Raw genomic sequence first — 60948 nt, 5'->3', positions numbered from 1 at the left:
CTCTCCCTCCCCTCCCCTTCCCTGCTTTGGCCCTGGCAGCTGGGTGGTTTGTCTCCCAGTTCTACAGGACGTGTTTTCAGAAGATCCACAGCATGAAAAATGCAAGGGCGTGGGAAATAACTAATGTATCTCCAACTTTAATTGATTTCATTACTAACATATAGGTTGCTATATTAAGTACCAAACCACAAGGTCATCAGTAGTTAGTTACACAATCTGAAAACGCAGGGTGGTGTCACAGCGCCTGGAGCCCTGACACCAGCAGGACTAACGCAGGTCCTGTTGTCTCTGAGCCTTGTTTCCTCTCTCAGGCTCTCAAACAGGCCCTTCGGTGCAGTAAGAGGCACAGCAACTGTCTGGTGTTTTAAGAGAAAATACATTTTAGATTTTTAAGAAATGTTTTGTGATAAGCATGAAAAAAGCATGAACCATCACTTCAGGTGTACCAGCTAAAATACAATGCTCTGCAGTCACTATATAGCTAAATGAAGATGGAATCCATTAGTCATTCAGGAATTATGGAATATGGTATTAAACTTCAGTCTTCTATTTGAAAGCAAGGTCAAAATAAAAATAAAAAGACACTAAGTGATAGCATGCATCATCTTGGCTGTCATTTTCTTTTCACACCAGATGCAAGGAAGCTCAAGGATCAGGTCAGACTGTTGAACTAACATTTAACCAACCATGAATATTGGTTCAGAAAGAAAATTATAGACAACACATCAAAATGTATATAGGGATAAAAACAATGCCAGTTTTCACTGTTTTCATTTGAAGACATAGGAATTAATGTGTTCAATTTATTTTTCCAGATAATTATTTTTACTAATAATATGAAGGAACGTAAATCTGGAAGAAGGGCAGCAAGTCTCAGAAAATTAATTGATAATAAATATAGGGAAAGGAATAAACAGGTAAGGAAAATCTAAAAAAGACTGAATTCCCTGGTTCCCAGCACTGCACAAAAATCTGACTTGGAAAATCCCAGACTACCTATGTTTTAAAGGCTAGTTTGCCTCCAAGCATTACCAGAGACAAATTTGTAAAGCAAGCTGAAATATACTCTTCAAAGTTATTAAACAGGCACAAATATTTGAAAGTATAGTTTTCTCCAAGAAATGTGAATCTTCTACCTTGGTCCTACTTTTGGTTTTTTGTTCAGTTATATAAGAAAAAATAAAAATTACCACCATCACCTAAAAAAAAATAAATAAAAATTAAGAGAAATATTCTGGGTCAGTTCTTACACAGATATAAAAACATGCTGATATAAACACAGCCATGATAATTTATATTAGCTGCAGAATTTTATTAAACTGAGTTGCTGCCAGACTGTTTTGTATAAATAGCTCTATAAACAGATATCTGTTAATCCAGCATTTTAACACGAAAGAAGTGCCAGTGTTACTTCAAACTCGAAAACTTCAGGAACAAGACAATCTCAGAAATGATTGGAATATTTATCCAATATATTCCAAGTGAACATCATAAGAAAGCATTTTGGAATAAATAAGTATTTAAACCATAAATCCTGATTAATTACTGCAAGGGATTTTTCACAGAAAAGAGCTGCAAGAGGTGGGGTGGTTTGTTTTTTTTTTTGCTGTTGGCAGGACAAACCCACCAGGATAGCTGCTAAGAAAGCATTTAATAAAGGTCATACTTGAGCCTTCACAAGCAAGAGTTTTAATTAACGCCCTAGCAGCCAGCAATTAAGTTTGCACATCTGATAGCATTTCAACATAGACTGGAGAACTGCACCAAGCTGCGTACGACTGCGTGGCAATCGCTAGGGTCAGCAGTTCAGCTTCTCGGCTTGTTTCAGAAAGCAAATGCCCTTGGACAGAAACCAGGGAATGTGAAGATGCTCCTGCCCCGATTCAGCTGCGCCCTGGGATCACATCCAGTGGGTGGATGCTGGGCCCATACCAGACATTAACATAAGAGCATCCCTCATACAGCAAGCTGAAGCGTATGGTAACAGTTTAAACCCAACACCAAAACCTAAACCTAAATGCACTGCCAAGGGATAGTCAGCTTAACTTTTTTTGCACAACCAGCATGAGACACGGCCAGTCCTCTGATGCGGGATGGATGGAGCAGGTCCATTGCCATAGAACATTTTCAGATTCACCGTAACCCACAACAATTACAAATGCAACGAGCAAAGCAGAATCTGAACTGAGGCAAGTAAAACCAGGGACTGCCAGGACGAGTTGTTCTACTGCTTGCTAACCTTCGTGATGTTCCCACTACAGCCCTGGCAGCCAGCTTGTCCTGTCACTGTAAGTTACAGACCAAAAATCTGAAAAACCCAAGACGTTCACTCAGGATACTCACAGCACTGAGCAGAGCCTCGAGGTACCGCAGCCGCCGCCACGGCCTGTGGCACTCCCTGTCGTGCAGGACGGAAACCGCTGCCCAGGGTTAAGGATAAAGTAGGATCCAGTGGCTGGGCTTGGGCAACCCCGCTTGGTTCCTCGCACAGATGGGGTGCAGGTGCCAAGCAGAGCAGGTGCAGGCACACCAGCAACTGCACGACAGCCCCTCTGCACTGACCCTTCAGTGAGTACTGTGGCTTGCCCAGCTGTGGAAGACAACTGGGAGACACCATCAGACCCTGCTTCAGCTGTGACACACTGAACCTCTGAACATCTCCACACAGCTTCATCTGCTCCTCTCTTTCTTTTTCTTCCCAGAGTTTTGCTCTGCTAGAAAAGGCTCCGTCGGTTTTCTGATGCTTAGTTCAGCTCTTAATCGTGCCATGCACTCTTGTATCTCCTGGTTCTCTGACCTTTGTTTCTTCTTGCTCCTGTTCTCCTTTGGAGGTGCTCTGGGGCCTGAGAGACCTGTTGTACAAAGTGTATTTTACACACTCCTTAAAGCTAGCTCCACCCTGGCACTGGCAGCGTGCACAGGCTAGCTCACCCCCAGCTCACGCAGTCAGGGTTCTGCACCCCGAGAATTCTGGCTGAACATTTTCCAAGCATTTTTCCAGACTGTGGCATTAGTAATTTGCTTAAAATAAACTAGTGAAGAGCATACCTCATTGACTAGTGTAGACTGTCCTTGCAGGCTTCAACCAAATGTGGAAGGTGACCTGCAGGTAGCAGTAAACTAAACAGATGATCTTCCCTGAGCAATTGCATTGGTACATCAAAGTGGACTGGTGCTGTAATCACACAGTCTTTAAAACCACTGTATTGAGTTATAATTATTTTAGCAAAATAGTGAGTTACAAAGCTAGTGTTTTTCTCAGTAACTGTGCGGGGAAAAAAAAAAAAAAAAAAAAAAAAAAAAAAAAAAAAAAAAGAAGAGAGAACCTGCTGCTATCCAGCAATGCTATCCAGCAATGACATTATAAAGTGAGGTGCACAGCACCCTTGTTCCTTCAGTCTCACCTGGACAGATCAGTCAGAGTTAACGCAGCTGAGAACAGGGACAGGAGTAAGAACCAATACCGCCTGGGGAAGCGGTGACACACCAAACCGTATCTGTAAAGCAGAGGAGCCCAACAGCACCGTATTTTGGTTGTGCCAATTCTTTGTTTATCAGAAAATTTCCAGCATGGCGTATATTCCAGGAATATAAGAAGTTCTTGTGATCTTTAAGAAGGGAAACTGATCTAGGGAAACTAGACACGTCCAACTGAATTCAAGTTATTTCAAAAACATGTGAACAAGTTACTCTTCCTTGTTAACAGAACAATGGCTAGGTAATTAACGGGCAAGGATCTGTCAAGAAGCAACTGTGCCCGACCTGGATACTGGGTATCAGGTATTAGGGTGGTGCACATCATGTATCTTTAACAACTCTATCAGACATTAAATAAAAGCTGGGAGCATGCAGCCTAAATAAACCCACCATAAGACAGAGGGAAATTGTACTCAAGAACATTCAATTGTTCCCTGTCAGAGTGAAAAGAAGTGTTCAATTAGATTCCAAAAAGTAAGTAAAGGCTAGTAGCATGCTGCATTTTCATAAATTATTGACAATAATTAGAGAGCATGTTTATTAAATTTGCAGATGACATCTGGCTGGAAAATGTTCCCAATTTGTTGGAGGATGGGGCTGACATACAAAGCACAATTAACAAAATGCCTTAAGGGGGAAAAAAACCCTGTCAGACACCAAGTTCTGACACTTGGGTAGGAAAAAACAACACAGGATGGGAAAAAGCAGGCTAAGTAACAGTTCTACGATCAAATCTGATAAACAGGAGACAAAAAAGGGTGGAAGGGAAAAAGGAGAAATTATGACTGCAGTCTGAGCACGTTAACAATTATCAAGCCGTGATGGCAAAAAGTGTCATACAACGATGTGTAATCACAAACAGGGTTTGCAAATTGGATGAAAAAAAAATATTTACTGCTGCTTCTCTTGTTTTTTCTCAGACTGTAGGCTGACTGCCACATCCAGTTTTTCTACAGAGATCTAGTCTACTTAGTCAGGAAAGAGCAAGAAAAATGATGAGTGCATTACAAACAAGGGAAGACTGCAGGAGCCAGGGTTGTCCAACATACTGAAGAAAAGACTAAGGGGAGGTTCAGACAACTTGCTTTCAATACATAAAGGTTAGCTGCCATCAGTAAGAAAATAAAAAGTTCTCCACATTAGTGCGGTCGTAACATTCCTCACGGGGAATTTCCTTTAGATATCAGGGCTTCTAGCAGGACAGGTAGTTAGAAGCTGGTTAGTTTGCCTAAAAATATTGTGAAAACTACTTCTTTTGTTTATTTTTTTAAAGAAACAAGTTAGACAACAACTGTCAGAAGCAATTTACATCTACATACATAACCTTTTGCTTTGGGCAGAACAATGATTGGGTAGTTTAGCATGATGCTTCACTGTAATAAATACTGACATACATAATTTTTAAGATTTGAATATGCTACATAGAAAATTAAGTATTCAGAAAAAGCTCAAAGTTATTTGGAAACAAACTGAATCACATACTTAGCTCATGTTGCAGTGCAGAAATGTAATGTTTACTTGCAACCAAAACAAAAAAGCCAAACAATATTCCCCAACTATTTGTATCCTGTGACCGATTTCTACATAATATTCTTGCAACTAAACAGTTTAGCAGCAAACACAAGTAATTTATTTTCAGCACCTTTTTTTCTCCCCCCTATTTCCTTCAAAATTCGAAGTGATTGAAAGACAGTGTTTTTATGTAAACTGATGGCTTTAAAGAATAATGCTTCTAAATTAAAAATGTTTCATGTCTGCACATGTATCAGTTCCATAAGAGTTTTTACAAGACATATTTTATAATCAAGTCACTAAGACAGAACATTATAGTAAAACAAATCAGCTTGCAAATACATACAGTATTACAGCCCAATAATTAAAATCCCTTTATTCACCATTACCACAGTGAACTGCAATTTATGATGACATGAAGTTTAGTACCTGAACCAGAAAAAAAATTAGTAACTATAAAATCATTTAGCTTTAATAAAATCCTTTGATAGTGTTCCAAGACATGCAGAAACAAACATTTCCAGATTCTTTCATGCCAAATAGGAACATTTAGCAAAAGTTTTATTTTTCACTTGTCTGAAGCAAATCAGGGTAAACACTGGACATACGTTTTGAAAGTTATTATATATTGCGATATACCAATATTGTCTTTCTATTTATATTAAACAGTAGCACCATCTACTGGTCCAGAAGATCCTTTCAAACTTTAGAAAAAGCTGTGGAGAGTGATCCAGCCAAAATGATGCAAAACGCTACTGAAAGTAAAATGTAGTTTTTCAGTCCCTGGATAGGCAATGGGAGAGAAAAAGAGAAGTATCATGTTGTCATAATAGATATCACTTCACCAAAAGAAAATAAAAAGTTAAAATAAAAGAACTAGGCTTTCATTTTATGACAAAATGAATAAATCCATTAACATGAAATGGTAAACTTTATACCATTTTCTTTTATATAAAGTTTGTAATGTATTTGCTGCTCAAAACAGTTCAATACAGATAATCTATGGCACCATACACTTATGAAAATATTCACAGAACTAATTCAGCAATTTTTCAAAGAGTATTTTTAAAGGCCTTTGTCTGTTTTCAGATTATTTTTAAGCAGTAAGCACTTATGCATAGACTTCTAAAATGTATGAGAAGGATAAAAGACTTGGTGAGTGACAATGACTTGGATAATGAACATGTTGGTCTTTAGTCTGGTGAAACATTGATCTGCAGTGGGGAAAGAGAGAACTTCTAGTTCCTGATCCAGAAATGTGCCTAACACATTTTACACAGTTACCAGAAACATTAGGAAAGATCATGTCTAATGGCAAATTAGGTAACTATGGATCCTGGACAGATTAGCTAAGTGAACCTGAGGATTAAGCTGCTAGCGTTTAATGCTTCAAATTCTACTTAAAAAATTAATTTCTGCCATATACGTTAATATCCAGTAAATTAGCCTGTTCTAGGCAATCACTGCCGTATGTATGAGTTTAGGATCTCCACATTATAGTTTTTGTAAGTATACTTATAAGGTGTGAGTGTAAGTATACTCCACATTATAGTAGCCGGCAAGGCCAACTAACCTCCACCTCATTTTTTGGTCCTTTGGTGAACCTGACCCTAAAAGTCTAGTCTACTTGTCCATGTGATTATTAGGACAACTGTTCATTCCCCTGCCCACACTGAAAGAACTATCTCGAATAAAGGCTGCTCTAGGGCTGTGCCTGACATCCTCCTGGCCCTGCTACAGTCTTCCTTTACTCCTACTGCTGCTCATACAGTTATGGAACTCAAATCTTCATTCCTGTAAAAATTGTTCACAGTTCTTCATCTTTCGTGGAAAACTTAGCATTGTATGATACGACTTTCAGCTTCACAGTGCAATACTTGTAAGGAAGAGAAACAGAGATAAGGAAGAGAAACAGATATACAGCTGTACACCAACTCATGCTGTTCCTACAGCTAGAGACAAGCAGAAGAGATCAGGTAAGAGACCTAATAAGATTACCTTGATTTCTTTAAATACAAGGACTCCCCACATTGCAGCAACAAGGCCAGGACCCTAAAGGATAAGATTCATTTGTATATTACAGCTCTTCATTAAAATGTACTGCCTTCTCACTACTGTTCTCAGGGTGGTTGAATTTTGTCCAGATAACAAATTTAGGCCTTTCCATTCCACATAATTACAGCACTCATGGCAAAAACATCACTGAAATCTTTATAAAGTAAGACACAGTAAAAATATTCAAGAATGGCTAAAGAGGCAAGAGACTTCTTTTTTTCAGAGGCACGATTTCTTTTTAAATTGCACTTTGGAGTCTGTGCTGGCTGTTACACATTCTTGTAGTAGGCTCCAAATAATACGCCTTACTTCAGTCCAAAGTACAGTCCATGATGTTACCACATTTCAGAGGACTATTCAGGTTTATTAGCAGCTACCATGGATATTCCCAACATTTCCTTTATTGGCATGACTAACTAGTTGGACAGAGTTTGATTTTATCGCTCAGTACGGTATCAAAAGACTGGAACATACATGTATTTCCTGTATAGCAGGCATCTGGACAAAGCACAAAGCCAGCCAGCCAGGTCAGGAAAATACTGGTTATCTCCGATGCTGCTGTACAGATTTCCTAGCTAACAGCAGACAGCGATACACAACGACAATTTCCAGGCACTCTTAGTAATATCATTTTTCCCCTGTGGGAGCAGTGATCTGAATTTTCATGACTGATGAAAAAGTATTAGCTGAAAATGAAGCAAAAACTGGCTCTGTAAATGCTTCCCGTTAGAGCTGTTCCCAGAAACAGATGTTTGGACAGTGATCGTCTTCTCTCCATCTTCCGTACAGCTGACAGGACACAGATTCAGGCCAGCAGGAAACTGCCTCACACCTGTGGGTGCTGTTTCCTAGTGAAATTACCAACTATTATTTGAATAATAGCTAAGGTGTTATTTCACTTTTTAGATAATGTACACTGTGAGAGGAACGTATTTTAGAAATTAAACAAATTCTAAAAGGAATGTGATGAATAGCTGTCTGAAATTCACTTTGGGATGAAATAAAGCAGCAGTTCTGAACCTGTGGTCCAGACCAGCAGTTTCTCATCTGTGCTGTCCTTACATTTTTCATTTCATGACTTTACATCCTTGCCCTTTAGGCATACTGATAACTAAGTTACTAAAGCTGCTTTCCATTAATCCTTCCAATTTATAATTAGAATGATCCCAAGCCTGTCTTTTTTTCATTGCACACTGCAGAGTTTATTCTGATTTACTGCATCTTGAGGCAAAGCTTAATCCCTATTAATGTTGTTTCATTAGTTTGCTTCTAAAAATACAGCTGTTCAGCAAAACTTTGGTTTTGATACTTAAGAAATTTCATTTGTCAGAAGTTATCCGCTTTTGCATCACCATCTAGCAGATTGGGAAGAGAGTAAAGGCAAAGTTTTATTTTTACATAGTAATGGAATTTATGCAGCTTCTGGAAATAAACGGTGCTTTAAAGGTTATGGTATCTTAACTAGGAATAAACCAGACAAAATGGGCCAACCTATTTTCCCCTCATTTGCATAAGAACGTTTTTTCAGCAATACCTAATCTTTTCTGTTTGTTCAAGAACTGTAAACAGGAAATATACCTGACAACCAAAATGACTGCTAGACGATAAAAGTCACAAATAAGAACATCCAGAACAAAATGTACGTGCTGGGCCGAAAGCATAAAACGTTTCTTTTAATCACTTCAGTTTACTACTCAATATTGGTATAGTTCTGACTACAAAGCTTTGACTTTTACATAGCCTCAGGACTCACACTTTCAATTCTTCTGGGGTTTTATGCTTGGCATTGCCAAGATGGTGCCTGTCACTGCCACATATCCTCCTAGAAAACCAAAGCCTAGCACAGACAAGCAGAAAAGGCAATGTATACTCTTGATTCAAATGCTTTAGACAAGTCATAATTTCAACTTAATTCCACAAACAGGAGGGAAAAACCCCAAAACCTTCACTTAATTCTAGTCAGAGATTTTATTTTTTATATACTTACTGCAGTAATTATCGGAAAGCTGACCACAGCGCCGAGATAGTGATTAGCTATGAACCAACAGCAATTGGCTATTGCCCAAAGCACACCAGAAACAAACCCTAAAAAAACAGATCCCAATCATCAACATGCACAGTAAGGTATAGACAGCAATTTGTGGAACATTTATATGTGTAGCACAATACAGAAACTGTATGTATTTTAGTATGCTAACCACTTTAACAAGCTGGCTCTGATAATCTAAACCAAAGGTCAAGCGATAAAATCGGCTAGTACAACTGAAGTAGCAAATTAAAGTTCACAATTTTCTGGGCAATGCACTCTCCACTCTGGCAGAATGAAATTTTGAAAACCTGCTGTATGCAATGTCATTTTGTTCTAGCTTCAGATTAGAACAAAATTTATCACTGTTTCTTAACCTTAATTAATTAACCTAATAGGAGTGATCTTTCAAAAGAGACCAAAAAGTGAAAGGTGAATTACAATTCAAACACATAGATCTTGAACTAATTATTGCAAAATGGTCAGAATAACTGAAATTAATTGCTAATTTTAATAAAAGTCATACCTGGCAATATGGCTTGAGGATAAACATTAGGTCTATTTTTTCTGACTGCGCAGTAGATCAAAAAGTAAATGGTACTTGTAAGAAATATTCCACTGAAGTGTGCAAAAACATAATCTAAATCTGAAAGAGAAATGACAAAATTATATTAGCCTAAAACATCAGTTATTAATTTTAACTAACTTTATTTCACTGACAGCATTTGCATAAGAAAAAAACCACGTAAGGTGCTACTGCTAACAACTCACATTCAATTGTGATGAACACAGCGGCTAGTCTGACTGGATGGAATTGGTCAATCACACATACATTAAACATGAATTAATTGCTGCATTGACCCTAACATTTTTTTATGGGCTTTTAGGCATTTCTGCCAGTTGTTATTTTTGGAACCTTAGTAATAGTCAAACTACTGAATTGGTTTATTAAAACCTTAAGAAAATCCTCAGATGAGGCTACAAAACTAGGGTGGGGATTTTACATAATAACATCCTGTCCTGACCATCTACACCTGGGTTCCTGCATAGCCTTGTTTGTTTTCTGTACATTTAAGGGCAAGACAACTCCAGGTATCGTATAAGCTAAACACAGCACAGTTTTATCCTTTTTTTAAAATCTTTAATAATGTATCACAATTTTGACCACTATAATCATTAACAATAATAAATCCCTTATGGACTTCATTTGTGCTAAAAAAAGTATTTCTGACTTGGTAAAGCAGAAGCAGGTAGCAAGGTGATCTCTATCTCCTTGGAGCTGTAAATTCCCAAGAGGAAAGGCAGCTACAGTGACGATAACATCTGTTTTGTCTAGCTGGGGAATACGTAAGTTGCAGTATTCGAGACAAATCGTATGTGATGACAACAAACAATTTCTTCATGAGAACATTATGCGGTCTCAGCAATACATTGCTCTTAAGACGCTGCTGGTATCACCTGACAGACTATACACTAAACCTTAAGGAAAATATTTCTGGGGAAACATTGTTTGAAATTGCCAATTAGACTTACATCAAAAGGTTTCCATTTCAAAACCCTACAAGGTTTTAATTACTTATGTTGTTATATATCTCTTCTGATCATCAGTTTTGATCAAGCTCTTCCTCTATCAGTGTACCAATTGGGCAACTGGCAGCCTTGCCCTTGTTTACCTCATGTTCCAGGCATACAGATTTTGTGTTTTGAGAGTGTTAGTATCTAACACCTTCTGAAACATAGCTATGAGTTATTATGGTATCCTCTGGGCTGTTTCTCACTGTTCTTTTAATGGTGTAATTCACCTCTGAGAAAAAAGGAGTGCTACTACTATGATTACGACGACATGTAATGCAGAACTGGTAAGCTGTCACAACATATTTTCAGGCACATCAAGAATTGCACTCTATGCCTTTACAAAAGCAGGAGAACACAATATACAATGCAATCAAGTAGAAGTGATCTATTAGCCTTTACCAAATTGACTTGCTCCTGTGTACACAGTTTCGTTTCTTCTTCCATGGTCCTTGATGTAAAGCACTGGTACAAAACTGGAACCATAGAGTATTCCAGCTACTACAGCCAGACTACATCCTCTTTAAAAAGTAAAAAAAAAAATCAGAGAAAATAGCCTAGCATTAATTACGGAAGTAGAAAATCCACGCAAGCAAATCCAATACAGCAGTTAAGACTATGAATCATACGAAAACAAAAGAAATCAACTAACTAGGTTTTCTTAAAAGCAGAGCTAGGAGAAAACAAACAAAATAATTAAAATGCTCCATCCCTCAGCTTCACTGTTGCAGTCTACTTATTCTTTGTAACTATTATAAACAACCATGTCTGTTGTCTTTTTAGTCCCCTCCTCCACCTCCAGATCATTGTGTTCTTGGCTGCCTCCACTCCTCACATCAGCCCCCACTAGCTGCTGCTTCCACCTTGGAGCACTTCTGCTATTTCCTTACCATACTACTGTGCCTTCTCCAGATTTATTCACTTGGAAACCACACCTGGAAGTACGTTACTAGCACAGGCTCCTTCTATGCTGGAGTGCTAATCAACCAGGTGATAAAAACCAGCTCTGTAATAACTTAGCTCCTATTGCTACTTACTTTGCTAAATGTTGTTCTTTCATAGTATTAACTAGTATTTAACTGGCAAGATAAAGCACACTCAACAGTGCAAATTAAATAATTATCTGTGCAGCTATGTATGTATAGATATGCACACTACACTAGTACTTTAAAAACTGTTATTTATTAGTGCATGGCTGTGCTAGGAAAACCACAGGACACAAATTCTGCTCTTATGCTGTGCTCATCAACTACTTTCTCTGGCTACTTGGCCTGTACCAGTAAAAGAACTGTTAATAACTTACATCAGCCTCTTTTTTGCTGGAGAAAATCTGTCCACCCATGAGTCAGATGCATCTTCAGAAACATTAATAGACTGCAAAAACCAAGGAGTTTTCACACAAGTTTAGTTTAGTTTGATTAAAAAAAAAAAAAAAATCAAACCTCAAACACTGTATTAAACAGAACATTTTGCTCTAAGAAAACAAAGTGAAAATGGGAAGAGAAACAAAAGGAATTTAAAGAAATACTCTGAAGAAAGAAGAATTTTTATTTTTTTAAACAAAATAAACTGATAATTGGATCTCTGAACCTCAAAGTTTACAACTATGAGTTTGGATATGGACTTTGGGTTTACTACATAATCGAGCACTTGCTAGCCATTTTTTTTTATCCGCATGAAGGTAGATCTGACTTTCAGAACTTGTCCTTCCTCAAATGTAAAATGATTTCATCTACAGAATTTATTTATGATGTAGTTTTGTCTTTCGTTGATAGCTCTGGTGTTACTATCAGAATACTAGGACTATTTGCAAACACGGAAATAACCACACTTGCCCATAGCATAAAGAAATTGCAACATCCCTTTATTCTAACCCTGCAATCAGATTGTCTTCTGTGATTTGGTCTGGTAGACTGCACCTCTTATGAGCATGGAGCACAGACAGAAAACTCTCTGTTCAGGTAGCAACTGAGCACCGACCTACAAGAGTAAGGTACAATAGTACTAGCAGCCTACTGCTCTCCAGCTTTTGTTCTGTACTTTGGGCTCCCAAAGGAGCAACAGCCAATCTAGCAACCCTTGTTGGCCTCCAACCTGTGCCACAGCTGATGCTGAGAATCAGCAATTCTTGACAATCTCCTGGCTCTGTAATGTGGCAAAAATCTGGTGGATGAGAATCACACGCCACTGTCTTTCATCTAAGCACCTTCCTAATTTTACAGTTTAATTAAAATTGCTTCCTCTTCTCTGGTAGGAAAGTAATACATTTTATCTTTCATATAACCTCTGCCATAACGAAAAAGGACTACTAAGGGAAAAGCTTTTCTGTTGCTCACATTCAACTGGATATGCAAGATGCCCAAATTAAATACATAAAACTACATACATTTGCATGGGTTGTATTCCACCATAAATCCTAGAAAATCTGATTAACATTAAGCAACTTTCTTGTTTTCAAATGGGTATGTACTTTCGCTGCTGTAAAACAACAACTGTAGAGTACTTACACTTTCTCTCAGTAAAGGTGTGCTTTCTAATGAAGCTGAAGAACTCTGGACTTCAGTTTTTATAAAAAGAAATATGACAGCACTCAGAAGAGAAAAATAGACCAATAAATATCACGTCAGCTCACAAGGACATAACATTTAGTGTCCAGAGACCAAACATATTTGTAGGCGTATTACTTTGTTTTCATTATTGCCCTAGAGTCACTTCAATAAATTTTTAAAATGCAATTGCTTTTAACAGTCTTAAACAACTTAAGTGGAAGTATATAAATTAGTCTTTGTATTACTTTATAGATCTCTCCTCTATGTAATGGGATTGAAATGTCTCCATTTTATAGCGTGCAGTTACAACCACATGTTAACAACAGCTGCTTTAGTTAACAGTGCCCTTTTGTGCTAAACCACACACACGATGGAACTCTGCACGAGAATTCTACATGGAACAGCTTAAACCTGCACAGAATTGGCTCTGTGCTCAAGAAACTAAGTTCATTTTCAGTCTTCTATCATATGTGAGTGAGGGAATGCTGCTCCTACAGGGGGTCAAGCATATGTCGAAGGAGTATGGCTCAGTGGTGCTCCAGTGCACGAAGTGAAGAAAATGGAGAAGAAAGGGTAAACATAACTACTTGTGCCCCAGCCCCAGGAAATCAGGTAAGTATGTGCAACCACAACTGGCAGGATCTGTTTTTATATTTTTATGAGAGCTATTTTAATGATTTAGAGATTCCTTCCCATAATTGTAAACAGAATGTCTCCATTTAAAGAATGACTCATCTCCTACTGAAGGAATAAGGATAGATATGAAACGATGTCAGCTTCCTCCAGAGGGACTAGACAAACATATACCGGTTCCACACAGGAGGCTAAAATGAAATGCATGCTTCTGAGCACTGCAGAGCAACATACACAGGCTTTGTGCAGCTTGCCAGGAAAACATATTCTGTCACAACCATCTTCTCTGTTAATCACTTGTCCGTAATATCTCAGAAAGAGGCAGGAAGCAGGTGGTGAGTTGAATGGATTCAACAGGCAGAAACAGCAGTACTGCTACCATTTTCTGGGTACCACACAAAATCATCTGCTACACCTAATGGTAATGGGTAAAAAGCTGTGGACTCTTAGGAAAGAGGAAGAGTGCAATCCAAATTCATGAATCTAAGGCAGTGGCTCTTCCACAGCAATCAAGAATGGCTCCACCATCTCCATGTTCTTAATGCCCTTCTTTTTCTAAAGGCATTAAAGTGCATCCGCTGCTTAGCACGCTTATGGCAAGCCTACTGCCCCTAGGATTTAGGGCCAGTGTTACGTTCCTAGAAAGACCTTCCTGGCCACCCAGCTGGAAAGCAAGAACACTGCTATGTAACAAAGATCCTCTTTCCTGTGTTTGGACCAAAATGTGCACTTGTACAAATCATAAACAAAAAAGTAAGAGTAGAAGCCCTTCCAAAGATCCCAAAGGGCACCACTGTTGGGAGATGTTGTAAGTGTGGCTTAAGTTACAAGACAGGGAGCTATTAAGGACAAGAGATAATGCAAAGCCTCTGGCTTTTCATGGACCCTGAAGGATCTGGGAAGGGATCTGCAGTTAAGGGGAAGGATTTCTACCCCGACAGATCAGAAATCTTACAGATGTTTTCTCAGCAAGATTCTTCTAGACAGTTTTTCCTCTCTCACAAACCTGGGGAAGTGAGCCACTTGAACAACCTAGCTAGAGACAATCCGTGCATCACTGCTCTGCCTTGGCCATGCCTATCAGCATAAAAACACATTTCTGCAATTATGAATACACATTTCACCACTGTACTGCATATCATGTATGTTTCTATTCTGACATACAACACTGACCAGGTATGTATGGATAGCTCATGAACTGTGCAGTAAATCAATTTGCAAAAAATACTTCAATACATTTACCCTTTAGTTATATTGTCCCTGTGGTTATTATATTTATATTTTACATTACAGAAATTTATTTTAAGAATAATTTTTTACCTTAAGAGTGAAAGTCCAGCTCCAATATAATTTAAGATTGGTCTGGATACCTCTTCTGGGTCAATTCCAAACCAGCCAAACCTGGAAAATTTAACCAGTTTCACTTAGTTGCACTGACTGCATACAAGTAGTTAGATTATAACCCAGTCTTGGAAAACTTTACTCATGTAAATAATTCTGCTTGAGTTTGTATTTGCAATATTGGATCAGTGCTTCAGATGACTTAAAAAAGCTATGTTTACTTCACAAAAATAATCTTTAAACTAATTTAATTTACACTGATTTTTTTTTTATCTGGGTATTTAAAAATTGAAGTTAATTTATCTTAGGCTGTAGAAGAAAAAATGCAGTGTACTAGTTTTACATTAACAGAGACATTATTTATTCACTCAATTTTGTTAATGAACGTCATTGGGCATTCCTCTTCCTATTGAAACAAAGGAAACACTAGAAGATAAAATAATTAACCTGAGTACTTTCCACTGAAAGGGAAAAAGAACTCATTTCTATGATAAATACTCTTTATTAGTGATAAGTGTTTTTATTGCAGTTATTAACGAAAAATTAGCAATGTTAATTATGTATGACTTAAACATACTCACCTTGAACTTGCCCAACCTGTCAGCAAATTAAAAGAAGCCCATATCAAAAGACCAAGAGCTAAGCCAATAGTCTTAACAACAGGGACAACTGTGACATTGCCTGAAATAAAAAAAAACAAAATTAAAATCAGTTTAAAAGCTTGACTGTGATCTTGCATATTTAGCTTTAGATTCTGTGACTGTTCAGAAGGCAAAGAAATTCAGGCAACTCTTAGGTGGTAGGAGATAGTGTTTTAAAAACTTCCAAACATTAAACGTGGACTTTTCCTCAGTTCCATTTTAATAGTTATTTTTGGTGTGAATTTGCTGCTTATAAGATAAGCATAATAAAATGCTATTTGCTGTAAGGGCACAGCTCTGTTAATACTGAGACTTTAAAAAGTCAAATAACTACTACTTTATATATAGAAAAGTTTTTATCACTGCTTCTTCTTTATGAAGAGTTAGGATTACTTTGCATTTTAAGGAATAGAATCTCTTTATCCTTACCTGTAGCCCACACAAAACCCCCAACCATAGCCAGAGGCCAAAACCGGGGACAATTCTGGATTAAATTGACCACCAAAGAAACTATCCATATGGAGGCACAGAGAATCCATTGGAAGAACATACCTACGGAAAAATCAAATGCACATAACAGAGAACTTGTAGAATACTGCATGTGTGAATCTCTTAACAATATTATATTTTAGATAAAACAGTACAGAAAAAAATCAAAAGGTGGCCACCTCCTTTGTGAATTTCTGGGAACTGTGTTAAGATATATTTAAAAAATGCATTTTAGGGTGGGGTATTATAATTCTGTCAGTCTTTTCCTTACCATGCATTCTTTCTATGCAGCTGCAAAAGACGCTTTGCTGGACAAAGTTTACACAGGCCCTGAATCTCAAACATACAAAAATCTTGATAGGCTTCTGACAAAGAGGCTATTCAGTTACTGCAAACTTCTCCCACCACCCTAGCAACAGATAACACAGATGACTGCACAGGACAAAACTCCTTCAAAGCTCAGGGCTCAGGCTGTTCCACTAACCCAGGACATTGAGGATGACAAAAACTTCGGACAGATCTCTTCTACCTTTGTAGATTCTCTAAAGGATCAACAAGGCAGACCCGTTAACTGCATGCCAGGTGAGCTAAGACTTTCACTTTGAAGTCTAGCCTTGTCTTGTTAGGACCATATTTGGCACAAAGCAGAGAGAGGTTATATCCAGCCTGTAATGCAGATACCATTCTTGCCAAAACATAATGGCAGATTTATTCATTCAGGAATCTGGTAATTGTCTATGCTTCCTATAAACATGCAAATACAACATGAACCTAGTACTGTAAAATGATAAAATTCCAAGCAGGAAATAGAAGTGATTGCTTCCTCTTAGTAAGTCACCAGATAAAAGTATTACAATCTCAGTTTTTGGTTGTTTTTATGTTAGGTCCACAATTGAAAGGCAATACTCTAAAGTCCAACAACTTTTACAGTATTAAAACCACTGTGTATTTAAGAATCTCCACAAGGGTAGGAGAAAGGACATTTCACTCTCCATTGCGAAATGCTCATGAAACATACAACATCACTGTTAAAATGCACACCACCACATAAAAAAGGCTCTTCTAAAGATTTGCCACATCCTGAACCAATACATTATTGCTTTATACCCTAACAATAGCAAAGAAAATTAAAACACGTTTTATGGATTAAGGCTGTGATGATATTTGTAACTCTAGCAATAGAAACTCTCATATTTGCTGGTAAGAATACTATTCCCATTAGGAAATATACCAAAGCCAACAACAACAACAAAAAAGTTTACCATCACCAGTATTAAACTTCTTAATAGGCACAAAGTTTGTCCCAAATAGAAGGACAGCTACTGTGGAAGAGGTAAAGCCAATAGCCAGATCTGTTCCATTGCTCATGTTAAAGGTATTGTAAGCTTTCCCGATGTTCATCTTTGCTCTGAAGGTGCCTCTTTTTGTGGAGTTGTTTTGCTGCAGGTCCTTACAGATTCTGAAATCAGAAAGTGGAATTAAACACATGGAGTATTAAATTCAGAAATCTGAAACATAAAGGACCCTACTTATCCATTTCTTAAATCCTGGAACGGTCTGCAAAGAATACTGTAGAATCCCATGAAAAGCTGTCATTGTGAATGAAGTAACTTAAGAACAGATGCACCAAAAAAAAAAAAAAGACAATTTTTTGTTTCATAATCTGCTTCACAGAAAAGCATGTTAGAAAACATGCAACGTGAACGCAGAGATGCACTACAAGGTTTTGAGGATTTGAATCTCTGAGGACTATGGGAAGCCCTGATGCTTTAGGGTGATGCCCTATCAGGATATTCTTTATTCCAGTAGCCAAATCACACTGGGGTGTGTAAAAAAAGCAGTGGTTAGGCAAAATCTGAAGTGGCAGAAGAAGCTACAGCAGTTTGCAGCCCCACTGCCTAGAAGTCAGAAACAGGCACAGAGATTCTATGGATGCCACAGTGAGATCAATGTAGGATCATAAAGTAAACCACAGGGATTGCTCCAGCTGATACGAAATGTGCATAAAGGTTCATATTTTCTGTGGGGAACAAAGGGAGAAGCTGCCTCTCAAAGTTTCTTCATTCATTCCACATAACTATAATAAGAAAGCAAATACCTTTTTAAATTTATTGTATCCATATCTAAAGTAGTAGTTATCAAATTATTCCTTCCCCTCCTCCCTTTTGGTTTTTTAAAGTGGGAGATTCATCTTGAGGTTACACTCAACAGAAGTACCACATATATACTTTTAATATGAATTAAGACTTCATAGAACAGAAGAGGTTCATGGACAGAACTTCACGGACAGAAGAGGTAGCTCTGAGGACAACTATAGTAACACGATCATTGCATACCACACTTAAAAGACTACATGTAAGAAAAGCATTTAGAAATTTAACTTCAAATGGCAACGGGATACCTAATATGCTGTCAGTATAAAGGGGCATATATATACATACATAAAGTTACGCATCCAATTCTGTTGTCATAGTAATGCTATTTATACTGAATCAAATTACTTCCTTATGCAGTTCAACATCCACCAGTGGTGGTGGACTAGCTACTGCCTGGAGGAAAAAAGCTGAAATAGGATGGTGGAAATTCTGCCAATTCTTGTACGGGGTGCTGTGACTACACTCTATTAAAAAGGAAGAAATCAGCAACTGCACATGCTTTCATCTTATTTTACCCGGCAGCCTTACCTTCTCTGGAGTCCTCAGGACACTGAAAACTGCATCTGCTGAGGTGGTGCTTTTATCTACAGCTTCAGCAGGGCCACCAGTACTGGCTGAAATTAATTATTTGCATTAGCAGGTGAAAAGTTCAATCCCACAACTAATATGACCACTTAGGTTCTACAATTTTCCCCTTTAAAATCTTGAAATCCTCAGCATATGTTAAATTTGAGTACTTAATAAAAACAGAGATGACATTTAGAAGCCACATCATGAAGGTACAATGGCACCTGGGTGTTTCCATTTATCTTTTTCACTCTTCATCTCTCTTGCCTACTTAAAGGATTAGCTTCTCCTGGAAGTTTTCACTCTATTTAAGACTCTTCCATGAAGTATGTCTCACCTGGGACCTGTAGACACTGAGCAGTGCAAATAACAATGCTAGGGTTTCTTCAAAGACTGACTTCACAGGCTATGAAACACTGTGACACCACAAGAATGGATTAAGACAGATAAAGGCTTAGATCAGCAATCTTCACTCCATCAACCTTGACTCACGGAGTGAAGGCATTTAATTCATTTAGTGGGTAAGTAAGGCACAAGAGCTGGGTTTTGCACAGGAACTTCATCCTGCTAAGGACATAGCAATAAAGCTGATTACACTGTACCTCCATGAATGCGGGACTCAGCACTTTAGCCTTTAAATCACTAAGTCATTATGCTGGTTAAATACTAAGAACCTTTTAAATCAAAAGTGGTTTACCAGCCTTTTTTATTCCGTTAACGTACAGAGAAATGTTACTTCAAAAATATTTTGGTTTTGTATCTACTAAGAGAAATCCGTGTGCTGTGGGGCAATATACTTTTCTGCTTGCTTTTTATAATCCAAGAATCTCTACACTGTGCACATTGAAGACTTGCACAATTGGAGAACCAGAATCATGACACCAAAAGCAGAAACACAACTTCCAGTTAATGAAGAAAGAGCATTGTTTCATTCAGACTGCTTAAAATTTGCTGGGCCACTTAGCTCCACATCTGGCTAAATTTCAGACCCAACTTTCAACTCCATTTTCAAGCCTTTAAGAGAAAGCTCAACCGGACAAGGCCTGGAGCAACTTGCTCTAACTTCAATGATAGCACTGCTTTAAGCAGTTGACTAGATGACCTCCAGAGGTCCCTTCTTGTACAATTGATTGAAGGTCAAGTGCAAATAATGAACCGGCACGCCTGCACCCGCTTTGCACACCAGAGAGCTTCAGAGAGTTCAGTAAAAGCCTCTTTTCTTATCTGCAATCCCATGTTACTGCCAGATGGGCTTGCAGCATACGTGCCTTCAAAGATTTATAGCTACTAGATGCCAAACCAGACGCGCTTGTTGAAGCTGCTAAGATACTAGAATATAGTGGTTGTATCTGAAACTCAAGCAGAGACAAATGGAATAGTTGCTGTTACTGAAGGTTTTTTTCTCACCCAGTAGCCCTTAATGAAGGGCACTTTGGGGTTTCCAAGCTGCAGAGGAAACATAACGGAATTTTGTTGCCACACACTGCCCTTATCCTACTGACTTCACTGGTTCACTTTGCTGGAAGGTTGCACTCTGTATTTTCACAGTTTCCTCAGAGATGTGCCGCCATTTCCTTCCTTTGTACAGACACAACAAACGATGATGCTCCCTGAACGCAACACTAACATACTGCTACCCTCTGGTTTGATCAGGCAGCCAGCCTGCCCGAGGGCATCAAGAGCTTTCACCTCAGGGTAGTCAGACAGAACAGGTATTTTTAAAGGTGGTGTGCCACACCGACATATGCGTTTCTCCTATCGCCTATTTGCCATCAAGGGTGGCTATGCCCGTCCTGGTTTTAGGAGGCTCCGATCAGAGCCGAGGCGGCTCTGAGCGATGTCCTCAGGGGACACCACGGCCCCTGACCAGCTGCTCAAGAAACGCTTCTTTGCGTCCCTAAGACGCTCCCTCAAGCGAACGCCACAGTTCGGGCAGCAGCTCGGAGAGCGCAAGGCACAGGCGCTGCGGGGCCCCGGCACCGGCGCACGCTGCGCCCAGGGGCTCCACGGCGGCCGGGCTCCCGCGAGGCAGGGCCACCAGGCGGCGGGGCAGGCCCGGCCCCGGGACCGCGGGGCGGCACAACCGCTCGGCAACGCGCCCCGGGAGGAGCTGAGGAGCCCCCTCCAGCCGGGCACCGCCCTGACCCCGGTGGCCGCCGCGGCGCCTCTGACGGCACTCCGCTGCCCGCTCCCTCAGCCGGCGGGGCCCTCCGTGCGGCCCGAGCCTTCGCCGCGCTCCCGCCACCCCTGCCCCGCCGCGCTACCGCTCCGGCCTCCCCCGCCGCTCCGGCCTCCCGCCCGGGCCTGCGCAGCCCCTCGCCCCGTCCCGCCTCCTCCCCATCCGCTTCCCCTCGCCCCGTCCCGCCTCTCCCATCCGCTTCCCCATCCCGGCGCGGGGCGGGGCTGAGCAGGCGGAGGCTGGGGCGGGCCCGGGGCTCCTCCGCTCGCCCGTCCCCCGCGACCGGAAGCCCCCGTGGCGGCGGGGCGGACCCGTACGTTCAGGCGCGCAGGGCCTGCGAAAGCGCTTTGCCCTCCGCGGGCTTAGGCGGCCGCTGGTGGGGCGGCCCCGCGGCCCCGGTGGAGGCACACCCGTGTGCTGCCGCGCTGCTGCTGTCCAGGGGCATTCCCAATCCAGCGCCGTGCTAACACCGCGCGAGCTTCCTAAAGTAACGCTTCCGATTTTGCAAATCAAATCTGCATCACCCATAATAAAGACACACGTTTTTTTCCTCCGGAGGCAAAGGTCTCAGCCCCACGGACTTGGTAAAGCTGGAAGTGCACCAGCTATCAATTATTTTAACAAAATTATCTGTCCATGTGACATTTAGAGAGATGAACTGTGGAACATCTCTATGGAAACAGTTTAGCTACAATGCATCCAAGAGGAACAACATCCCATACGATAATCACAAATGTAGCCTCGGGGGAAGCGCGTTTGATTCTAAAGGCAATGTGAGTCTACATGTTACATCATATATTCAGAAAAAAGGAAAACTAAGAAAAATGTTAAACCTTTGCAATGAACTGCCTGCACATAGAAAGCAAGAGCATGTACAATAAGGGACCCAGCATGAATCTACATCCTTTCAGGTGTCCAGGGATAGAGAAGGGTGTTGAGGTTTGGCTCAGAAGAATCTTGATACTGAGCAAAAATGTTTTCCAAAAATCCTTCCCCTGGTTTCATTTGGAAGAATGGGTCTCAGAGGAGCCCATCAGCAATCACTTCTCATTACTGTCCCTACCCCACTTGAGCTGATACCTGTTCCTCACTGTTCCATCTGTTCCTCACTATTTTTCAAACCACGCTGGTTTTGGAGCATTACTCTCCTCATTAACACACCAGTTGAAATTACACTGAGAGTAAGCAAGAAACTCTTCAAGTACGGACAGATTCCAATGCATTCACTTGTGCTGTTTGGTTTTATTGAAATCATAGGTTGTTGGAGGTGAAAAGTATATGGGAAAGGAAGTCCATGAATGCAGAGCATTTACTAAAATGGAAAATGACAACGTTCATATTTCAAATTTCAGAGCCTTTTATGAATATAACAAGTGTCCACTTCAAGAATGCCTTTTATTGCAAAACGCTCTACAGTCCACCACAGACAGTATTTTGTTCTTTGCTGAATCACAGCAATTTCTGCAGTCATAACTACAGTGGGAGGAACCAAACTGAGACATCTTGGAAAACTAAAAAGCCCAAGTATCTTTAAATCCCCTTTCCCTTAAAACTGACATGACTGACTGGAGCAAAAAGGAAGCGTTAGATGAAGAAACAGGAGATGTATTGCTTCAAAATAGAGAAGTGATACTGGCAAAAATTAATACCTAATCTGACATTTTGGAGCAAAAACATACTAGCTGCTAGGTAGCTTTTTTTGTATTAATAATAATATTGTTACCTGTGCAGTGTTACAAATGGTTTCCTCTGTGTTTTTCTTAAGTCCTCCAGCTGTGGTATTCACTATCCCCAAAGGCTGTACTTAGTCTAGGTTAAAGAAGGAAGATCACCTACAAAAGAAGCTGTAAAAAAGGAGTATGAATTATAATTCAGACGAGAAGGAAGAAACTGTACTTGGTAGGACAAAGAAGGATGCAAAGGAAGGCTATAGGAGATGCCATAGGGGAGGGCGATTTATGTGTAAACCCTATGAATAGGTGGTTTTGAGAACTTTCTGGTGAATTAGCGACTTTTTGTTATTTCCGCAAAAATGGGTTACTATTTGTCCTGGTTTCAGCTGGGATAGAGTTAATTTTCTTCGTAGTGGTGACAGGACACTGACATTTTTAGTTGTTGCTGGGTGATGTTTGCGGTAAATCAAGGACTTTTCAGTTCCTTGGGCCCTGCCAGCCAGAGGGCTGGGGGGGCACTGGAAGTTGGGAGGGGACACAGTCAGGGCAGGTGACCCGAACTGGCCAAAGGGATATTGCATACCATATGACATCATGCTGAGTGTATAAACTGGGGGAAGAAGGAGGAAGCGGGGAACATTTGACATTATGGTGTTTGTCTTCCCGAGTAACCATTGCGCGTGATGGAGCCCTCTGTCCTGGGGATGGCCGAAGACCTGCCTGCCCATGGTTTTTTGTTGTCTTCCCATCTTCAGAGATTTGAAAATGGAGCAGAGCATTTCAGTAACTGGATGGTGCTCTCTGAGGTTGCCAGCAGATGGCTCAGGGTGCAGGAGGTTGTGACTCGTGGTCACTGGCTCAGCCCACCCCTCTTCTGCAGGTTGGCCAGAGCCTGCCTGCTAGGAAGACTTCAGAGCCTTAGCTTGTCCAGCACCGTCCGCAGCACCCTGGGGGACAGTCCTTCACATAAATAGAAGTTGATCTGGTTTCTTCTACTAATGCAGGTATGGGTGGAGGTGAATTTCAGAAGTTAAACAATTGCAAAGAAAATAACTGCAAATCTGCAATTCAGCTCTTTGTTTACATTTTCAAACTATATTTAAGTTCCCCTCTTCCATTCATTGCTATTCTGCAATATCAGTTCTGATATTCCTGTGTTCCTAAACATAGGAAGGGATAACACTGGCCATGAAATATGGGTATATAAAGAAATTACATGAGAAGCTGAGTTTAATGGATGCAGATGGCAATACCACAGATGTAGTTTAGGGCAAGGAATAAATACAGAGTCTAACTGTCATTGCAGGCTAAATATAGGTAGGGAAATTGCAATAACGTAGGCCAGAATTTGGTTAGACAGCTAGCATTGTTCAGTCCATTCTTTAAAAAAATTGGTCTTGAATATTTTATGACCACAGAGGAAGTACCCTTTCAGCTTAGTAATACCCCTTAGTGCCCTGCTGCAGCTTTGGGTTAGTAATGGTTGCAGAAAGAGGAATACTACTCACCTGAACAAGAAGCATTTTTTTTGTCTTTCCTGAAGCACAAAATAAACATTTGTTTTCAAAAAAAGTCCATAGCCATTCCAGCCTTAACTATTTTGTGAAATCCAGAAGGGCACTGGAGCAGCATACCACAAGAGTTGAGAAAAGAATGTCTCTTGATATGTTAGTTTTAATTTTTTTTTTTAAATTAGAGGCAAAAGCCTGCTAAATTAACAAGATATTGAATCCTATTTAGTTGGATTCCTACCACCATCCATTCTGAAGAATGAATTCTCCCTTCTGAACATGAAAAATAAAGGAAATATTGCTATCATCACATTTAGAAAGCCTCAAAAAAAACCCTCAGCAGTCAACAGTGTACATCAGTGGGTTCAACACATTTTGATTTCAAGGCTACAAATGAAATAAGTGAAGATCAATTCTCCATATCCTTTTATAATTTCATCCAGATAGTCTTTAAACAGTTGCAGTAGGAGGTTTATATAGGTTCCAAAATTAAAATTTAAGAGAAATGTCATAGCAAGGGAAAGCTGTTAGTAACTGGAACGGACTGTGTTTCAGCACTGCTTTATTGTGATGGACAGGTCATGGTGCTGTCTACATGCAAGAACTGGGCATTGGAAAACAATTTTGGCAGCATGATATACTTCCAACAAAAGCAGCTGTGTGCCCATTAGCAATATAAAGTAAAATCCCCCCAAATAATTCAAAGACAATTGCATTTCTTATACTGCAATAAAAGCTTCATGCTGAATGATTTGCTGTCAAAGTCAGCAGTAAGTCAAAACAGAATCCAGGAGGTGTAACCCCCACCCACGCCCCTTTTTAAAAAAAAAATAATAAGTGAAGCCTATCTTAGAATTTAAAAACAATTTCTCCGTGGGTATGTGTAAATACGCACATGGGTGAAATCCTGCTGTCAGGCTGCAATACCCAGTTACCCTTATTTGCCCTGGGTTTAGCCATATAACTGATGATATTTTGCACTGGTATGAAATGGGGTATAGAAGGCCGTTCTCCTTGTGAGCCACGTGCAGTGTCCGTCGGTCAAATGGACTGGAAACCTGGTGCCTCTCACTAGTGACCTCTTTCAGAGGGACCCTCAGGCATCTAGGACTGGTCTAATAATGTTAGTCTCTGGCAACTTCTGTAAAGTATAAAAAAACATTAAGCAGCAGCAGCAGCCGCATCTTTACTGCCTTTACTGATGCACTTGTCTGGAGCTTTTTGAAATATTATTTTTTTGTTTGGGCTACGTCCCTTCGGTCAAGTTTGAACTTAAAAAAAAAAAAAAAAAAAGGAGATGTGGCCAGAAATAGTTCTTAAAATCCCTAACCCTTCAATAAATCAGATTTGGAAAAAGTAGGTGATATGAAGGCTCTTTCTGATAAGTCAAAAATGCTGAAATCATAACTTGATAATACACATTTAGACAAAAAGTAAAGAAAGGTGGCGGCCAGTGAACAAATTCACTCACAAATCTTTATAAATTCAGGTTGGACTCATCTGAAACACAAAAGAATTCCTTAACTGTCTATTCCCCTTAATATTAATCACGGAGAAGAAAATATCTCCATTAGCTTGAATTACAGTGAACGTGTACTTTTTTCAATAATATACAATTATTATTTTGTACTTAGACTGTGCAAGGAGTCAGAAGTCAGAGCTCTGCTAGCATCTCACGGCTTAACTCTGCACAAGCCCTTAACGTCTCTGCCTCAACTTTTCCAGCTGTGTGTGACTATGCTATGCCTCATTTTGGAAAGCACAAGTAGGAAACACTGCTGAGCTGTTTAATAGCACGTTAATAGCATTTGAAAAGCCACTCTATGTTTTTTCATTTAACATCACAAGAACATATGATTCCCAAAAGTTCTAAAATCCAGGGGGTGGTGTGTCTGTGTATTTTAAATTATAAAATAAAATAAACCCCCACCAAACAAAACCAAAACCGTGGAGAATAATTTCTTCAGTATGTTTGCATGCAGTGCACTAGATGGCCCTCAGGAGTTAGAAATGGATGGAATGCACTTTTGGAAGGCACGTAATTCACAGGACTTCTCATTACAGAATTTAAAATAGAAGTTGCTGGGTTTTAGTTTGGTGGTTTTTTTTTTTTGTTGTTTGATTATTTTTGTTTTTTAATAACATGAGGTTCATGCGAGTTTACAGCAGTTCACATGCAAACCACCTCTCAGTACAGTTAGCTTCAAACAGTATTTAGCTTGCAATGAAATTCCTAAATGTGAACCATACTTAAAACTGAAATATGTGCTAGAATACTTTAAGAACATCATCTTTTACTAAGCTATTTTCATTAACCTAAGGAGTTTACCAGAAGGATGGATGTGTCAACTTGAATAGGTAAGAGATTTTATATTTTTATAGTTATATATATATACACACAATGTGCACTTATTCTATCTTTGTTTCTTTGAAAAGATATATAATCACTGTCATTTTATTTGAAAAAGTATAGCTAGATCCTATTTATGGCTTCACAAGAGTGAAGAGAATTAACAGTCTTTCATCTTTAACTTGTGTTTATGAATCATGTGAACTATAGTCATAATCAACTATGGAAATCTGGCACTGCTAATATATTTTTTATTAGTGAATATGTACATAATTAACTAATAGTTACATATATATATAGTTATATATAACATGAGGCTTAGTGAAGACAAAAAAAATTGATAATAATCTGGCTTTGAGAAACTTTTCTTTCATGCTGGAACACAGCTAGCTGAGATTGCAAATTGAGCCTGTATTGCATGATTTTGGTGTTTAATTTATACCGTAATGAGAAAGTGAAAAACATTGTGACAAATTTCTACATGCATACTGTCTCGCCTAGAACTTCTATCTCTTAAAAACAGAGCGCCACAGGTGCCATATATGAGTAATGAAATACTACTGTTTTCTTTTAGCAGTTTGCAAAGGAGATGCTTCAGATCTTTTAGACGACAAGTCAGTAAACTTTGCTTACGCAGCTGGCTCCATTCATTCTCTGAAGCCAGTCACTTCCCCTGTGGTTGCTGATAAGAATTTTACAGCTTGAGAAGGTGGAGTGTCAGTATCCTTAGTGCTAAACATTTTCCCAGGCATATCAGTAACCTCTGTCCAACACTCATGCTGGAAGCTGTTTGGAAAAGGAGAAATAGAAATTGGGGAAGGGAAATCATGCATCATCATCATCATCCTGGCTGGGACATACAGAAGACTTTATGCTGCATTCATCATGTGGATTCACTGGAGAAATGACCACCTTTGTTCAGCCAAGTAAAATCAAAAACTTGTTTATTTGCTGCCTGTGCTCCCCACGGGTGCTGAGGGTCTGGACTTGCAGGCGCCCAAGGGCAAGGAGGAATCTGCTAGTGGGCACTGCATGTGTGATCTACCTGGGATTCCTTGTCAGTCAAGTGGGTCACGTTTTGCCCCAGCACAAAGGAGGACACCAGAAGATCAGTTCCAGAAGTCTCCAAGATGCAGCCCAAACTCCTTTTCTGGGCATCCCACTGGATGGCACCCTGTCACCACCGAACTTCCAGGAACCCCAGTTTGGTAGCAATGGGACCTTGCTGCCACCCAATGTAGTTTATATCACCCTGAGGTCCAAGCGCAGCAAGCCTGCTAACATCAGAGGCACGGTGAAGCCAAAGCGCAGGAAGAAACATGCAACCCCTTTGTCCTATGGGCAGCATTTTCCAAAAGCTGCTTTTTTGGGCCGGGAAGAGGCCACTGGCCATCGGCTGGGGAGGGCCACGCATGCTGCGGGCACAACGGGAGCAGCTCTGGGAGCAAGAAAGCGCCAGCTGGATGAATACAGGCATAAAGGAACAGCAATCAGGGAGAGGGGGCACCACAGACCTGGGGGGATTTCTGGAGCTATAAAAAAGGCACAGCCCCAGCCTGAGGAAAGCAACATCAGGATTTACAGCGAGAGCTCTCCCCCATGGCTGAGCAAAGATGACATCCTGCACATGCGCATGCTGGCGGATTCCCAGATAAAGAAAATCCAAGAAGTACCTTCTCGCAAAGCAGTCCTGGTAGTATTTGCAAGAGGTCCCAGCACCACAGGAACTGCTTGTAATCAGGGACACTGTGGCATCGTCAAAAGACCCCTCGACATGAGCGAGGTATTTGCCTTTCATTTGGATAGGATCTTGGGGCTAAACAGGAGCTTACCTTCTGTAAGCAGGAGATTGGAGTTCTTCCAAGGTAATGCATTCCTACCGTTTTCAGCTTGCAGGTGGGGTGCCAAGGTTTCCTTCCCCCTCCCACATTAACAATGGGGCAACAGCCACCACCTTTAACTCCTGTGAGCCTGACAACTAACCCCGTTGTTACAGGGAAATCAAGCTGGTATCTGCGCATAACTTCTGCAGAGCAATTATCCTGCCCGAAGGACGTAGTACCCCAGAGTTTAGCTCAAATACCACTGAGCTGCTGGAGGCGGTAACAGTTTCCCTTCCACGAAAGTCAAAAGAGGAGAAGAAAAAAAAAAAAAAATAGGAGTCATCCATAGATTGCATGATGTTGTACAGATTGCCTGAAGTGAAACCAGTAAAAAATTCCAGAATACCCTCTGATTCCATGGGCAGTTCTGTTTTTTAAAAGGTTTTCGCATTGTTTAGAATTGACTTTAATAAAGTATTGTTGTCTCAAACAGGTGGTAGGAAAGGGGAGGTTTTGTATTTAGTCAGATAACCTACTCTGAGAGGTAGGGGACCTTCCTGCTGAAGTTTGTTGCTACTTGCATGGCACTAATACATCTGGAAACTGTAACATTTTTAAAAAGTGCTTCCCTCTCCCCTGGTAATTAAAAAAATCCAAACTACATTTCCATGCATCTTGCTGTACATTTTGAGGTTCACTACACACATCTATATCTTATGCAGACAAATATACACATTAAATATCTCAATATGCCTGTTACAAGATTGGTATAAAGTTTTCAATTAAAAATTCAATTTTTAAACTTAGTGAATTTAAAGGTAGATTTCAGACATGTAATTGAGTTAGAGGTCTACTTCTAGCATTGCTATCTTGTTAAATGTCTTTAGCCTAACTGCTATTTTTGTACAGTCACAAATCACAATCCAAAAGGATTACGTTGCATTTCAATGAATCATTGCTGTTCATTTCTTGCTGCTGAAATTAGCTTAAACCAAACAGTTATATACCAGTCTGAGTTTCTGGAAAAAAAAAAAAAAAAGTGCAAGAATGACTTTCTAAAGTCTGACAGCAGGAAGATGACCCAGTGATCTTCAATTTCTTCCTGCTTTGTAAACCTTCCCTTTGGCAGCCTGTACAACAATGTGAATGAATCTCTAGGAACAACATTTTAGAGGCTTCTGAATATTATTCATACTTGCAGAGCATGGAAGATACATTGTGCCTGGTTTATTTTTAGGATTGAGCTTTATTGCTATAGGGCTGTCATAAGGCATTAAGGTATTTCAGTTAGAGGATCTGTGCACAGTGTGGCTGTGGAGATGACAGACTGCAAGCCTCTGAAAACTGCTATTAGGCTAATTGTCCATTGTGTTGCTTAATGCCTGTCACCTTCCAGTATATTTTGGACTGTCTGGGACAGAGTGTCATTCTGCCCTCTTTAGTTTTCTTTTCCTCATAACTGGCTATATTCCTATAGTAAAAAGAGTGTTGCTAGGTGATGAGAAGGAAAAATAACATTGTTTTGGTCTCCCTTCATTTTTTCCAGCTAAAAGAGGAACGGAGCATTTGGAACAGTTATTGTACATTTTCTCTCTCCGTTTCTTTAGCCTGGAAATATGCTGGACCTCAGATGCCCAACATCTAACATCTGCTTGAGCTCACTACTATTTACATGCTTGTGTTTGGCATAATCTGGAAGACATCTATGTTGAGAAAATAAGCAAAAAAATAACCTTAGAAATAATATGAACAATTAGTGAGCTCATTTCTATAACCCATTTGCACTGTAAAGTTTTTTACATGGTAGCTTGCGTGACTTATGGTTATTCATATGGGAAAGCAAGCAGTGCAGGATTAGAGATTGGGCATGTGTATATGAATGTACACAATTTCTGGGCTGACATCTCTCTCACTCCACAACACATCCCTTTAGCTTGCCTCAGTTGTGATGTGATCTAACAGGACATGTTTGATGTAGCATTAAAATCTTAAAAAATGGACTTTTCAAAACTGTCATTCATTTTGTCCAAAGCATTTTCAAAGAACTACTTAGTAAATCCCTGTATAGGTTCTGTTTCCCCTATTCCCACAAATCCCTCACTGATTTTTTTTTTTGAAGTCTAGCAAAATACTGTATGCAAGTCCTCTGTCTGCTGCCCTTGCCTCCCCTAGTCAGTTAGAAACCTTTCTGAGTGTTAACTGATGTTTTTTATGGCTTATCTTATTTTTCCATCAGATGGAAAAATCAGGCGTGATAACTTTCTCTCATATTTTTGCAACGAGTTGGTGGAACATAAAAAGCCTGAGCAGTACTGGTGGGTAAAGCCGTTTCCAGTTCAGTATTCTAGTCTCAAAGAGCATGATTCTGAGCATATGCAAACAGCCATTTGTTACTCCTATTGCTACCTACAAGGTGTAAAAAATGTTAAGAGCTCCAAAATACCTATAAGCAAAGAAGGATAAGCCTGTAAACCATCAAGAAATAACCATAAAAATATGTCTACTGTGAAGAAAATGGAGGCTGACTGTTTGTGTCAGAGTTTTGGGATGGTCACATTAATATCACAGGATTGAGAATCTTCCTTATTTCATCATCCTATCCTGAGGAACAGAAAAGGCATAAGTGACCTTGCTTGGTGTCACAACCACACCTTAATTTACACAGAAGTTAAATGACTGCACATATTGCCCCTAACTCAGCAGCACCACTTGCACCTTGGGATGATGCCACTGTTTGTCAGGGCTTGAGCTACAACTGCAGTAACTGCCAGGCTGGAGCAGGCTCGCTTCTGTGTTGCAGCTGACAGCTGTAGGGACCTCCTTGAACCATAGGAACAAGGCTGAGCTCTTCATCCACCTCTTGGTACAAAATACACGGCTATCGCCACACAGTTTTATTGTGCCGCTTGCTGAGAGCCTAAATTACTGCATGCTGGCAACCACTGCTCTTCCCCCCTGGTTTCTGTTGTCATAAGTTTGGCTAAATGTTTTACTCTGGGCAGAGAATAACAGCACAGCTGTAATCAATTCACTGGGGCTTTTTTAAGCTCAAGATTGAACCCACTATTTGCCCAGAACCACTTCTATTTCATAAAACATGCAAGAAACTCTTCCTTTGAGTAACGTCTTTCATGGTTGGTTTAGTGCAAATAGATGAACGACATGATAGATGGTTCCGCTGTTGTACTTGTCCTTTTGCTTCCCCAGCCTCCACGTGATGATAAAGGAGTTTCATAGGTTTTCCTGTGTTACACCCTGCACCGTCAGCCTGCCCTTGCCATCCCACCAAAACTTGTGGAAAAGCAGTCAAAGATATTATGAATTGCTAATGTCAGGGCAAAGAATAAGAAAAATCTAACACTGCCTTATGCATTCAAAATGCTCTAAAATGTTTCAATTTATCCATCATGTTTTCTGTCAAATAACAAAACAACTTACACCAGCATTGTAGCTCTCAGAGGGGTACCAGAGGGCATATTTCCAGTATTCTGTTGGGTAGAGAAGTTAAAGTATAATAAAGAATGCAGCCCATAGTCTAGAGAGCAACTAATGCACATTTCATGCATTCCTTAATACTGACATCCAGCAATAAGCAAAGGATAGAAACATGCAAATAAGGTGCAGAGGGAAAAAAAGTAAATGGCCTAACTTCTCTGCTTTCTGCTTCTGTCCCTTATCTATTCCCCCCCAACTCTATCTTAAACTCTAAAGTAATGGTCTGCATGTCGGTCCCTCTCATCTTTCCACACTAAATTACCCTCTCCTGCTAATACCTGGGCAACTAAACTGTTTCTTTCAAACGTGGCAGTAGTAAGCTGTGCTGTTTTACAGTGAATGAGTTTGAAAAAGGGTGTTAATTACTTCATGAAAAGTTTGGTCTTTAATAATGCGCTCAGGGGCATGTTTAAAAATATTTTCTTTCGAGAAAGGTGGAAAAAATGCTGTAGGTAGAAGTTAGAGCACAAGATGGAAGAGTAACATTTGCCAGAGCATCTCTGGGGTTCAGCAGCATACAGACCACTTGCACAGTGATGTGGATCCATAAGGTGACGCTGCTGAAGAAGCCATGCAGCAATGCATTACCTAATGTGCATGGAGCAGTCCGAGCACTTTGAGATAGTCTCATCTCAGCATCCTGAGGTTTCACCTTGTTAGTTTATTCAACTTCAAATATCCTGAGCCAGTAACTCCTAATGGCCTAAGCAATGTCTAGAAATATTTTGACTTTTAAAAGTTTATAGGAATTACTAGGAAGCTAGTTTCCACAAAAAATTTTGAAAAAAACCTTTCCTATACCATTTTGGAGACCATTTTTAGATAGTAAAGTAGCTATATAGATCTAAAATGGCAGATGAAAGCGAAATTAAGTCAGCCAGCTTTGGGTGAGATTCAGTGCGATGCTGCTACAGCAGCAGCAAAGCAGTAGTTCTTTGTGTTAATGAATAAAGCTGATTAGGAAAGAAGCACATTCAGAACACACTGGACTTATTCTGAAGTGTGCTGAACCTCCTCAGTTCTGGCTGTATGAGGCTGAAGCTGATTATTAGCCAGGCCTGCCTCCTCACCATTCAGTTAGCTTCAGTCCCCTTCTCTCGAGGTTTGAATCAGGAGAGCTCAACTGATTTCAGCAGGGTCACACCAATTCATCCAGCTATGAATCGGACCCCTAATATGCTTTATTTCAGCATCATGTTTTTCCAGCAAGTGTCAAAAATTCAAGTCACTGCTCTTCACTGAAGCTGCTGCTTCATATTCCTGTAATTCAATTTCTATTACAGAGTTTAAAGATTTTATTTTGGCTCATCTTTTCTGCTCCCATTTCCTCTGAAATGCAAACATTTCCTGTATTTAGCCTTGGTCTTTTAAAAATGTTTTTGTCGCTTAATGGAAACTGGCAAGCTATTATTCATATTTTTCAAGTATTTATATTACTATTGTTTATCATGTAGGTAGACAGGAGATGTTTGTTTTGTTAGAAGACAGTTTACATATTTGGTTTGTGGAAGAATTTGTGAATAGTTACATTACGTAAGCTGTTATTGGAGAGATAAAAATAATGGGTCAGACTTGGTCCTGAAGAAAGCTGTCCTTTTTTTGTGATAATTCCCAATGTTTATTTCTCAGACAGGTTTGGAAAAGAAGTTTAGCCAACAGTTGACCCAAGTAGGCTAAAGTCATCTACAGTGTAGCTCATGCAGCCAGAGCAAGAGAATGGCTAGGATTTCCCAAATTAATTTCCTAAATACTTATGCAGGCCCCTCAGTAGAGAAGCTGATTTTCGGGAGTGCTCAGCACTCTTTTCGGTGGAGGAAAGTGTGGAGCATGGTGCTGATATAGTACTGGTTCCAGTGAAAGGGAAATTGCCATTCCTAGTGGAAGGACACTTTCTCTAAGGAAAGATTGGGCGACTGGGAGGGTGGTTAAAGAGGTGGTGGAGCTGCATGCTGGGTTGGCTTGAGACAGGTGTGCAATGGTTTGGACTTTACGTTCATTGGCTTTCAAGATGAAATAAATAAACTGTAAAGCTTTTTACAGATTCCAGCACTTGCTATTTAGTAAATAGCAGCTTTGTGGTTAAACTGTTTCTCCTTTCAGTACCCTAGACATATTTTGGTCTTCTGTCTACATCCAAAATTATAAAGGACTTCTTTGTTTTAGTGTAAGTATAATCACAGTAAATCCTGGGTGCTGGACAGTTTAAGGCAGCATCAAAATTGTATCAACAGTGAAAAGGAGAGTCCCGCTTTCCCAAGAAGATAGATTTGCCCGTTACCTGATATTGGGGGAAATTCTTTATCAGTTTTTATACAGGGAAAGCTAATTTTAAATTCTTTGCTGAAACTTCTTCCCACTAAGAACTCTGGACACTCGAATTCACCAAAGCTAAGGCTCTTGACTTAGTTTCAGGAAGAGCAGAATATTCTTTACACAGAAGAACTAAAGAATTTGGTCAAAATACCAGCTATACAAGACAGATCTCATATTATGTCTGGGTAAAAAAAAATCTTGTCAAGGTGTTTATTCGTGTTAAACTCTAGTATTCTCATATGTCATTTCAGAGCTGTGAAATCATATATTATAGGTCTAAAATACATAAGATAAAATATATCAACTTTGAGTAAAGTATTTGTAGTGTTTCTATGCCCATTATGCAGAAAAAAATAGTTTGACAAATTCTCAGCTCTTGAAAGTCATCAGCCATTCACTGAGAATTACACCATTGATTCACAGTGGCTTTATAGCTCCTTAACCTACCTATAAACTTTTTAATAGTTTGGTTTAGTACACTATTTTGTACATTAATCTCTTGCTTCAGACAAAGAAAGCCTTCTGTACACTGAAGGTGTTTGTAATGTCTATGCTTCTTCCATTTCTGTGGTGGCTGGTTTTAGATGTCAAGTAAGACCACGTTAACCAAAGGATATCAAGTTCTTAGTCTCTCTGGTCATTTTTCCTGCCCCATCTGCAAAGGGGCATAATTATTGATACTTAAGCAATGTCTAAGGAATGATGAAGTAAGTCTACAGTATCGCACTACTCTGATGATCTGTCTTTCCTTTCTCAGATGGTCAAGCCTGTCCTGTTATTCTCTGGGATTCCTCACTGATCCCAACAGATAATCGTACCCATTCTTCAGTGAGATTGACCTGGGGGCAGTATCAGCAGCTATTGAAGCAGAAGTGCTGGCAGAATGGTAAAGTTCCTAAAGCTGAGTGGGGCTGTACTGACATCCATCATCACGAGTGGTCCAAGATGGCACTCTTTGATTTTCTTCTGCAGGTAAAACATTTACTGAATGCAACAATCTACCTCAAAAGTCATGTGAGCGCACATAGGACTCCTAGAAAAGTAATTCTTGTTTATTTCATTTTCTGAAACGAGGAAGAGCTGTAGTTGCACCGTTTGGACTTGTTTCTGGTTGTTTCTTATGATTAAAATATCCAAGATGCAATTTATAATCAGAGAAAGAGAGCAGGAACTTAACTGACTCATTTTGTAAAAAAGGAAGCAAAGGCTTTTGCCTTGTTTTGCTTCATCTTGAGGCAGGCACACTGACTCCTTGGTTCTCCCAACATAGCTCCTGACTATGTTCACAACTGTACATCTTTTTACTGTGTGGTTCTTCCTGCACCTCCCCAGTGCCCAGAGGTAATTCAGGTGGTTTTGGTCAGCTGAAAGCTGGATCAAGGTAACAACTGTAGTGACTATTTTTTCCTTCTTTTTAAAAACCTAGCCAGTGACTTTGTAAGGAGAGTGGAACTGCAACTGATGAACCATATGGCTGCTGTTCTTCAATTAGGTATTGCATATAATCATTGGCTCTGCAAATAACACCAAACTAGGGCTCTGCCCAGCGGTATCTTGTGTGGCTAAAGTTATAGCAATTACGCAGTAGAATACCGATACATTCCATGTATTAATAAGAGTGAACAAAACCACCTGGTTGGAAGCCAATTTTATGGCTTCCTGAGATATGGCACTACTTCCACTTGTCCTTGCCTACCAGGCAAGTTGAGGTGACTGAGCTTCCTGCAGCACTTACTGGTTTATTTAAAACTGCAGCAAGCACTAGTTTTGTGCACTGTGTTTGGTTGTTCATATAATTCAGCTTTTAATAGAGTTACATTACTTCAAATATAAAAATCATGACTTGGCTTACACAGAGCCTAACCACATCCTTCTCAGTCTGGTTCAAGGACAAACTGATGTTTCCATTTTTTTGGGGTTACATTTTTGCAGACTTGTTACATTAAAAAGAGCATTCAATTCTTCTCTGAAAATAGATCATCACTTGACTAATGACTCCATCTTTAATCCCCCTATAAGCAAGTATAAAGGCATGTGTGGATTATTCTGATGCTTAACATAGTAATGCCCCTGCAGGAACAGTAGAGATTGCATCAGAGTTAATGTATTCATGCCATTGTTTTCTTGTTGACCAGTTTAAAAGTTCTCATGAGTTGTGTTGATTTTGAATTTTAAGGTCTTTAAGGCAAATTTCTAATCTTCATAGCAGAAGTGCTATTACCCAGAAGGACCAGTCAATTAAAGTAAAATACAACAAGACTGAACTGTATCAGCAGGATTGAACTTTACATGACAAAGAAACAAATTATTCCTACAACAGTAGCTGTTATCAGAGTGATTTATAGCTCCACTTGCCTACCAGACAAGAACATGCATTCCAGAAAGTGAGTGAAAGTAGGTCTTACCATTCTTAAAGATTAAAATTTTATCTGGGAGCTCTCAGACTTCACTTTAAAGTTTATCAGCAGTAGAACATGAAGGCTATAAGACAAAAAAATGCCAAGAAGGGGTTCTGAGTTTAAGAAAACAACAATCGGTGCTTCATGAGTCATTCAGAAATAAAGAATAATGGTAAAAAGTATTCTCTAGTAAATATACTGCCTTCAAAAGGAGTTTGGTGCCCATAATAGATGTTCCTAATCTCTAGTTTCAAATGCTATGAAACATAGGAGCAGGCTGAGAAATGCTTATAGCTGACCTCCACTTGCCTTCTGCAAGAACTCAAGTAAAATAAGGACATTAAATTTAAAATGGCTTCTTTAATTTTGGGAATTCGGACCTCTCATGTACATAAATACATGACAAAAAGCAATGCTAAACTATTAATCTTGCAGCATCAATTCCAGAGTGTCCCATCATTCTGTTTTAACACTGGAATTGTGACATTATGAAGAGGCTGTCTGTAAGAACATGATCTCCTCATCTATTTAATGCATGTAATGAAGTTTGGTGTGAATTAATTAGGGCTGTACACCAAAGGAGTCTGTCTAGAAGGACTCTGCTTCACTTTTTGCAAAGCCTTACGGTGAGTTGAACGAGGGATCCCATCAACTAGAACACCACAAGCAAGAGGGGCTACAGTGCCAGAAGGTGCTGAATGCTGCAAATGAGAGATGAATGTGTTCTTTTCCTCAGAATTTTCACATTTGAAAATAAACGCTGCCACCAAGACTGATGGCAATGGTGCTATAAACTTAAGAAAAAAACCCCAAACAACCCTCAGATTTCCATTTGATGAACAAAATCAGGAGGGTTTTTTTTTTAACAGCCAGCATAGGTCTACATCAGAAGAGTCCTAACAGTTCATTTCACTAGAGTGTCACAAAAATAAAACTAAGTTTAGAAGGCTGATGTGAACATTAATGTTTTTATGCTTAGAGCAGTTTGAAGAGTTAGTTGTATACAACAAAAAAGGACCAAAAAATAATGTTTACTTTTCATAAGTTACTTACTAAGCCCTAGATGCAGCAGGCCAGACTCCCAGTCTGTAAGCTTCTGCCAGAAGGGTCAGGGCTGCACCCTGGAAAGACGAGCAGAGCCAAGGGCAAGCCCCACAGCATCAGGGCAGGCAGCCCAGCAGGAAGGATGGTGCAAGCCATAGGTCCCATGGAGAGCACAGCAAGCATCAGGCACAGGCAAGGCAGTGAGCCAGCTCCAAGGCGAACAAACAGAAACTCCAAGCAGCAATTCAGGAGCAGGACAAGCAGCCAATTCACCCCCCAAAAGGGCTTAGAGGAAGGCTGCGGTGAGTTTAAATAGGGTTTGGGGCCCAATGGATGGAGGGGGCATGTGTGTGGGTCCCAGGTGGGGCTGTTTAGGGCAATTAAGGCCTATTTGTGCACTCAGGCTGCTGGCAATGTTATGTATTTACTCTCTTCTAGTCAATAGGGGTAGAAGCACTTTCAAGGAGTTTTATCCTTGCTGTATTACGTGGTTATCCTAGAATGGCATCCTTTGCTCTGGGGTTGCTTCGTTCTGGTCATTGTTTGTGCAAAGGAACATAAACAACTAAGTCAGAAGAGATGCTTCATGTTATACACCACTAAAGTTAGACCAGATGCATTCTTTCCAGCTAAGTGCTGTACAATGAATATGCAAGGGTTCACATGGGGAAGAAAATAGCCTAGACCATCATATTGTTAGAGTATATGCCACAATGCAACTCAGAGAGGCTTCTCTGTGATTGTAAATGTGTTTTTTAGCTTCCAATGGTTTGCTGTGCCCCTTACTAATCTTTTCAATTAGTTTGCATAGTATTTGTCTAGCAGGTCGCGCAAAAGGAGACCCTCTGTGTGTGTCAGGCTGTGCCATTTCTATTGTTCTCCAGCAGAGAAAATGTAAAAAACCTACAGCCTTCTGCAAAGAATAGAATTGTATTCACCATCTTGTTATTGCAGTTACACAGTGGTATTGTTCCATTATTTTCAAAGAGTTTCTACTGACATAACAAATACAATGGATAAAATATTACACTTTCTAAGAAATTGCTTCTAACAGTACATGAAGTGTGGGGACCAGGTCTTCAATGCCGTTTCATGGCTGACTTTACTGGTACTTGTCCTGAGCTTGCTGTCCTGTCAGCTGTGTTAGCGAGCGCTGTCTTACAGTGGCACGTTGCCCCCAATACTTTGGTATCGTTTTCACTTGGCACTCTGCTGTGCTTTGTTTTAGATATATAATCGACTAGACAGAAACTGCTGTGGATTCAAACCTCTCAAGGAGGATTCCTGCATGCAGCAAGGACTGAAGTCGAAATGTAGTGACCAGGACGCTGTTGACCTGACACACATAGTTCAGAGAAGGCATGACCGAAGGCACTTGACCTTTATAGACAATAAGGGTTTCTTTGACAGAAACGAGGACAATCTTGACTTCAAAATACTACAAGGAATCAATGAGTAAGTTTTAAGTTATTAAATTTGTAAAGGCGTTGATAATTTCTTCCAGATTGAGCATGAGACACTAAATTATGGGAATAGGTATCATCGGTCCAAGACATTTACAGGGTGTGTCTAAAAATGTGTGAGTAATCCCACTACATTTACTAATTGTAAAGATACAATTAACATGCATATGATTAGGCATGCATGGACATCATTGTTGAGTCTCAGTCTGTATCAATAGAGTTGATTGCTAAACCACAACATAAATATTGCAATTCAGAGTGATGGCAAAGCTGATGAATGTGTTTGTGCTTTTCCAGATTCCCTCAATCTGCAGTTTCAGTGCTGAAGAGCCAGCGTTTACGTGAGAAGCTGCTCCAGTCTTTGTTCCTTGACAAAATATACTGGGAGAGCCAAGGAGGCAGAAAAGGAATTGAAAAGCTTATTGATGTAATCGAAAGGAGGTCCAAAATTCTTCTTACTTATATAAATGCACATGGAGCCAAAGTATTGCCCATGAATGAATGAAGCAGCCTTGTTTCTGTCTGAGAGACAGTCTTTAAAAAAATTTGTATGAGGCAAAACTGACAGTAAAATTGATTTAATTCATAGGGTAATTTAATTTTTATTTTCTGCAAACTTTCAAGTTTATTTTAAAATAAGAAATCTTACATGGTTTAAAAGCAACATTTGAATGTCTGTTGCAGCTTAAGACAGTGCAGTCTCTTCTATGTCACCGGTGAAATGAAATGAAAAATAACCAAATGGTACAATAATGTAGTAGTATGTAGGTACCATAACTCCTTCTGTTAAACTGTTTGAAAATTAGCAACAGGATTTTCAGTACCTCAGGCTGGATTACTCTTACTTCCCTCACTCAAGTCAGTAAAATTTTTATTGCAAATTTAAATAGGAACAGAGATTTGTAAGCACTTAATACATTGATGAAAACTGCCATTGCCATCTACCTGATGAAACATATCTAGTACAGGAATTTGTCTTTTTGATTATGAGTACTAAAATGCCAGCATTTCCAAAGACTTATTTTGTTTTATTTTATTTTGATCTTTTGAAATCTGCAGACTAAATTCATCTCTTTTAAATGCAGGGGTGTTTACACTGGACATGAAGTAAAAACAGAGTGAGGTGAACATGGCTTTAACAATAATAATTAATTTGACAAATACAGTTTATAACCTGTCCAGTATGGAGTGCAATTCATCATGAGTCACTTGTTACAATGTACTGTTTTCAGTACAGGTTGTTTTGATGTGTGGGTGGATAATCTGATATTTTCTGTCTATTCCTTAATGGGCCATTACTCACTGAATCATCCTTTATTATCACTATTTTAAAAAAAAGAAATTCAGCTTTAGCATTTTATGCATATGCTGCTAAAGAAATGTATGTTTAATTTTTGCAACATTCCTGACAAGAATTTTTTTAGAATATTATCAAAAAGCAGACCTACTAAGGACATGAATGTTGTTAAACTCAGTACAGAAAATGTTTGTGCTGCGTGCGTAGCCCCAGCCGGCAATTCAGGCTCTGGTTTTCCATTCGGATTGACCCTGCAGGGGCAATACCCCAAGTATTCCCACAGGTAAGGTTGTTGGAGAAGACTAGATAAGTGCTTTGGATTCTTAACCTTCACCTGCTCCAGAAATAAAATACCAGCTGATATAGTTTATCATGTTATATACCTTCTACCCATCAGTTTAGAAAGACTCTTACCACCTTTCTAGAGAAGTATCTATTATCTTCTTGCTGCAAGGTAATGACAGAAGTTGAATACTTTCATAGCTACTCTTGTCTTCAGGTATAGTATAGAAATACAGGGTGTATAAGATTTTTACAAGTTTTTGAAAGTGCTTGTGTAATGTATTAATGAGAAACTAAAATGTTTCATGTTGATGTTAATGTGGATGGGTGAATTTAACGTTTTAAATAACTACAATTCCACTGCAGCTAAACCAGATTTTCTTTCTTAGTGTCAGAACAGCTGGTAACAATAATCTCATTAGTAGAAGAAATAGATCTCATTATAAGCAGCATTAAAGATGCTTAGTAAAATTTTAAGAGCTTGGCCATCTAAATAATCTTTTATTTTATTCTGTCATCAAAGGGCAGATAAATTTGTAAAAACTTCCTAAAACTTAGCTATTGCCTTGAGAGGACACGTTTTAGAGTGCCTTGAAATTTTTAATAGCACCAAAGTGGAATTTTATAGGATTTGCATATTATCACTTTCTTAAAATGTTGTGACTTGTTAGCCAAGTAATTTCTACCACAGAAACAAAAATATTACTGTAGTTTGCACTGTGAACAGAACCTAGAGAAGGAAATAATCCTCTGGATCCAATTCACATGGAATTCCTGTTGCAGTGAATTTCACTCTTTGATGACCATTGCGATCAATTTGTCTCATTTCCTAGCTGATCTCACAGCTTTCTTCCTGGTAGATCTGTTCAAATGGATTAGCACACACTGCTGGGATTGAGAGAAAAGCATGACTCTCAGCTGCGCTGAACTTGGTTCTGAGGGCCAAGTGGAGATACAAGAGTGCACCTGATCATGAAGAAAAGTCCCATGAGAACTCTGTCTTCTAAATACTCCTCCTCTATCTTTAGCCTGCACATCCTGATGCCAAGTCATTGCCTCACATTGCCCAGTTGTATTTTTTCCCACAATTGACTCATTGCCCGAGAAAGAAATCAGAAGTCAGGATTTTTTTATCTTTTTAAGTTATGTCCTTTATTTTTATGGTGATAACTCTATGTATGCTTTTCCATTTCTTCTGGACTTAACTAGTGTTTCCCTGAGCATGATACGTGCTTTTTTTATTTTCCTGGCAGTTCAGTGCCAGCTTTTAAAGCAGCAATGTAATTGCCAGCTAGTAAGTAGTTGCCCTGAAGCTGACCTGGAGCAATGCCTCTCAGGAGTCCTGAGTTTGAGGTTTGAGTAGCCATGATGCTGTGCAGTACTTAAAAATTTGACCAAGCATGAAAAGCGTAACTGTAAAGAATAGACCTCCTGGGGACAAATCCTGCAAATGAATGGTGTTTTTTACTTAGGAAATGAATGGTGTTTTTTACTAGACAGTTTTGGTGTCAGAGGCGTACAGATCAAGTTGTCATTAGAGCTAATCTGCAGGGCAAAACAGTATTTAGGTTTATGTAGAAAGTACAGGGGAAAGAACAGGTGTGTCTCCCTGTACTGTCCAGTACGGACCAGAGAGGCAGATAAAGGCACTGTCTTCTCAGAACTGCTGCAGGGACCAGCAAGTCCAGAGCAGACGGCCAAGGCAGACTGGGCTGTGCCATTGCTGCACACATCACACGTTCCAAGGGCAAAGGAGTACTTCTTTCTCTGAAAGTCTGAATTTGTGCCTAGGGCAAGGCTGAGTGCATCCTGCCGTCACCTTGCCACGGTGCCTGAGCATTGCACTGAGTGCAGCTGGAGGCCTTGCTTTGTGTGCACTGCCAACATGCCACATCGCTTCTGCATACAAACACGCTCCTAAGTCTTCGGGAAAGTCAGGAGAGGGTGTGCGAGACTGGGCAGTGGGGCAGCACTGTAAATTGCTTCTAAGTCTCTAATGGTGATAACAAACTTCAGAAAATGCCTTTTCTCCATATCCTGTTGCTGTGGAGCTTGGTACTTGAACCCAGTATTGTTAATAATGCAAAGTCTGATTGCGATAGTGCTTATGAGTACACACCAGCCAAATGCCAGATTTTTTTACAGAAATGAAGAATTCTGTACTTTTGGAGTGCATTTGCATAAATGCTCCAGTAAAAAATACAAAAGAAGCACTTTTCAGAGCTTGGTTATTCACTGCTGTTACATTGGAGGTATCTGCTCTCCCTTCAGTAACAGGAGTAAGGTTTGTTGGGAGAGCAGTCGGTGTCCTTTTAAACAAGTGTGACATTGGACTGACATTCCTGCTGTAGCCTAAGTAATATTAACCAAGAGGAAGAAGCCTTACTCTACCTCTGGTGGAGACTGACAGAAAGCCAAGAAACTGCACTGTACTCATCTTTGCTGGGTTGTCTTCCATTTAGGGGCATATGGGCTCAGGCAGAGGTTGATGTCGTGCATTGCTGGGAAGGGTGTAACCAGCGGCAACAGTCCAAAACCTGTGGGTGGGAAAAGACGATTATGTCATTCTTGAGTCTGCCTGAAAGCCAGACCACATGAAATGGAATTACTAAGAAAGTCAAGAGAGTTTGCTGATTTCATAACATTGGAAGACAGAGCTTAAAATAAGTAGCACAGGCACAGATGCCTTAAAATTCCTCGGGAGCCTGCCAGCAAGTCAATAATCTCAAATGTTTCAGAAGCTGAGGACACAAAAACTTCTGTGGAGCACTGTGAGAGCAGTTTCCTTCTTTTTTTGTGTGTTTATTCTATAATGCACTATATAAAAAAAAAAGATAAATTCCAGTTTCAAACAAGCCAATACAGATTTAGGGTACATTAAGGGACAACCTTCCAGTAGCAATTCTGGGAACACTTTCATGCATGTGTGGGTATGTGAACACAAACATACATGTATATGTATATATACCTTGACTTGTTTCTGTAAAATGGTCAGTTTGGCTAATAAAGAGTTGTTTATTCAATTTGCTGTTTACATGTAAAATTGTATTTGTGAGCCTAAGTCCAATTTTGGATATACACAAGTTGAAGATTAAACAAAACATTATTATGGATGAAAGCTTTGTTCTCAAAGGATTAACTCTTCCCTTGCTAACACATTGATGTAACCTTAAAAGTTTTCTACTTACAATTGTAGAGAAAAACTGCAATATGTTTGTATCTGAGCTAAACTGCCAGAGTGGTATCAACTCAGATATATTTACTGAGTTTTATAATAGGTATTGAATTTCCATTTTCTTTTGGAATTTGTGCAGTTTATTTGTCCTCATATTAGAAACAGTAAAAGCATTAGTGCAAGTAATGAGGTATTTGAATCTCTGCTGCTATTGTCATATAATGTCCAGGAATACACACAATCTTAATCAGATTTTCACTTCAGATCTCTAAGTTGCAATACCAAAGCTGTAATACATATTAATGTAATATGCGTCTCATTAGATACTGTTTAGAAAGAACTATGGCCTTGAAACTGCTTCTTCACAGAAACAATCCAAGCCAGATTATGAACCTCTTCCTGTGGAAATATTTTCTAGCCGTTTACTCACGAGACTTGTAACTCTTTCTCACTGAGCTGGGTCACTGTAGCTGTGGAGCTTCTGGTCACTGCAGCATCAGTGTGTGCTGCCTTCTTTAGCCATTCTGCCGACGACTGCTTACACTGACATTGGGCAGGAAAGGTGGTGCCCGTATGTGACTGGTAAACTCACATAACAGACCACGAGCAAGTACAGGAGTAGGAGAAAGACGCTGAACTCCATGTGGAATAGAGGCTCACACAGAGTTAAAGAAGCCTAGGGACTTTTGGTCTGTGACGTTTACATTTTCCCCATGATCTAAGAGGGACTAATGGGAAACGCAAAGGTGTTGAAACATTTTCAAACAGTTTCTTTCCCATACGAAGTAATTTGATTTGTTTTATTAAAATAATTGTTGATTTTTGCACATTACTGCATACTTTATTCTAAATTATCTCAGATACATTTGTGTAAATTCATTAAAATTCCACTGAATTATCCCATTTTAAGACAAAACAGTTTGAATTGGGTTAACCCCTGTTCTCAGAGACTGGAGAACTGAACTCTAAGGTCAAAAGGATACCTAAAGATTAATAAGAGGTACCTGAGATACAGCACAGGTATAGAACTTGGCATGAAAGTTCTCTCAACAAATATCTGTGGGCTCCAAGCGGGATCTACAAGTTTTCTTTGAAGACTATCAGCCTGTTCCACATGTGTTATTGTGAGAAGTCCTTACCTAGCCAAATGCAAGCATTTGAAATAAAAACTAAAATGAACAGTGCAGCAGTATCTGCTTTTATAATTCATGAAATACATAAACTGTATATTGAAATGACATTATTAAAAACAAATTTTCCATGGTATATGAAGAATGCTTTATTTGTGGACTGAAATCTGATTAAAAGATGGCAAGCAGAAGGTGGAGCTTCTCTGAATGGAAGAGGCAGGCAATGGGGTCCTCCGACCAATTTTGTTTAACATCTTCATCACTGACATGGAGAAGGCAGTGAACGGTGGCATTTCCAAGGATGCAAATGATGCTAAGCTCTTTTGTGTGTTCATATGACAGATTAATAGTGAAGAACTCTAGAAGAACCTCATGATACTGAGCAGGTCAAACCTGGCAGGTGAGCTGCAGTAGGGATTAATGTAAAGGCTTTACTTTGTCACTTTTTAAAACCTTGGAGAGGTTTTGAATTTTGGACTCTGTGCAGCCTGGTCTCCATGTCTCAAGAAATATGAGCTGAAGTTAGAGTCAGCAGAGAGAAGAGCACCTGGAGTAATCAAGATGCTGAAACCGCTGTCTTGTAGGGAGAGGTTTCTTCAGTTTGAAGATGAGAAAGCTGGAGGGGCTGGTAATTTAAGTTTATGAAATCATGAAGATGATGGATGAGGTGAATGCAGAAATTGTTATTCAGCAAATCCTGCAATAACGGAGGCGTAGAGCACCCAGTAAAACTAGTATCTCTTTAAAGCAGATAAAAAAGTTCTTCACACAGCAGGTATTGAGCTTCTGGAACATGCTGCCACGAGGAGCTGTGGAAGCTGATAGTATCAGGAGATTCAAAAGGGATTAGACAAATTCAAGGACAGTAAGTTTATGCATGGACTTCATAAGAATTAGGCAAGATTTCATCCTTTAGCATTCCTAATACAACAATTCTGGATGCTGGGGAACATAGCGGAAAGGGGCCACAGATACTGCCCCAAGATCATGTGCTCACCTCCCATTCCACCAAGATGTACTACTGGGCTAGGTGGCCCACTGGTGGGACCCAGAAGGGAATTCCATGTATTTTTATATTTGAAGGCTATTCAACCAGCTGCAACGCTGTAAGCTGTTCAGGCCTTTTCCCTATCTATAAGAATATATAAAATTATTTTTATTTGCAAGGATGGAGATGCTTGGGTGTTGGCAGTCTGCGTTGTCTTCTATGAAAGAAAAGAAAGCAAGCAGACAGTAAACCTCCTGATGCCTAAGGAAAGTTTTCCAAAAGCAGTTCTATGGGTTTTGTTTTTCTGGAAAAGACAAAATATGCACAAAATGCAGAAACATTTTTTTTCCCCACTGCGATGCATTGTTCTATCTGTATTTGGTATGGGGTATACCGATGCCATTATTTAACTGAACTAGATCTTGAAATAAATGGTTTTCTCGAAAAATTAGTTCAGTTCCAGTAGTTATTTCCTTTTCAACCTTCTGCAGTACATTTACTTCTTATATAATCATTTGGTTTCAGCATTCACTATTCAGGAACTTTATCTGTATTTCCTTCAATGGAAAAGGTGGCATGGCATTCCATGGAGGTCTGTTAAGCTGCACAAGCACGCCTTATCAGAGATATTCTTCAGCTAGCTATGTGAAACACTTTGAGATTTGGATGGAATTTATTAATCGCTAAGGAAAATAGCACCAGTGTGAAAGCCAGCCTTAGGAAGTGTGAGAACTATGTCTGACAGATGGTAAGAGCTGGCAGTCCAGCGAGCTGCTCTGCTCTGGGAAACAACTGCAGGCCATACACCTTAATTTTCAGATATACATGGATATATCACATACCTAAGACAGGGTCTTTTCTGGTCACCTAGGTTTTTTAATACCTCAAGTCTCCTGAAAAAGAAACAGACAGTCAAAATGTTAAAGTGAGAATTGCCCGAAGTGCATTCTGAAGGCAGCTGTGACATAGTTGCAGTAAACAGGTGATACCCAAACAGCAGCTAGAGCTGCCTTATAAAAGCATCATGCTTTTAGAGGAGGATAAAAGGATTTGTGCTGTTAAATATGACAAGACCCAGCTTTAAAAAAACTCACTGTGTGACGAAAGCATCTGAGGCTCTTTATCTTAGGATGCTCAGGCCCACATGGCTGTAACAGATCTCTCTCCAAACTCCCTTCACTCATGCTCCTACCTCTTTTAATGATCACATGGACAATTCTACTATCACAGCTGCCACTGGCCTGTCACATGAAGGTTACTGAACTTAATATACTCTCTAAGTTTGAATACCCACAATACTCCCAAATCTTGATGATTCTTTCCATCTAATAGGCTTAACCTTTTCTCCCTTGGCAGCTGAACCACTTAAATGATAAACACCCAACACTACACCTGCAGTGTTTAGCTTGCATCTGATCCCTACAAGATGTAGGTCTCTTTTGCAACCCAGAAAATACCCTTTCATTTTTCTCTTGGTGATCTCCAACCATGTGAAGCATCAGTACCAGTTCTTTCTCAGATTTCAAATACAAAAGTAACATCTTTTTGTTTTCTTACCAAATCTTTTTCGTCCATACAATATTCCTGTTATAGGAGCTAACACTGCTACTATCCAGACTTGCAGTTGCTGCTTGGATACATAAATGCCTGGAGAGAATCTTCTAATGTATTTCATGTATATCATTATTAAAGTGTATCCAGCTGAATTTTTGAGAGGAGGGCACAGGCGAGAGAGAGGTTGCGATGAGACATCTCAGAAGCCAGGGTTGTTTTTAAGAGTATGGTGTGAGAGAATATGAGGCTTGTTATCACATAGGTAATCCACAAATTGCTACTTGATCTTGACTGATCGCTGCTGGGGAGGGCCTCAGCTAGCTCATTCCTCCTGCTGTGGGTTCCTTTTCTGCGGTGGGTTCCCTTTGTAGTCATTCAGTTCCTATTGCACTTCTAACTGGGCAACTCCCATTACAGCATTGTTAGTTGAGAAGGTGTTGCAGCATGAAAAGGAAGGGGAAATAAAAAATGCCTCATATATACACTAAAAATGCAGTGTGTTGTTTTCTTAACAATCAGACTTGAAAATGTTGTATTACGAGATGTTTTCGTTCTATTCAAGTGCTGTTCTGCCTTTTTCTGGCCTTCTGCAGAGAAGGTGCTTGGCAGATGCAACAGGTCCTCCAGACTCGGTGTGCTGCCAGCTACCTGAGCAGCTGCTTTCTGAAGCTGCTCTCTAACTGTGGGATGAGGCTCTTTCTGTCCAGCTGCAGGAGTCACTGCACTTGGGACTGCAGCTGGGGCCTGGGCTGATTCACAGGATTTATACCCCACTGGGCAGAGCTTATAATAAGCACTTGCTGATAGAAAAAGTGCAAAATACCATCAAAACCTACACTTCTAGTTGCACTTGAATGCATGCTTGGCTGTATCAGCACGAACTAAGCCAACAAGGCAACTCATGCGACAGAAGTGTTGATGTATTCTGAGAGCCACAAAAGGTCAAAGAACAAAAGAGTTTAAATCCCCGTTAAAATCACAGCTTTCCACTTCATTTTGCTTTGCGTGCTCGTATGTCTAAACTTGAACTTGAAATGCTAGTTTGCAAGTAGCTATAATGCGCAAACACAGCTTTTGTCAACTTGTTAGTGTTTGTGTTCCGAAGCAAGAGATCTGAAAAGCAAAGAACAACAGATTAAAGCTTGTGCAGTGTCAACACCGTACTGGGAAAGAATTCTTACCCTCTATCACAGTCTTATCTGACTGATAATCTGCATGGCCATGGAGAGCTGACGCGTATTTTTTGTTACACTGTTGCCTTAGTGCGAAGATTTCTTTGATTTTCTGCTGCCAGCTTTACCACCCAATGTAGATATCCTCGAGCTGCCACAATCGGGGCCTTTCTTGCTAAGAAAACAGAACTTACATGTGTTTCAGTACTTCTTGGCACCCTGCCTCCCCCATATAGTTCAGGGTCACGTTTTCAGCCTATTCCCTTTCTCTGACTTTAAGTATAGGTAACACTGTAATTAGCAAGGGAAAATAAATAATATTTCCTCTTTGGTGGGGGAGAAGTCCTGCCAAAATCTCTGTAAATAGCCTTGTAAGGAGGTACTGCAAATCATCTGAGAAAAGCATACTTCAGAAGTGTAGATCTGAAAATGTGATCTGATATTAATCCAGTTCTGCAAAACCAGCTTGTGGAGCTCAGTATCATCGTTATTCTGCTTTTTAAGTACTGGAAGAAGATGAAGAGAACTTCCTTGCAAAAAAGTGTTTATAAGCTGCCACCTTCCCTGCCACTATATGATGACGAAAGTCTGGAACAGTCCTGCACTGTGGATGACTTTCCCTGTGGGATCTCGTTACAGGGAGGCCACACTTCCTCACGTAGCCGGCTCTAATCTCCTGCCCCCCAGACTCCATCCCTGGGGCCACTCCAGCAGCCTCAGCTCTTGCAGCCACAATAGATGTTGCAACACAGTGCGTGGTTAGCTTTGCTAGAGTTTGTCCCACTCTTGCGAGTATTTCAAGTCCATAACAAAGTTCTTATTGGGATTAATGGAACAAAGGTGGTGTCCTGTAAGGCTCAGACTTGAATCTCCAGTTCCAGGGAAACTTCTGCAATTACACACCTTATTCCCAAGCTTTGTTTCCCATTTCTCTCTTGGTGTACAGATATTGCCAAGATCTGTTCAAGCATTCTGGACTGAAATGGAGCATGTATTACACAAGTGGAGAAAAAACTTTTCCTGTATACGGAAATTTCCATAAAAGTAAGCCTTTGGTCTTCATATAGACTTGTGTTTAAAGCCCAATGGAACTAGTGTGTCTTTTTCCTAGGGATGATGAACGTCGTAGAGACCAGAGCTTGATTTCTCTGCATTTCAGAGATCTGCTCTGGCCTGAAAAGTTTTCCAGTGAATTTTCTGAGCGCCAGTTGTAATGCCACAGAAGAAATTCAGAAACATCCATTTCAGAAAGCTATTGTGATCGTTCCTTCACAACTCTAATGGTGCCTTCCTCTGTAGAGAGGTGAGTTACCAACATTCAAGTACTGTTTAGCTGTGAAGGATTTCAGTTATTTTTCAATTCACAAGTGTGCTCCAACCATTAGGATCCTGTGGAAAAGCACCACCTCTGCCCAGTTTGCAGCCGTTAATTCCCAATGGAAATAGGCGATTTCCTCCAGCCTGCGTGTATACATCCAGCTTTCAGCATTTCCTTCTGGCTAAGTTAGGAGATTTCCCAGTCAGTGTGCTGTGTTTCATGACATGTCTTGCACATCATGAATCACGGGCAAAGAAGAGGCTAGCAACATCATTTGGAAGGAAGATAGCTAACGAAAGATTGGGTAATATGAAGTTGTGTCTAGATTGTCTCAGTTTACCCAGCTCCTCCCAAACAGTAACAATGTTTAAATATACCCCTGGGCATAATTTCACAGAAATGGAAACCTCTAATTATCCACATTCATTCTTTATGTGTTGCTAATGGTGTTCTGATTCTTACTTGTACTGGTGGTTCTTTAATACAGACTTTTACAGTAACTTTAACTTAAGGTGCTTCAGCATGTTTAGTGATCCCAAAATATATTCTATACTTGTTTATAGAAGCAATAACTTCTCAGAATCACAATAGATAACAGTGAATTGCTAGACTGGACGCCGTTTGACACATCTTTCCATTAACTCCAAATATAATGCCTGCCCCTCAGAGCCATCCTGTGAATTTTCTCTGAGGGTCTTGCAAGAACACAAGCAAATGAAGACCTTACATTCTCATCCACACTTGAAGTTTTCACCCGTGGTTCATGTTATATTAACTACTTTTCATTTAACAAACAATCCAAGTATCATTCCACATATTTTGCAAATACAATTCAGAGTTGTTTTTCATTTAAACCAATTTAACAGCCTCTTGTATAAAAGGCTAGAATAAATTTGAAATTGTTAGTGTGGTTCATGAGGAAGGACATTAGTGTTTTCTGGAAAATCGTTCACCTTTGAATTAATACAAATATGTAATATCATGAATTTTTGTCTGAGGAAAGCTCTCTACTTGTTGAGGTTTCATAATCAGTTTGAAAGCTGCTAAACTATACATGCTAGATTTTACATAGTGCTGCAGTTTTGAGGTGCAAAGTAATATGGATCAAGTATAGCAGAATATTTATGTCAGGAAAAAAAAGATCCTAAAATCATATCGGCTTCAAATACATTTCCAGCTGAACCAGGATGTCTGAACTGTTTGTATGCTGCCTTTTTATCTAAAGGTCATTCCTCATTGAAAACCTGGTAGAACATTTCCTGAAGATGTAACGGCAGAACCCCCAGGGAGTATGGAAATCATTGGCTCAGGCTTGTGATACCGATGATACATGCTCACTTGAGAGTCAGGCTAAGCTGTGCTTCCCAGCACAGTGTGGTAGATCTCTGATTTCCAAGGTGGAGTAAGATCATTAAGACATTTGCTCCAAATAGACAATCAAAGGCAAAACCCAAAGAAGTTTAAAATAATGCAACAAATTGTGTCTAAATATAATTATGAAAAAGATGAGTGAATGAAACAGATTTAGAAACTTTGCAGTTTTCTGTGGGTGAGTTTTCTTACAACGCACTCATGTTGGGAAACTTTGAACATCTAACATTTTTCTGATCTGAAAAGTAAAAGCTGTCTTCGTGTTTGTTATGAAATCTACACTGACAATGTGTGTGTGAGCATCACAATGAATCCTGAGAGCAGAACTTCTTTTAATCATAAAGTGGGAGTTATTTCTGCCTGGCACAACAGAGGGAAAATGTAACAAAGGGCAGAAGTGAGCATTGACTCTGATGCTCTTTCCTCACAATACCTTATTCTGAGCTCATTCGTATAGTTCATTTGATTTCTCTTTCACTGAAGACATAGTCTTAGATGCCACGTCAAATTAATTAAATAGGTACAAAATTATGCAGTGAAACAGTTCTTAAAACATACAATTACTTATCATTTTAGATATAGTCTAGTAAAAGCATGGCACACTGAAAAAGTTGAATTTTCTTTGACTTGGCACATTGTGAGGGTGATACAGTTTTTTAAACTCTAATTGGGAAATTTCACACAAATCTAATGATACTATTGAAAAGTATTTCCTAAAATTCTGTGAGTTATGGCTGACTTAGGATCTGGTAACAGCTTTGAAAGCCAATTAATTGGGTAATGATGATAGCCCCGTGTATGACAATAGGGCTTCAAATCAGCTTTAAAACTATCATCACAGCATGTCCAGGTGAATACCCGCAGTTCCTGGAGCTGCAATCCAATTAGGCAGCCTTAATTTACTTGTAAAAATATGAAAGTATTTCAATTCGTTCTCTAAGATATGTGAAGCAGTCATTAGCTTTTGGCTAAGAGCATTAATTTTTAATTAGGCCATTCTGATTCAGAGCCAGGTTCGTGAACGGGCTGCACTTGCCAGTTGTCTTGGATGGGAGGGTGGGGGGGTTGCAAAGCAAAGTCCCCAAGGGACAAGGAGTCTGTTAATGAAGTCTTGTTCATGCTTCCACTGGCTCTTGTTAACACACATTTCCCTTTTGTCTCCCACTTTTCTGTGGGTATCATCTCCTGTATCTCTATGGGCAGCTGCAGTCTTGTAGTGATTATTTTTTATTGCAGCTCTGAGATCATAAGCAGTGTGCTGAAGGAGTCAGTAATACCAGGGTTCAGGCCCATCAGAGCTGGAGGTGTTTTGTCTGTTGGGTGCTTCATCTATGGCTACATAGAGGTATCTGCTTTGAAATGGCCCTGGTTCCTGGAGGTTTGATGTAGTTCAGAACTTGAGTATAGAACTTCTCACAAATCCAATACATTTCAGTCACATAAAAGAACGTTTATGAAACATGAGGGCTGAAAAAACAAAAGCACTCTAAAAATTACATGCAATCAGATGTTTTTTATTTGAGTCTTGGAAACAGTCATTAACTTGGAAGCATTCAAATTAGGATTCAGTTTGCATGATGTTTGAGGTCTAGCTTCAGTTTTTATACAATTTGTGTTTCATGGAAATTTCTTTCTGCCCAAAAGTCAGGTGAAAGTAGCTTAAAAGGTATTTGAATGATTCTGCAAAACATTGGCTTGATTATATTGTGGGATTGTGGGAATGGATGTTCCATTTATGTACAAGTGCTCAGATCTCTCTGCCACTTCAGGTGCCCTGTGTGTCTCATTGCAAATAGCTAGAGCACAGATTTGTAAGAGCACTTAGGTGTCTAACTGAATATCATTTGGTTTACAATACCTTTAGTTACCTGCGTCTGTACTTTGATTTACAGCTGGTAAAATGGTGACTGACCTGTCGTAATAACTACATTAAAGATTGTAACAGAGGTACCATTGAATTACCACTGATTAAGGTTCGGTGCCTGAAAACCTGCCTATTTTTTTCAGGTGTATCAAATAATTCCTCAAAAGCTATGACCTATTTCTTTAAGTCGCTTTGCTCAAAAATCAGTATACTTAGTACAATAAAGGGAGCCATACATCAGATATTTAAACTTCTTTCTTCACTCTGATTGAATGTTTCCTTAGCCTCTTCTCAATTCCTTAATCCTGAATTGATCACATTTTCAATAAGTAAAGAGAGAGCTGGTGGGGGTTTGAAATACGTATGATTTTGAGGATAAAATTAGTGATGTCCTTAAAAATCAGATATTTTATAGACATATTTGAAATTCAGTTGCTCAAGAGGAAGAGGTAAAATCCAAAATAGAGCAATGGTTTGAAGATAGGCTTTAAAAAACAAAAAAGCCAACCCAAACAACAAAACCCCCTAGAAACCCAAAAATCTAAAAAGACAGATAGGTATCTATAGTAGTAGGATTAGTTTTGTTTATTTTTTTTTTAATTCAGCCATGTAGAACTCACTATGTGAGCTTTCCAAGCTTGCTTTATAAACACATTCAAGTTGTCTTCAGTGAAAACAAAAAACAGGACAAAAGCATTAAATGAAAATTAAATAAATCCTTAAATGTCTTTTGACTACTCAACACAGGGTGATTGTTTCTAAAGACAATCCTTGGTGCAGAATAAAATTCTCATGCAAGATGAGCATCTCTGTTTAGGGCACATGGCAGCCTTGCTTGTGGTCTAGAATTTGCAAAAGCAATGTGATGATGCTGCAAACCTGGCCTTGCATCCCGAAAGCCACACAAATAGTTGCTTTTAGTAGTTCTCCAGCATGAAACTGAAGATTAGGAAATCCTGTGTCTGGTTTGGATACTATTGTGCAATTGTTACACATTGAAAACTTCCAGAGTACTCCCTGGGAATCAGTGGGTGACAGCCATGCAATGGATGGCAAGTAACATTTTTGAGGCTTCCTATGATTTTCCAAATAACTTTCAACGATGTTCTTGTAATGAACTTTGAGAGCATAAATTAATTAGGTTTTGTAACAAAATGAGCTTTTTTTATATTTCTTCCAGATAAGGTCAGGGAAAGCTCAATTGCTTCTATTTTCAGGATAATACAATTTTTATAGACAGGGACAAAACTTCACCAGAATCTATTAAAGAAAAAAAGGCTGCTTTGTGCAAGCCCAGCTGCTTGGAACTGTGCCAGCACATATCCTATCAGAATTAATCTTGTTTTGGGGGGGGTTGGTGTCTAAATTACCGTAAGACACAATTTTCCATTTCTGAAGGCTTGCTTAGTACAGAAGGCTGTCTTAATGGAGCATGGCAAGTCAAGTCAGCCACTGGAAAATTAATACCATAAAGCATCTCCTTGAAAACTTTTGCTCACTTTGGCAGAATTGATCAGTAAAGCTTCTCCTGAGCCTCTTGTTCTTCTGAGAAGTGGAGGAGACACTGAATGCAAGACTTTGTAAGTCTGCTGAACAATTTAGTGTAAGTGAAGGAGACATCGTGGGACAGTGAGTGTTCAGTTGTGAGACTGCCAGCGCCAAAATCTTCATACAGAAGGATGTTCACACCATCTGTATAACCATCCAGTCCCACAGGAACTGGGAAACAATTGTCTTTTTTAGGATGAAGATGATGTATGGGATTGTTTATTTGGGCTGGGCTGCTTGTCATTGAGTTAGCTCAAAAATGGAACCAAGCAGAAAAGATAAGAGCAAGACAGACTATCTCAACACAGTTCAGCTGGATGGAGCACACTGAAAGGCAGGTCCTCAGTACCAGCCATAGGGAAAGAATCGCTTTCCTAAGAGCAGGGAAAGCGATGGGGAGGAACACTGGAAGGTTAGATTGCCCCAACCATGTTATCTCAGGGCCTGCGGGAGTGGAGGCAAGCTGGAGGCTGAGGTGGCCCCGAGGGTGAGCGCTGTCCCACTCCGTCTCTAGCCAGGAGTGACAGTGTGTCTAGTGAAACCAAGCTCAACCAGCAGCATGGTGACCACCAGGCAAGTCCACGTCGTCGCACGGCAGGTGCAAGGCCAGGCACAGCATATGTACCACATAGCATATGTACAGTATAGCTCAGGCAAGGTTGAATTTTCTCCAGTGGAAGGTAGCTGAGGGAGAAAGAACATGAGAACATTGGAGTTCCTGCTGGGAGGTGGCACTGAGATGGAGGGGTGCTAAGGCTCACTGCAGAGGAGCCCAGGGGTGTGTGCATCGGGGCGAGCAGGGGTTCAGCACCCTGTTGTGGCAGTCATGGCTGCCTGTTGACTTGGAATTACGGTTCCTTTAAGGCAAACTGGAGGTGCAATTTTTTTTTTTTTTTTTTTTTTTTAAGGCAGAAGAGTTTAGGAGACAAAGCTTTGTTTTCCCGTTGAGCCTTATTGCCTCCATCTCCATTTCCCCTCCAGCTGCCCTGTATGAAGGGGTTTCCCTCCCAGGCTCTGGCACTGCCAAGGCTGGGATGTGAGACTGAGGTAGAGCTAAACTGGGGAAAGCCAGAAAAAGCCAGAAAAATACTGGAAGAAGCTGTAATTAAAAGGCTTCTACAGTGAAGTCATGCTCTTGCTATAGAAAGATTTTCAGTGATGACAGTGAGCAAATAGTAAAGAGCATAATGATTTAAATACAGTAGATGTGTGAAGGAATCGAACAGCAGGCTAAGGAAAATCATATGTTTAATAATCATAATATATGTTTGATATAATCCTTATAAAGATGGGTCATTCTTGATTAGAAGTTTGCACCAAATGTATATTCATTCAGTATTCTTTCGTGTTTGTTGAAAATGCAGAAATATATGAATTATTCACTTTTGCATGCCATTTTTCACACCAAGATAATGTTGTTCTGTGAAAAAAACCCAAGGCAAACTATAAAAAGAATTTGAAAGTTGACCATTGTTTCAAACAGTTCCTCATTGTCTGTATTTTTTAAACTGCAAGCCTTCAGTTTCTTTGACTGGCCTTTGCCTGACACCATCTTATGGGTTTCTTGCCAGCAGCTAAAGTTTAATGAAGATTTTAATCTTCTTTGTCAAATCCTCATAGACAGCTCCTCTGTCACTGTGGACAACATCAGTACGGCTTGTCACTCAGGCCTGAAACTTTGCTGTCAAATTCAGCTTTGCAGTTCTTCTGTGCAGCTTCTGTAGGATACAGCCCTCGCTCTGCCGCACACAGCTGCGTTTTGTATGAGCTTTCATATCATGCCTGGTCCTGAAACACCCTTGTCCCTGGGCTGTGCTTGCTAATTGCAATGTTGCCATATATGCAGTCATTCATAAAACTACGAGCAAAGGCTGTGACCATAGCAGCCCTGTTTCTGGACCTTACAAGTAGTCTTCAATTCCCTAACAGACTAACTGCAAACGTTGTCTCTCCTTTCAATGACTTTTACGGCATATCCCTATGACAAATTCTATCATGGCTTGGTGCCAAAACCAGCAGGCTCTGACTGGCCTGTGGTGCCGGGCTTATTGCCAGACTAGAAATAGTGTCGCCAGCATTATGCTATTGTTCTTGCCTCTTATACAGGTCCACAGATAGCCCTAATTTTGTACTGTACAAAAAGGCAAAATATATTCAACACTTAGCAGGACATACAGAAAGAACAAGGCCCAGTTTTGCAAAAACCCATGTTGGATCGGTGGATTCAGTGTTCTGGACTGGTGGGAAGGGTTTGCACCCCCAGTGGTAAATCTTCATAGAATAAAACAGAATGACAGTGATTTTTTGCTGTAAGGCTAATTTAGAAATGCTTTTCCAGTACCAGTGGAAACAGAAGTTAACTTTTTGGGTAATATGTAATTTCTTAAGTATGCTACAGAGATATGGAGTATGCAATTGCCAACTTGTGTTTTGTTTTTTTAACTCTAACTGTACAAATGGAATGAGTTAAAATGGAAAAGACTCATGAAGTAGGTGGAATCCCGTCCATAATATGCATTAAAACCTGAATGGAATGAGAAAAGAGAAATTAATCAGGTTTTGTGATGAATGAATATTCATTATAATCTGCTGGAATATTCCTGCAGTTTATGATAAATGTTTAGCTATATATTTCTAAGATATGGTTATCAGTCTTTTGCTCTGTACTCAATGTGAGACAACTACTGACAGAGTCCTTATGTTTTATGAAGTAGCTCCAAACACCAGATTTCTGAGACAAAAAATGTTTTGAGAAGTTTTGAGTCTGCAAGCTTAATCGCTTAATTTTGCAAACAAACCGTAAAAGTTAAGAACTCTGTGGTAGTACAGCGATATGTTGGGACTAAAGATCATTATATCCCAAGAGGAATTTTGCAAATGAGACAACAGCAGCATTATTTCAAGCAAAGGGAAAAGGCGACTGAGATTTATAAAGTTAACTTGTTCTTGTGATGCCTTGGTATTTTGCTGCATGTGTAGGAGGATTTGCAAATTTAGCCGGCAGCAGCCCATATAGCAGAGCCTTGACCAGAGCTGAATGAACCATTGAGAACATTCCTTTGAATAATAGCTTTCTAATATATCATGAAATTCAGTAAACATATTATGTACTGAATGCATTTGACAGACTGTCTGCTTCTAGAGGGAGTAAAATCTGAAACACAGCTACAATGCAATCAGTAATTTTAAAGAAATGTGCCAGAAAGGTTATCTTACACGTATTAATCAGGCTCTCAGCCTGATGTCAGATGGTGGCTGAGTACTTTGGCAAGCACCAATGGAGCATTATTTTCTGGGGGAAAAAAACCCATAAAGTTTACATACTGCAGGTACTGCTTCATACCCTCTTGCTCACCAGGTCAAATTCTCCCCAGCTTCTTTGCATCCTTGTGCATGTCAGTGTTTGAATTCATCCTTATGCACTAATCTTTTTCTTGACGTGTTTTAAGCTCTGTAGCATCTAATGGCAATGAGTTTCGTGGGTTATAGTTCATGGCAATTTGTAAGTGTGCAGCCTTTTAAAGAACACTGTTTCTCCAGTCTCCTGTGAGCTGCGAGTAGGACTTTGTACATGACAGGCGCTGCTCATTGCATTTTTCTTTGCAATGCATCTTTCTCTCCTTAGAATAAGCAGTTCTCATCGTCTTATTGATCTTCATATTATTATGCCCTTTCTTGTTATCTTGGTTTTGGATGTGGTAAGATCAGAGCAGCTATGCTGTTCCTGTCCAGCAAGCATGAAGGCTGGGAGCTCAGTGCTGGAAATGTGTCAGCTTTCAGAGCACAGAAGGACTGCAAGGAGCATTTGCTGTTTCAGTAACGCTGGACTCAGGTGTCTAAAACCCATGACTTTGCCTGTGGAAATGAGTTCAGATGAAAAATAGTGAATTCGAAAATGTGACGAAAAAAACCTTAGCCCCCTGTTTTCTGTGCCCCAACAAATTTGTATGTTTAATTTCTTCAAGCCTTCCCCCCCCCAGTCAAAAGGTCTAGAAATATGCTTTAAAAAGAGGGGGAAAAAGTCTCCCCTGAGATTCTGTTATTGCTGAGCAAGTAGGGAAATAGTACCCAAAAGGGCAAAACTAATACTAAAACTGTAAGCTCTGGCAACATCATTGCTGCATAGGACTGGTAAATCCGCGTTTTCTTCTGAAATATGATGTAGCGAGGTATCAGTGTTCCCAGGGTACTTGTGGGGCCGGAGCAGGAGTGCCAGCCCAGGGATCTTAATGGCAGTATCAAGACGGTCAGGGCAGCTGCTGTTACAGCACAGCGAGGAGAAAAATTTCCATCAAATTTCTGCTGTGTGGGGTGCGAGTGGGAACATTTAAACCTTGTGTTTAGTTCCCAGATGCACAAACCACATGTCTGAGCTGACACACAGGGAAGTATTGTTCATCAGTTAAAAATTGGCATCAATTACTTCCTTCCTTTGGGCCAAACTGGGAACCATATTGTGACTACTTAGCTGCTGTGGCAACAAAATTACATACTGCCCCACACTAAAGAATTAATTATTAGTCCAAAGGGAAGAACTATGTGATACAACAGAAATCTGGAGTACAAAATCCAATAGGATGGGACAGGTGACAGGAGGCATATGACTTCAGCCTGTGTCAGATTAAAGGAATCAGTGCATGTACCACTACTTGTGCCAGTGCCATACACATTTATCTCTTTTGTCCACCCACCCCCGATCTTTAATAAATATTGGAACAAATACTGAACAAAATTCAAACCTCCAACCAGAGAAGAGAACTGTTGATGTTTACAAGACCTCAGCTGGACCGTGGTCAGAGCAGTTGCTTTGCCTTTGCCTCTGTTATTTCCCAGGCTGACTCCCCCACGTAAGCTACAGCTGCGAGCAGGTGGCAGTGCGTGTTCGTGTGTGCTCCGTGTAGGGGAACGGCCTCTCTTTGTATCTGGTGCATTTTTTTCACATTCAGCTGAAAACATAATTTACCATGGCAGGCAGATGTAAACAAGAATTTCACAAGATGAAAGCAAAATACTTAGTCCAAAACTCCTAGTGTTTTAGTTTCTTTTCATGGTTCTACTTGATATTTAAATATACTTTACAATGAAATACATCTTTAGAAAAGAGGTCAGATTGGGTGAATACATAAATGGATTTCTTCTTCTTCAGATGAAAATGGATTTTTTTTTCTTTTAATTGGAAAAAGGTCAAGCCTCTCCCTGTTGCTACATTTCTTTTTCCATGGAGAATTGACTTGATTGTTCTCCAAACATTGTTTCCTGCTCTTCACAGAGGGGAAATGTTTGTTCCTTGTTCATAATAATCAGACATACTGTAATGACTTACTCACAGGGAAGAAATAAATACAGGAAAGTTAAGACTGATGATTAACGTTTTCTTAATGCTGTTATTTTGAAAGAAGTAGAGCAGTGGCTAGTCTAGTGAAATATGTATAATACATTGGAAAGCCTGGCTAAGCTGAAGGATGTATATTAAACATGTAGCAAGAGTACACAGAAGCATTTGCCAGAGAAAATGAAGAGCAAGGTTTTTTTCTTTGTTATTGCCCATCCAAGCAGGCATGAATCTTTTGGTGCTTGTAAGAAGGGTACCACTGCAAAACTGGAAAGCCATCACACCGATGCTATTCACTTAATCACTTTAGTTTGATTGCAATGATCACAATGTGTCACTCAAATGGTGATTTACTGTTTCCAGCAGGTAGTTTAAAACAGTTTGGACAAGATTTGTTGGGGTGACTGTTTCAGGATGTTCTTGAAGCCATAACTATTCCCCATGCATCAGATGTAGGAAAACCAAGGTTTTGCCTGCAAGGCAGAGTTTGTCAGTTATACTAGCGTAATTACAACTGGAGCCAAGGTGCACAGCTGTGCACACTAAAACTCCTCTTAAAATGACATAGGGTAAGCCAAAACAAAATATGGCAGTTAAAGCCACAAGCCACACAGTTTTCCTGCTTTAATTTTTGACATAAAATCATAAC

The 60948-nt window shown here is 39.8% G+C and overlaps 2 protein-coding genes across 7 annotated transcripts; one reads left to right on the top strand and one right to left on the bottom strand.

Moving 5' to 3' along the window:
* Nucleotides 1-4712: 4712 nt before the first annotated feature.
* TMEM144 (transmembrane protein 144) lies at nt 4713-21457 on the bottom strand. Of its 5 annotated transcripts, none has more exons than XM_080377765.1 (12): nt 18980-21276; nt 17558-17754; nt 16236-16358; nt 15747-15846; nt 15145-15225; nt 13150-13231; nt 11946-12016; nt 11045-11163; nt 9597-9716; nt 9032-9129; nt 6988-7041; nt 4713-5772 (listed from the first exon to the last, which is right to left on the bottom strand). In XM_080377765.1, exons 2-12 carry the CDS (start codon nt 17694-17696, stop codon nt 5689-5691), a joined length of 1071 nt encoding a protein of 356 aa, XP_080233891.1. In that variant the 5' UTR covers nt 17697-17754; nt 18980-21276; the 3' UTR covers nt 4713-5688. The 5 variants fall into 5 exon arrangements, with proteins under 5 accessions (XP_080233891.1, XP_080233892.1, XP_080233889.1 ...); XM_080377763.1 differs by lacking the exons at nt 4713-5772; nt 6988-7041 and adding exons at nt 7048-7892; nt 21283-21457 and having other exon boundaries at nt 18980-19065; XM_080377762.1 differs by lacking the exons at nt 4713-5772; nt 6988-7041 and adding an exon at nt 7048-7892 and having other exon boundaries at nt 18980-19065; nt 20426-21276.
* Nucleotides 21458-21503: 46 nt separating this feature from the next.
* On the top strand, nt 21504-44264 carry GASK1B (golgi associated kinase 1B). 2 transcript variants are annotated; one of them, XM_080373765.1, is made up of 5 exons: nt 21504-26739; nt 27309-28596; nt 35120-35334; nt 39034-39260; nt 39566-44264. In XM_080373765.1, the coding sequence occupies exons 2-5, from the start codon at nt 27603-27605 to the stop codon at nt 39771-39773; spliced, it is 1644 nt and encodes a 547-aa protein (XP_080229891.1). In that variant the 5' UTR covers nt 21504-26739; nt 27309-27602; the 3' UTR covers nt 39774-44264. The 2 variants fall into 2 exon arrangements, with proteins under 2 accessions (XP_080229891.1, XP_080229890.1); XM_080373764.1 differs by having other exon boundaries at nt 27306-28596.
* Nucleotides 44265-60948: the final 16684 nt, after the last annotated feature.

The sequence above is a fragment of the Falco punctatus genome, assembly GCF_963210335.1.
Source record: "Falco punctatus genome assembly, chromosome: 1".
NCBI classification, from domain to species: Eukaryota; Metazoa; Chordata; class Aves; order Falconiformes; family Falconidae; genus Falco; species Falco punctatus.
This window is presented reverse-complemented; position numbering and strand designations above follow the sequence as displayed.

Coding starts and splice junctions, on each gene's coding strand:
- TMEM144 (XM_080377763.1), bottom strand. CDS start 17,696: ATGAACATCGGGAAAGCTTACAATACCTTTAACATGAGCAATGGAACA. Junction 11,164..11,945: donor CCAGCAAAAAAGAGGCTGAT/GTAAGTTATTAA, acceptor TACTTTTTAAAG/AGGATGTAGTCTGGCTGTAG. Junction 9,130..9,596: donor TCCTCAAGCCATATTGCCAG/GTATGACTTTTA, acceptor CTGTTTTTTTAG/GGTTTGTTTCTGGTGTGCTT.
- GASK1B (XM_080373765.1), top strand. CDS start 27,603: ATGCTGCATTCATCATGTGGATTCACTGGAGAAATGACCACCTTTGTT. Junction 28,597..35,119: donor GAGATTGGAGTTCTTCCAAG/GTAATGCATTCC, acceptor TTCCTTTCTCAG/ATGGTCAAGCCTGTCCTGTT. Junction 39,261..39,565: donor ATACTACAAGGAATCAATGA/GTAAGTTTTAAG, acceptor GTGCTTTTCCAG/ATTCCCTCAATCTGCAGTTT.